This window comes from Pelophylax lessonae (genome assembly GCF_965119305.1).
Source record: "Pelophylax lessonae genome assembly, contig: HAP1_SCAFFOLD_197, whole genome shotgun sequence".
Lineage (NCBI taxonomy): Eukaryota > Metazoa > Chordata > Amphibia > Anura > Ranidae > Pelophylax > Pelophylax lessonae.
Window position 1 is genome coordinate 287,223 of NW_028120115.1, and position 71,712 is coordinate 358,934.

Below are 71,712 nucleotides of genomic sequence, written 5' to 3' on the forward strand. Positions count from 1 at the left end.
TACGAGAGGCCCAGATGTGCCAGGGCAGATGAAGACTTCATCCTATGGACAACTCTTCATGGAGGGGAACATTGTGTTGGAGATTGGAACTTTTAATGGAAGGGCTGTTGTGGGGGAAATTGGAACTCTTCATGGAGGGGGACGTTGTGGGGGAGATTTGATCTTTTCATGGAGGTGGACATTGTGGGTGACAAGGAGCTTCACATATGTCTGTACACAAATGTAACTGGGAGCTCGTTGGCTGCAATACCGGTCAGTAAAGTGAGGCACCAGTTGGACTTTCCATGTGCTCCAGTTCCTGGGATTTGTCCTTCTCTACATTAATACTCCGCCATTGTGTCCCTCATAAGAAGTCCTCACAGATCTGGATGGGGCCTCCACCATGGAAGGTTCTCCCCCTTCTCTATATCTTCTGTCCCGGTGTAACATTTTTGGTCTCATCACCGGCGCTCAGTCCTTCCCTTTCTGATGGGCACGTTCATGATACTGCATCTTTGTCTTATCGATAAACGTTTTCCCGCAATGTAAACATTCGAAGGGCCGCTCTCCCGTGTGGACACGTTCATGTTTCTGCAGCTTTGTCTTTTCGGTAAACCCTTTCCCGCACTGTAAACATTCGAAGGGCCGCTCTCCCGTGTGGATTGCCTCGTGTCTCTTCATCGGCCCCTGCTGCGTGAATTTCCTGCCACAGTACGAGCAGGCATAGGGCTTCTCGCCAGTGTGAATCAACTGGTGGCGGCGGTAGCTGGTTTGTTCAATGAAGTTCTTCCCGCACTCAGGGCATTGCAAGGGTCGCTTGGCGGTGTGGATCCTGAGGTGGATGTTGAGGGTGGAGTTCTGCGAGAAGCACTTCCCACAATAAGTGCAGGTGTATGGCTTCTCCAAGGTGTGGGACCGCATGTGAACGATAAGACAGCGCCTGTCCCTGAAAGTCTTCCTGCACACTTTACAGGCATAAGGGCGCTCCCCAGTGTGTATTAGACCGTGCTGCAGGAGATTGGAGTGTCGGGTGAAGATTTTGCCGCAGTCGCGGCATGTGAAAGGTTCCATGCCATCAAGAGGGCGCTTCCGCTTCTTCTTGGGAAGTAAAACACATTCATTTTCATCATTTCCGCTCTCGCTTGGGCCGTCCAGACTGGGCGCCACATGCAAGGCCAAACTTTTACCACATTTAGTGCAAAGAACCTTATCCCTGGCCCCTCTGGGGGGTTTGGGACTTTTGGTGCCCTCTGGGTTTCGAGGCTTCTTTTTTTTAGGCTCACTGAGTGATTTCTTCTTCCATTTTTTTCTGACAGCATCAGATTTTGTAGCCAGTTTCTGAATTTTATCTGTGGAAATAGTGGAGCCACCACGGACGGGTTTCTTATGCTGAATATTTGCCTGGGGTTTTGCCTTTTGTCTCTTCAGAAACAGTTTTCCGCATCTCACACATGCGTCTTTCTTTGTCTGAGCACCACTGTTCTGATCTTGGGGGGTGGTAGTGCCTTTATTGGATTTCAAATCAGATGGGAGTTTCTGCTTTTGAACAGGACTTGGCTTATTCTGCAGAATTTGGTTGGATTTCCTTTTCTCTGGAATATCATTTTTGGGATCTGGATTTGAAAGAAATTTTGAAGAAGAGCGTCTCGTAGCTGTTTTCTTAATAGTTTTTACTTCGTGGTGGAGCTTGGCATCTTCGGGGGATTCACAATGTTTACATTGGCTGCATAGGTCGAAATTGTTATCAGTGTGAATGTTCTTTGCTGCTAAACACTTCTTTTTGTTGTCTGCATTCTTCTTCAGCTGTACATTGTGATTAGCTGAGGTCCTAGACAAGGACTCCTTTCCATTCTTCAGCTGGGCATTATGATTGCTTGAGGTCCTCAGTGACTCCTCTTTACCCTTATTCAGCTGATTATGACTGATTGAGGTCCTCAGTGATGCCTCCTCACCCTTCTTCAGGTGTTTAGAATGACTGGTTGAGGTCCTTGGCGATGCCTCACCTTTCTTCAGTTGAACATTATGATTGGTTGACGGTTTCGGTGAAGCCTCCTCACTCTTCTTTAGCTGAACACTATGACTGGTTGATGTCCTCAGTGTTGGCTCCTCACCCTTCTTAAGTTGAAGATTATCACTGGTTGAGGTCATTGGTGATGCATCACCTTTCTTCGGCTGAGCAGCAGGATTGACTAAAGTTTTCGGTGAAGCTTCCTCACCTTTCTTCAGGTGAACAATTTGACTGGTTGAGGTCCTCAGTGATGCCCCCTTACTCATTTTCAGCTGAGCACTATGACTGGTTAGGGTCCTCAGTGATGCCTCTTCACCCTTCTTCAAGTGACCACTGGGATTGGCTGAGCTCCTTCGTGTTTCTGCATCACCCTTTATATCTTGCCTTTGCTTCTTCTTAGCAGGTGAACTAGCGTCGGGGGAATCGTCGAGAAGCGAACGATGTGGTCTCTTTCTAGCAGGGCTTCCGGTAACAACATTCTTACTTGAGGTGGCACATTTAGTGGGTGTTGTAATTGGTGTACCCTTATCTGAACTAAAGGTTGATTTATCTCTCTGCCGACTACACAATCTGCACATATGAGGAAAGGACTTTTCTACGTCGACTTTCTGCTGGTCGCTGAGCCTCTTCCAGTGGGTAGTTCTGCCACAATTAAAGCAAGAATAAGATTTAATGAAGTTCGGATCTCCATCATCTGGGTGTTGTAGGGTGAACTGGATCTCACTTGCTGATTGCTGCATCTCCTCTTTGTTAATCAGATCTATCTGCGTCCCTACGTCCCTTTTGGTTGGCTGCAGCTGTAGCTCTGTAGAGGGAGAAGGCTCGGTAGTGTCGCTCCCACATACTGCACTTCTTGGGGATCCTTCAACCTCCTCCATTGTCTTCATCTTGCTGCACTGGATGGAACTTTGACTTTTCAGATCTTGGCTTCCTTCTCCCAGCATGTCACATACCGCTGTGGTTTCCCTTTCTGGCTGCGTGGCACTAGGCTTGGAGTCCCGACTCTTGGTAACAAGAGACTCTTCATTTCTGTTCTTTGGTTGCAGCAGAGGCCCTGTAGACGGGGATGGCTCTGCAGTGTCTTTCCTACATACTGCGCTTGGCAGAGATCCTTCAACCTCCTCTGTGGTCTTCATTATCTTCGTGGATTTGTCGGAATTTGGACTTTTCAGATCTTTGTTTCCTCCTTCTGGAATGACACGTTCTGTGGTAGTCTTCCGCTCTGACTGGGTGACTTTAGGCTTGGAGTCCTGACTCCTGGTAACCATGGATCCTTCATCTGTGTTCTTAGATTGCAGAGGAGGCCCTGTAGACAGGGATAGTTCTGCAGTGTCTCTCCTACATACTGCACTTGGCAGAGATCTTTCAACCTCCTCCATGGTCTTCATCATCTTGCTGCATTTAATGGAACTTGGACTCTTCAGATCTTGGCTTCCTCCAACCGGAGTGTCACGTTTTGTGGTGGTCTTACGCTCTGACTGGATGGCATGAGGCTTGGAGTCCTGACTTCTGGTAACCATGGACCCTTCATCTCTGTTCTTTGGTTGCAGACAAGGCCCTGTATTCGGGGATGGCTCTGCAGTGTCTCGCATATAAACTGCGCTTGGCAAAGATCCCTCAACCTCATCCATGGTCTTCATCGTTTTGTTGCATTTCATGGAATTTGGACTTTTCAGGTCTTGGCTTCCTCCTTCCGGGTTGTCATGCTCCGCGGTGGTCTTCTGCTCTGGCTGGGTGGCTTCACGTTCCGCGGTGATCTTCTGCTCTGGCTGGGTGGATTTAGGCTGGGAGTCCTGACTCTTAGTAAAAATCGTTGGCTCTGCTATGGTGCTAATCCTAGTGTCCTTACTCACAATAACAACACGAGGACGGATTTTCCTCTGCAGCCTAATGCTATCAAAAAATTCCTTCTCTGCGATTTCTGCTTCTTCCGACTCAAAAATAAACGTGGTAACAGTGTCACTGAACTGGACGTGTTTTACTTTCCTTCGTGGCAAAGCCATTCCTTCACACGCAGAATCCATTCTAGTCTTTTCTGGGGGCTTCTCCTCATTTAGATGAGGAGACTTCCCAGCATCTGTGGTTTCAGGTAACGACGGAGGAGAACTTGCAGCACCTTTACAGCTGTGAGTACGTCCATCTTCATCCCTCTGATCAGTGTTATGCTTGTCATGGAATGGAGCTGTATCTGATGAGGTGTCTCTCTCAGCCTCGGCTATGTGCAGGGTGTAATGTTCTAGGACTGCTATCCCCTCTCTTTTGTGCGCTGCACTCCCAGGTTCCTCCTCTGAGATGCTCAGAGTCACCCTCAGATCTGGTTTATACTTGGTGCCCATTATTCGAATTGTCCGTGAACTCTGACCGCCTTTACTTGTTCTGTTCCCATCTTCAGTCTGAGGGCCACCCTGCTCTATTTCCCTTTCACTGGTGTGCACAGAGTTTGAGGGGTCCTCTGTGCACAGTTCAGAGTGCCCCTCCCTGCTGTCCCCCGCTTCATCTGTGCAGACATCATCCTGCACTGGAGGGGTCTCGTAGTTACTCTCTTTAATATTCCAGTTCTCTCTCTGCTCCGACCTTCTTGATGTTCGGGAAGAACGACTTTTACTCTTCTTCTGTCTCTTTATCCACCTGAAGGGGTTCACTCTGGGGTATCTCCTCTGTCTCTTCAGTGGTGGTATAGGTTCGGTGCTCTTCGTATGATCAATGCTCTCCTGCAATATGCTTCGGTCAGAGGCTGCCAACTGCTCACCTGGCCAGGAATCTGATGGAAGATGAAGCAGAATGGATTAGCAATGAATAGGTGTCAGAGAACACAGGCTTATAACTTCTACCATTATAAGGGAATGTCAATACAAGTTAGATTATATTGCATTTTACCCATTTTGAGTGCAAACTATGGATATGTTAGGATGGTAAGGGAGTATGTTTTCCACAGACATCTGGTGACACCATGGCCCACAGATATCTCGTGACACCACAGCCCACAGAAGTCACGCCACACCATGACCCACAGACATCAGATGACACTACGGCCCACAGACGTCTTACCACACCACGGCCCACATATGTCACACCGCACCATGGTATAAAGACATCTGGTGACACCACAGCCAACAGACAGCAGGTCACACAACAGACATCAGGCAACAACACTCACAGACATCAGATGACACTATTACCTAGAAATGTTAGGCCACACCATGGTCCACCGACATCAGGCCACACCACATTTGCAGAGGACACCAGGTTTTGCAGTGGAATCATTTCTTTACAGGATGTCTCCAACTTACAAGCTGACCTCAATGCACTGTTTCATTGGGCAACTATGTGGCAAATGAGGTTTAATGTTGATAAATGTAAAGTTATGCACTTGGGGGCTAAGAATATGCATGCATCATACATACTAGGGGGAGTAGAACTGGGGGAATCCATAGCGGTGAGAAGGATCTGGGGGAATCCATAGCGGAGACGGATTTGGGGGAATCCATAGCGGAGAGAAGGATCTGGGGGAATCCTTAGCGGTGAGAAGGATCTGGGGGAATCCTTAGCGGTGAGAAGGATCTAGTGGGAATCCATAGCGGTGAGAAGGATCTAGTGGGAATCCATAGCGGTGAGAAGGATCTAGTGGGAATCCATAGCGGTGAGAAGGATCTAGTGGGAATCCATAGCGGTGAGAAGGATCTAGTGGGAATCCATAGCGGTGAGAAGGATCTGGGGGAATCCATAGCGGTGAGAAGGATCTGGGGGAATCCATAGCGGAGAAGGAGCTGGGGGAATCCATAGCGGAGAAGGAGCTGGGGGAATCCATAGCGGAGAAGGAGCTGGGGGAATCCATAGCAGTGAGAAGGATCTGGGGGAATAAATAGCGGAGACGGATCTGGAGGAATCCATAGCGGAGAAGGATCTGGGGGAATCCATAGTGGAGAAGGATCTGGAGGAATCCATAGCGGAGAAGGATCTGGGGGAATCCATAGTGGAGAAGGATCTGGGGGAATCCATAGCGGTGAGAAGGATCTGGGGGAATTCATAGCGGTGAGAAGGATCTGGGGGAATCCATAGTGGAGAAGGATCTGGGGGAATCCATAGCGGAGACGGATCTGGAAGAATCCATAGCGGAGACGGATCTGGAGGAATCCATAGCAGAGACGGATCTGGAGGAATCCATAGCGGTGAGAAGGATCTGGGGGAATCCATAGTGAAGGATCTGGGGGAATCCATAGCGGAGAAGGATCTGGAGGAATGCATAGCGGAGAAGGATCTGGAGGAATCCATAGCGGAGAAGGATCTGGGGGAATCCATAGCGGTGAGAAGGATCTGGGGGAATCCATAGCGGAGAAGGATCTGGGGGAATCCATAGCGGAGAAGGATCTGGGTGTTCTGGTACATCCTAAGCTTAATAATAGCATGCAATGCCAAGCTGCTGTTTCCAAAGCAAGCAAAGTCCTTTCTTGTATTAACAGAGGCATGGACTCCAGAGAGAGAGTTATCATCTGTACAAATCATTAGTAAGACCTCATCTGGAATATGCATTTCAGTTTTGGGCTCCAGTTCTTAAAAAGGATATCCGGGAACTGGAGAAAGTGCAGAGAAGGGCAACCAAACTTGCACGAGGACTCGAGGGCATACAATGCGATTAGAGGAGAAGCGTTTTAACCTCAGGCAACGTGGGGGGTTCTTTACTGTTAGGGCTACAGGATTGTGGATTCTCTACCACAAAAGGTGGTTTCTGCGGGAAGTATGGTGGCTTTCAAAAGACTTAGACGTACATCTCAAGGGTCAGAACATTCAGGGGTATGAGAGATGATTACAGCCACACACATCTACACAGGGGGAACTGGATGGACTATTGTCTTTATTCAACCTCAACTACTATGTAACTGATAAGAGGCATGGAGGAGCTCAGCTATGAGGAGAGATTAGAGGAACTGAATGTATTCTCTCCTGAGAAGAGGAGATTAAGGGGGGATATGATCTCTGTGTATAAATACATAAGGGGGGGATATGATCTCTATGTATAAATACATAAGGGGGGGGATATGATCACCATGTATAAATACATAAGGGGGATATGATCTCCATGTATAAATACATAAGGGGGGATATGATTACCATGTATAAATACATAAGGGGGGATATGATCTCCACGTATAAATACATAAGGGGGGATATGATCTCCATGTATAAATACATAAGGGGGGATATGATCTCCATGTATAAATACATAAGGGGGGATATGATCTCCATGTATAAATACATAAGGGGGGATATGATCTCCATGTATAAATACATAAGGGGGGGATATTATCTCCATGTATAAATACATAAGGGGGGGGATATGATCTTCACGTATAAATAAATAAGGGGGGATATGCTCTCCATGTATAAATACATAAGTAGGGATATGATCTCCATGTATAAATACATAAGGGGGGGATATGATCACCATGTATGAATAACTAAGGGGGGATATTATCTCCATGTATAAATACATAAGGGGGGATATGATCACCATGTATGAATAACTAAGGGGGGGATATTATCTCCATGTATAAATACATAAGGGGGGGGATATGATCTTCATGTATAAATAAATAAGGGGGGATATGCTCTCCATGTATAAATACATAAGCAGGGATATGATCTCCATGTATAAATACATAAGGGGGGATATGATCTCCATGTATAAATACATAAGGGGGGATATGATCTCCATGTATAAATACATAAGGGGGGATATGATCTCCATGTATAAATACATAAGGGGGGGATATGATCTCCATGTATAAATACATAAGGGGGATATGATCACCATGTATAAATACATAAGGGGGGATATGATCTCCATGTATAAATACATAAGGGGGGATATGATCTCCATGTATAAATACATAAGGGGGGGATATGATCTCCATGTATAAATACATAAGGGGGATATGATCACCATGTATAAATACATAAGGGGGGATATGATCTCCATGTATAAATACATAAGGGGGGGGATATGATCTCCATGTATAAATACATAAGGGGGATATGATCTCCATGTATAAATACATAAGGGGGGATATGATCTCCATGTATAAATACATAAGGGGGGGGGGGGATATGATCTCCATGTATAAATACATAAGGGGGATATGATCTCCATGTATAAATACATAAGGGGTCCATATAGTGATCTTGGTGTTGAGTTGTTCACTTTAAGGTCATCACAGAGGACAAGGGGCACTCTTTACATCTAGAGGAAAACAGATTTCGTCTCCAAATATGGAAAGGTTTCTTCACAGTAAGAGCTGTAAAAATGTGGAATAGACTCCCTCCAGAGGTGGTTCTGGCCAGCTCAGTAGATTGCTATAAGAAAGTCTTGGATTCTCTCCTAGGTGTACATAATATAAATGGGTACTAATATTTATAGGTAAAGTTGATCCAGGGAATATCTGATTGCCTCTCAGGTGATCAGGAAGGATTTTTTCCCCCTGCTGTAGTAAATTGGATCATGCTTTGCTGGGTTTTTTTTTGCCTTCCCCTGGATCAACTGTGGGTATAGGATTGTGTATATAGGATTGTATGGTTGGGGAGGGTATAGGATTGTGTATATAGGATTGCATGGTTGGGGCGGGTATAGGATTGTGTATATGGGATTGTATGATTGGGGAGGGTATAGGATTGTGTATATAGGATTGTATGGTTGGGGTGGGTATAGGATTGTGTATATGGGATTGTATGGTTGGGGAGGGTATAGGATTGTGTATATGGGATTGTATGGTTGGGGCGGGTATAGGATTGTGTATATGGGATTGCATGGTTGGGGCGGGTATAGGATTGTGTATATGGGATTGTATGGTTGGGGCGGGTATAGGATTGTGTATATGGTATTGTATGGTTGGGGCGGGTATAGGATTGTGTATATGGGATTGTATGGTTGGGGCGGGTATAGGATTGTGTATATGGGATTGTATGGTTGGGGAGGGTATAGGATTGTATGGCTGGGGTGGGTATAGGATTGTGTATATGGGATTGTATGATTGGGGCGGATATAGGATTGTGTATATGGGATTGTATGGTTGGGGTGGGTATAGGATTGTGTATATGGGATTCTATGGTTGGGGTGGGTATAGGATTGTGTATATGGGATTGTATGGTTGGGGCGGGTATAGGATTGTGTATATGGGACTGTATGGTTGGGGCGGGTATAGGATTGTGTATATGGGATTGTATGGTTGGGGCGGGTATAGGATTGTGTATATGGGATTGTATGGTTGGGGCGGGTATAGGATTGTGTATATGGGATTGTATGGTTGGGGCGGGTATAGGATTGTGTATATGGTATTGTATGGTTCGGGCAGGTATAGGATTGTGTATATGGGACTGTATGGTTGGGGCGGGTATAGGATTGTGTATATGGGATTGTATGGTTGGGGCGGGTATAGGATTGTGTATATGGGACTGTATGGTTGGGGAGGGTATAGGATTGTGTATATGGGAGTGTATGGTTGGGGCGGGTATAGGATTGTGTATATGGGATTGTATGGTTGGGGCGGGTATAGGATTGTGTATATGGGATTGCATGGTTGGGGAGGGTATAGGATTGTGTATATGGGATTGTATGGTTGGGGAGGGTATAGGATTGTATGGTTGGGGTGGTTATAGGATTGTGTATATGGGATTGTATGATTGGGGCGGATATAGGATTGTGTATATGGGATTGTATGGTTGGGGTGGGTATAGGATTGTGTATATGGGATTGTATGGTTGGGGCGGGTATAGGATTGTGTATATGGGACTGTATGGTTGGGGCGGGTATAGGATTGTGTATATGGGATTGTATGGTTGGGGAGGGTATAGGATTGTGTATATGGGATTGTATGGTTGGGGTGGGTATAGGATTGTGTATATGGGATTGTATGGTTGGGGCGGGTATAGGATTGTGTATATGGGACTGTATGGTTGGGGCGGGTATAGGATTGTGTATATGGGATTGTATGGTTGGGGAGGGTATAGGATTGTGTATATGGGATTGTATGGTTGGGGCGGGTATAGGATTGTGTATATGGGATTGTATGGTTGGGGAGGGTATAGGATTGTATGGTTGGGGTGGGTATAGGATTGTGTATATGGGATTGTATGATTGGGGCGGGTATAGGATTGTGTATATGGGATTGTATGGTTGGGGTGGGTATAGGATTGTGTATATGGGATTGTATGGTTGGGGCGGGTATAGGATTGTGTATATGGGATTGTATGGTTGGGGAGGGTATAGGATTGTATGGTTGGGGTGGTTATAGGATTGTGTATATGGGATTGTATGGTTGGGACGGGTATAGGATTGTGTATATGGGATTGTATGGTTGGGGCGGGTATAGGATTGTGTATATGGGATTGTATGGTTGGGGAGGGTATAGGATTGTATGGTTGGGGTGGGTATAGGATTGTGTATATGGGATTGTATGATTGGGGCGGGTATAGGATTGTGTATATGGGATTGTATGGTTGGGGTGGGTATAGGATTGTGTATATGGGATTGTATGGTTGGGGCGGGTATAGGATTGTGTATATGGGATTGTATGGTTGGGGAGGGTATAGGATTGTATGGTTGGGGTGGTTATAGGATTGTGTATATGGGATTGTATGATTGGGGCGGATATAGGATTGTGTATATGGGATTGTATGGTTGGGGTGGGTATAGGATTGTGTGTATGGGATTGTATGGTTGGGGTGGGTATAGGATTGTGTATATGGGATTGTATGGTTGGGGCGGGTATAGGATTGTGTATATGGGACTGTATGGTTGGGGCAGGTATAGGATTGTGTATATGGGATTGTATGGTTGGGGAGGGTATAGGATTGTGTATATGGGATTGTATGGTTGGGGCGGGTATAGGATTGTGTATATGGGATTGTATGGTTGGGGAGGGTATAGGATTGTATGGTTGGGGTGGGTATAGGATTGTGTATATGGGATTGTATGATTGGGGCGGGTATAGGATTGTGTATATGGGATTGTATGGTTGGGGTGGGTATAGGATTGTGTATATGGGATTGTATGGTTGGGGAGGGTATAGGATTGTGTATATGGGATTGTATGGTTGGGGCGGGTATAGGATTGTGTATATGGGATTGTATGGTTGGGGTGGGTATAGGATTGTGTATATGGGATTGTATGGTTGGGGAGGGTATAGGATTGTGTATATGGGATTGTATGGTTGGGGCAGGTATAGGATTGTGTATATGGGATTGTATGGTGGGGGCGGGTATAGGATTGTGTATATGGGATTCTATGGTTGGGGTGGGTATAGGATTGTGTATATGGGATTGTATGGTTGGGGTGGGTATAGGATTGTGTATATGGGATTGTATGGTTGGGGTGGGTATAGGATTGTGTATATGGGATTGTATGGTTGGGGAGGGTATAGGATTGTGTATATGGGATTGTATGGTTGGGGAGGGTATAGGATTGTGTATATGGGATTGTATGGTTGGGGTGGGTATAGGATTGTGTATATGGGATTGTATGGTGGGGGCGGGTATAGGATTGTGTATATGGGATTCTATGGTTGGGTTTTCATTACTTTTTTTTTTTTTAACCTATTTACTGCGGCGCTCTGCCGCTTACAGGCAAAGTGACGTAGACATACGTCGCTCACCCACGAGCCTGTTGGGGGAGAGCGTGCGCCGCCGCGCTCCCACCCCCGCTCGTTCCCTGGGGTGCCAGTGCGTGTGACTGGTGGCTCCGATGTCCGCCGGCCACTCGCGATCTCCTACAGCAGAGAGAGAAGGACGGACGGATGATGTAAACACAGCAGTCTGTTATTCTCACTGAAGTGATCACAGAGACTATATAGGATCGCATGTCTCTGTGATTACATCACAAGCCACGCCCCCCACAGTTAGAATCACGCCCCTAGGGACATACTTAACCCCTTGATCACCAGTAAAGTTAAGCCCTTCCCTGCCAGTGTCATTTTTACAGTGACAGTGCATATTTATAGCACCGATTACTGTAGTAATGTCACTGGTCCCCCCAAAAGTGTCAAAAATGTCAGTCAAGGGTCCGATCTGTCCGCCGCAATATCGCAGTCCCGCAAAAAATCGCAGATCGCCGTCATTACTCGTTAAAAAAGAAAACAATAAAAATGACAAAAATCTTTCCCTTAGTAAACGCAATAACTTTTGCGCAAACCAATCAAAATATGCTTATTGCGATTTTTTTTTACCAAAAATATGTAGCAGAAAACAAATTGGCCTAAAATGTTAAAAAAAATTTAAATTTTTACATTTTTTTTTAAAGAATTTCATATAAAAAAAAATGTGAAAAATATTGTTATTTTTCAAAATTGTCGCTCTTCTTTTGTTTATAGCGCAAAAAATAAAAAATCGCACAGGTGATCAAATACCACCAAAAGAAAGCTCTGTTTGTGGGGAAAAAAAGGACGTCAATTCCATTTGGGTACAGCGGCGCACGACCGCGCAATTGTCCGTTAAATTCACGCAGTGCCGAATCACAAAATAGGGCCTGGTCTTTGAGCAGCCAAATCCTCCGGGGCTAAAGTGGTTAATTGGTTGAGCCAGATGTCTTTTTTCAACCTGACTAACTATGTAACACTCACAGCCATTAGATAACAGCATGACCCACAGACGTCAGGCGACACCATGACCCACAGACGTCAGGCGACACCATGACCCACAGACGTCAGGCGACACCATGACCCACAGACGTCAGACGACACTCTCGACACTGCACAGACATATAGACAAGAACACTCACAGACGGTCCCACAGGGGTCAGAAAACACCATGGCCTACAGACATTAGATGACACCATCACCTATAGAGCTCTACTCAATCCAACTGGTTAGGGTCAAGGCTGATGACCTAAATGTCTACACGGAATCTCCACCAGCAAGGAGAGGTCTCCCCCTATCCTCCTCCAGCAGGGAGATGGCTATCCCTATCGTCCATTAGCATGGAGATGCCCCCCTATTGTCCGCCAGCGGGGAGATGCCCCCCCCCTAATGTCCACCAGCAAGGAGATGGCTCCCCCCCTAATGTCCGCCAGCACGGAGATTGCTCCCCCCCATTGTCCGCCAGCATGGAGATGGCTCCCCCCCTAATGTCCGCCAGCAAGGAGATGGCTCCTCCCCCTAATGTTCGCCAGCACGGAGATGGCTCCTCCCCCTAATGTTCGCCAGCACGGAGATGGCTCCCCCCCCTATTGTCCGCCAGCAGAGAGGTCTAATCCTCCTATCCACAGCCAGCAGGGAGATGGCTCCCCCTCCTATCCACCGTCAGCGGGGAGATGACGCTCCCCTATCCGCCAGCAGGGAGATGGCTTCCCCCCCCATCCACCGCCAGCATGGAGATGGCTCCCCCTCCTGACAAAAGTCAGTGGGAAGATGACACTCCCCTATCCGCCAGCAGGGAGATGGCTCCCCCTACCATCCACTGCCAGCACAGAGATGGCACCCCTCCTATCCACCGTCAGCACAGAGATGGCTCCCCCTACCATCCACCGCCAGCGGGGAGATGACGCTCCCCTATCCGCCAGCACGTAGATGACCCCCCCTCCTATCCACCGCCAGTGGGGAGATGACACTCCCCTATCCGCCAGCACGTAGATGACCCCCCTCCTATCCACTGCCAGCGGGGAGATGACACTCCCCTATCTGCCAGCAGGGAGATGGTTCCCCCTCCTATCCACCGCCAGCACAGAGATGGCTCCCCCTCCTATCCACCGCCAGCACAGAAATGGCTCCCCCTCCTATCCACCGCCAGCGGGGAGATGGCTCCCCCTCCTATCCGCCAGCAGGGAGATGGCTCCCCTTCCTATCCACCGCCAGCGGGGAGATGGCTCCCCCTCCTATCCGCCAGCAGGGAGATGGCTCCCCCTCCTATCCACCGCCAGCGGGGAGATGGCTCCCCCTTCTATCCGCCAGCAGGGAGATGGCTCCCCCTCCTATCCACCGCCAGCAGGGAGATGATGCTCCCCTATCCACCAGCACAGAGATGGCTCCCCCTACCATCCACCGCCAGCACGGAGATGGCTCCCCCTCCTATCCACCGACAGCGGGGAGATGGCTCCCTTTCCTATCCACCGCCAGTGGGGAGATGGCTCCCCTTCCTATCCACCGCCAGCGGGGAGATGACACTACCCTATCCGTCAGCACAGAGATGGCTCCCCCTACCATCCACCGCCAGCACGGAGATGGCTCCCCCTCCTATCCACCGACAGCGGGGAGATGGCTCCCTTTCCTATCCACCGCCAGTGGGGAGATGGCTCCCCTTCCTATCCACCGCCAGCGGGGAGATGACGCTCCCCTATCCGCCAGCACGGAGATGGCTCCCCCCATCCTCCGCCAGCATGGAGATGGCTTCCCTCCATCATCCACCAGCAGGGAGATGGCTTCCCTCCATCCTCCACCAGCAGGGAGATGGTCCCCCCATCAGGGAGATGGGTCTTGGACATAAGAAAGCAGGAACAAGCATGGTGCTGATCACACTCCACCCAGTGTAATATGCCAGCAGTCAGTTCCACATTGTTGACCCTTTTCAGTAAGTAAAACAGCATGTAACAGAATTGAATGGCGCCCCTGGCCTATGCAAATATGGAAGCTCCCAGTGCTCAGGCCAGCCTATTTACAGATTCAGGGTTCAGGCAATCCCTGGATTTGTACCTGGAAAGAATTACAGAGAACCCAGCACCTGAAGGTCACTTACATTCTTCCCCCGCAAACTCCGGTCCAAGTGCTTCCAAACGGGGCGTGATACATCGCTATACAAGATATTGGATCCTGTGGGGCGTGATACAAATTCATACAAGATATTGGATCCCGTGGGACGTGGTGCGCCTTCATACAAGATATTGGATCCTGTGGGACGTGGTGCGCCTCCATACAAGATATTGGATCCTGTGGGACGTGGTGCGCCTCCATACAAGATATTGGATCATGTGGAACGTGGTGCGCCTCCATACAAGATATTGGATCATGTGGGACGTGGTGCGCCTCCATACAAGATATTGGATCCTGTGGGACGTGGTGCGCCTCCATACAAGATATTGGATCCTGTGGGACCTGGTGCACCTCCATACAAGATATTTGATCCTGTGGGACGTGGTGCGCCTCCATACAAGATATTGGATCCTAAGGGGCGTGAAACATCGCCATACAAGATATTGGATCCTAAGGGGCGTGATACATCGCCATACAAGATATTGGATCCTGTGGGACGTGGTGCGCCTCCATACAAGATATTGGATCCTGTGGGACGTGGTGCGCCTCCATACAAGATATTGGATCCTGTGGGACGTGGTGCGCCTCCATACAAGATATTGGATCCTAAGGGGCGTGATACATCTCCATACAAGATATTGGATCCTGTGGGACGTGGTGCGCCTCCATACAAGATATTGGATCCTGTGGGACGTGGTGCGCCTCCATACAAGATATTGGATCCTAAGGGGCGTGATACATCTCCATACAAGATATTGGATCCTGTGGGACGTGGTGCGCCTCCATACAAGATATTGGATCCTGTGGGACGTGGTGCGCCTCCATACAAGATATTGGATCCTAAGGGGCGTGATACATCGCCATACAAGATATTGGATCCTGTGGGACGTGGTGCGCCTCCATACAAGATATTGGATCCTGTGGGACGTGGTGCGCCTCCATACAAGATATTGGATCCTGTGGGACGTGGTGCGCCTCCAAACAAGATATTGGATCCTGTGGGACGTGGTGCGCCTCCAAACAAGATATTGGATCCTGTGGGACGTGATGCGCCTCCATACAAGATATTGGATCCTGTGGGACGTGGTGCGCCTCCATACAAGATATTGGATCCTGTGGGACGTGGTGCGCCTCCATACAAGATATTGGATCCTGTGGGACGTGGTGCGCCTCCATACAAGAGATATTGGATCCTGTGGGACGTGGTGCGCCTCCATACAAGATATTGGATCCTGTGGGACGTGGTGCGCCTCCATACAAGATATTGGATCCTAAGGGGCGTGATACATCGCCATACAAGATATTGGATCCTAGGGGCGTGATACATCGCCATACAAGATATTGGATTCTGTGGGACGTGGTGCGCCTCCATACAAGATATTGGATCCTGTGGGACGTGGTGCGCCTCCATACAAGTTATTGGATCCTGTGGGACGTGGTACGCCTCCATACAAGATATTGGATCCTAAGGGGCGTGATACATCGCCATACAAGATATTGGATCCTAAGGGGCGTGAAACATCGCCATACAAGATATTGGATCCTAAGCGGCGTGATACAGCGCCATACAAGATATTGGATCCTGTGGGACGTGGTGCGCCTCCATACAAGAAATTGGATCCTGTGGGACGTGGTGCGCCTCCATAGAAGATATTGGATCCTGTGGGACGTGGTGCGCCTCCATGCCAGGATATTGCATTCTGTGGGACATGCTGTACTTCCATACAAGATATGGGAGGTGGTTAAAGAGGGATTCCAACAAGTGATCGCTGACTGGTCCATAGTGGGGATGGGTAATCTAAAGCCTGGCTGACATGGCAGGGGACCCACGTGGAGGGGGTAGGAATAGGGTGGTGAGCTAAACTCAATAAGGATCACAGGACTCCAGCTTGCAGGGGGTGACACCTGAAGGCACAGAACAAAAATAACCGCAACTATGAATGGAGTGGGGGCTGGGGTCCCCCGTTTCTGCAGGACTGTCCCCTCTGTGTCTAGAAACAGACAGGTCACCACAGAGCGCTAAGGCCACATCAGACGGCTGGAGGTGACCACAGGCCAGAACCAAGTATTTGCAAATAACAGCATGGAGATGGCTTCTCCCCCCCCCCCAGCAGCAGGGAAATGGCTTCTCCCCCCCCCCCAGCAGCAGCAGGGAAATGGCTTCTCCCCCCCCCCCCAGCAGCAGCAGGGAGATGGCTTCTCCCCCCCCCCCCAGCAGCAGCAGGGAGATGGCTTCCCCCCCGCAGCAGGGACATGGTTCTCCACTCCACCCCCCCCCCCTCCCCCCACCCCACGGCAGCATCAGGGAGATGGCTTCTCCCCCGCAGCAGCAACAGGGACATGGTTGCCCCCCACGGCAGCAACAGGGTCATGTCCCCCCCCAGCGGCAGCAACAGGGACACGGCTTCCCCCCCCCCCCACAGCAGCAACAGGGAAATGGCTTCTTCCCCGCAGCAGCAGGGAGAGATGGCTTTCCCCCTCGCAGCAGGAGGGAGGTTCCCCCCTGCAGAGGAGGCGGCTTCTCCCCAGCAGCAGAAGTGAGATGGCTTCCCCCCCCCCGCAGCAACAGGGAGGTGGCTTCTCCCCCAGCAGCAGGGAGGCAGCTTCTCCCCCTCAACAGCAACAGGGAGGCGGCTTCTCCCCCGCAACAGCAGCAGGGAGGCGGCTTCTCCCCCGCAACAGCAGCAGGGAGGCGGCTGCTCCCCCCCAACAGCAGCAGGGAGGCGGCTTCTCCCCCCCCCAAGCAGCAGGGAGGCGGCTTCTCCGCCCCCCAACAGCAGCAGGGAGGCGGCTTCTCTGCCCCCCAACAGCAGCAGGGAGGCAGCTTCTCTGCCCCCCAACAGCAGCAGGGAGGCGGCTTCTTCCCCCCCCCCAACAGCAGCAGGGAGGCGGCTTCTTCCCCCCCCCCACAGCAGCAGGGAGGCGGCTTCTTCCCCCCCCCAACAGCAGCAGGGAGGCGGCTTCTCCCCCCCCAACAGCAGCAGGGAGGCGGCTCCTTCCCCCCCCCCCCAACAGCAGCAGGGAGGCGGCTCCTTCCCCCCCCCAACAGCAGCAGGGAGGCGGCTCCTTCCCCCCCCCCCCAACAGCAGCAGGGTGGCGGCTCCTCCCCCCCAACAGCAACAGGGTGGCGGCTCCTCCCCCCCCCAACAGCAGCAGGGTGGCGGCTCCTCCCCCCCAACAGCAGCAGGGAGGCGGCTTCTCCCCCCCCCCAACAGCAGCAGTGAGGCGGCTTCTCCCCCCCCCCAACAGCAGCAGGGAGGCGGCTCCCTCCCCCCCAACAGCAGCAGGGAGGTGGCTCCTTCTCCCCCCCAACAGCAGAAGGGAGGTGGCTCCTCCCCCCCAACAGCAGCAGGGTGGCGGCTCCTCCCCCCCAACAGCAGCAGGGAGGCGGCTCCTCCCCCCCCCAACAGCAGCAGGGAGGCGGCTTCCCCCCCCCCAACAGCAGCAGGGAGATGGCTTCTACGCAGCAGCAGGGAGATGGCTTCCACCGCAACAGCAGCAGCTGCAGGGAGATGGATTCTCTCCCCCCTGCAATCTCCCTCCCCCCGCAGCAGTAACAGGGACACGGCTTCCCCACCCACAGCAGCAAAAGGGAAATGGCTTCTCCCCCGCAGCAGCAGGGAGATGGCTCCCCCCCCTGCAGCAGAAGGGAGATGGTTCTCCCCCTCAACAGCAGCAGGGAGGTGGCTTCTCCCCCCACAACAGCAGCAGGGAGGCGGCTCCCCCCCCCCAAAAGGCGGCAGGGAGGCGGCTTCCCCCCCCCAACAGCAGCAGGGAGATGGCTTCTCTGCAGCAGCAGGGAGATGGTTCCCCCCCCCCCACAGCAGCAGGGAGATGGCTTCCCCCCTGCAGCAGCAACATGGTTTCCACTCCATTCCCCCCACCCCACGGCAGCAACAGGGAGATGGCTTCCCCCCCGCAGCAGCAGGGTCATGGTTCCCCCCCCAGCGGCAGCAACAGGGACACGGCTTCCCTACCCACAGCAGCAACAGGGATATGGCTTCCCCCCCGCAGCAGGGAGATGGCTTTCCCCCCCCCGCAGGAAGATGGTTCACTCCATCCACCCCCCCCCCCCGCAGCAGCAACAGGGAGGCGGCTTCTCCCCCAGCAGCAGCAGCGAGCCAGCTTCTCCCCCAGCAGCAGCAGCAGAGAGGCGGCTTCTATACCAGCAGCAGCAGGGAGGCGGCTTCTATCCCAGCAGCAGGGAGATGGCCTCTCCCCCAGCAGCGAGGCGGCTTCTCCCCCAATAGCAGCAGCAGCGAGGTGGCTTCTCCCCCAGCAGCAGCAGCAGGGAGGCGGCTTCTCCCCCAGCAGCAGCAGCAGGGAGGCGGCTTCTCCCCCAGCAGCAGAAGCAGGGAGGCGGCTTCACCCCCAGCAGCAGAAGCAGGGAGGCGGCTTCTATCCCAGCAGCAGAAGCAGGGAGGCGGCTTCTATCCCAGCAGCAGAAGCAGGGAGGCGGCTTCTATCCCAGCAGCAGAAGCAGGGAGGCGGCTTCTATCCCAGCAGCAGAAGCAGGGAGGTGGCTTCCATCCCAGCAGTAGCAGCAGGCAGATGGCCTCTCCCCCAGCAGCAGCAGCGAGGCGGCCTCTCCCCCAGCAGCAGCAGCGAGGCGGCCTCTCCCCCAGCAGCAGCAGCGAAGCGGCTTCTCCCCCAGCAGCAGCAACAGGGAGGCGGCTTCTCCCCCAGCAGCAGCAACAGGGAGGCGGCTTCTCCCCCAGCAGCAGCAACAGGGAGGCGGCTTCTCCCCCAGCAGCAGCAACAGGGAAATGGCTTCTCCCCCGCAGCAGCACCTTCATCCATGATATTGGATCATTTGGGACATGGTGCACCTCCATACAAGATATTGGATCCTGTCAGGCATAGTGCAGCTCCATACAAGTCATTAGATCCTGTGAGGCATGGTGCACCTCCATACAATATATTGGATGCTGAGGTATGTGGTGAAACTACATACAAAGACATTGGATCCTGTGGGGCGTGGTGCAACTCCATAGATGATATTGTGCACCCACACACAGGATATTGGATCCTCTCGGACATGGTGTGCCTCCATACAAGATATTGGATCCTGAGGTGCGTGACCCACCTCCATACACAATTTCAGATCCTGAGGGGCGTAGTGCACCTTCATACAAGATGACTAGTCCCCCGTGGGGCACAGCACGGCTTCTCCCCCAGCAGCAGCAGCAGTGAGACGGCTTCTCCCCCAGCAGCAGCAGTGAGGCGGCTTCTCCCCCAGCAGCAGCAGCTAAGCGGCTTCTCCCCCAGCAGCAGCAGCTAAGCGGCTTCTCCCCCAGCAGCAGAAGCAGGGAGGCGGCTTCTATCCCAGCAGCAGAAACAGGGAGGCAGCTTCTATCCCAGCAGCAGAAACAGGGAGGCGGCTTCTCCCCCAGCAGCAGCAGAAGCAGGGAGGCGTCTTCTCCCCCAGCAGCAGAAGCAGGGAGGCGGCTTCTATCCCAGCAGCAGAAGCAGGGAGGCGGCTTCCATCCCAGCAGCAGCAGCAGGGAGGTGGCTTCCATCCCAGCAGCAGCAGCAGCAGCAGCAGCAGGGAGGTGGCTTCCATCCCAGCAGCAGCAGCAGCAGCAGGGAGGTGGCTTCCATCCCAGCAGCAGCAGGGAGGTGGCTTCCATCCCAGCAGCAGCAGCTTCTCCCCCAGTAGCAGCAGCGAGGCGGCTTCTCCCCCAGCAGCAGCAACAGGGAGGCGGCTTCTCCCCCAGCAGCAGCAACAGGGAGGCGGCTTCTCCCCCAGCAGCAGCAACAGGGAAATGGCTTCTGATATTGGATCATTTGGGACATGGTGCACCTCCATACAAGATATTGGATCCTGTCAGGCATAGTGCAGCTCCATACAAGACATTAGATCCTGTGAGGCATGGTGCACCTCCATACAATATATTAGATCCTGTGTGGCATGGTGCACCTCCATACAATATATTGGATGCTGAGGTGTGTGGTGAAACTACATACAAGACATTGGATCCTGTGGGGCGTGGTGCAACTCCATAGATGATATTGACACCTGAGGTGCATTGTGCACCCACACACAGGATATTGGATCCTCTAGGACACAGGTGTCAAACACAAGGCCCGCGGGCCGAATGCGCCCCCCCAGGCCATTTCATATGGCCCTTGCACCTCTTCTACAGCTGCGACACCCCCCTTGTCTCTGCCCTCACCTTCTGTAGTCGGCAGCAGAGAGGACAGAACTCCTTTGCCAGATTCTGTACTCCTCTGTGCAGCTGACCACCCTCCCCCTCTTTCTCAGCAGTTTGCAGCAGAGAGGAGGGCAGAATCCTCCTGCAGATCCTGCACCTCTCTGTGCAGCTGCAACCCCACCTTGCCTTTGCCTCCCCTGGTCTCAGCATTCAGCAGACTCTGGAGGCTGACTCCAGCCCTCCTCTGGTTCTCCTCCAGACTCGGCACTTCTTCCCAGATCCACCCGCATCTTCTTCTTGGCAGCAGCACAAGGTAAGGGGGTGCATTGTGATGTAAGGAAGGGTGGGTGACTTTTGACTTCTGATGGTGGGGGGATTCTTGAAATCCCATGTAACGGTGAAAGGGGGCGTGCTCTGGACATCTAATCCTACAGATATAACTGGCCCTTTGAGGGCAACCATAATTCTGATGTGGCCCACGATTAAATTGAGTTTGACACCCCTGCTCTAGGACATGGTGTGCCTCCATACAAGATATTGGATCCTGAGGTGCGTGGCCCACCTCCATACACGATTTCAGATCCTGAGGGGCGTAGTGCACCTTCATACAAGATTACTAGTCCCCCGTGGGGCACAGCACGGCTTCTCCCCCAGCAGCAGCAGCAGCAGTGAGGCAGCTTCTCCCCCAGCAGCGAGGCGGTTTCTCCCCCAGCAGCAGCGAGGCGGCTTCTCCCCCAGCAGCAGAAGCAGGGAGGCGGCTTCTAACCAGCAGCAGAAGCAGGGAGGCGGCTTCTCCCCAGCAGCAGAAGCAGGGAGGCGGCTTCTATCCCAGCAGCAGAAACAGGGAGGCGGCTTCTATCCCAGCAGCAGGGAGGCGGCTTCCATCCCAGCAGCAGCAGCAGGGAGGCGGCTTCCATCCCAGCAGCAGCAGGGAGATGGCCTCTCCCCCAGCAGCAGCGAGGCGGCTTCTACCCCAATAGCAGCAGTGAGGCGGCTTCTCCCCCAGCAGCAGCGAGGCGGCTTCTCCCCCAGCAGCAGCAGAAGCAGGGAGGCGGCTTCTCCCCCAGCAGCAGCAAAAGCAGGGAGGCGGCTTCTTCCCCAGCAGCAGCAGAAGCAGGAAGGCGGCTTCTTCCCCAGCAGCAGCAGGGAGGCGGCTTCTCCCCAGCAGCAGAAGCAGGGAGGTGGCTTCTTCCCAGCAGCAGAAGCAGGGAGGCGGCTTCTCCCCAGCAGCAGAAGCAGGGAGGCGGCTTCTCCCCAGCAGCAGAAGCAGGGAGGCGGCTTCTCCCCAGCAGCAGAAGCAGGGAGGCGGCTTCTATCCCAGCAGCAGAAGCAGGGAGGCGGCTTCTATCCCAGCAGCAGAAGCAGGGAGGCGGCTTCTATCCCAGCAGCAGAAGCAGGGAGGCGGCTTCTATCACAGCAGCAGAAGCAGGGAGGCGGCTTCTATCACAGCAGCAGAAGCAGGGAGGCAGCTTCTAACCCAGCAGTAGGGAGATGGCTTCTCCCCCCCCCCTCGCAGAAGCAGCAGGGAGGCGGCTTCTCCCCCAGCAGCAGAAGCAGGGAGGCGGCTTCTCCCCCAGCAGCAGGGAGATGGCTTCTTCCCCCCCCCCGCAGAAGCAACAGGGAGATGGCCTCTCCCCAGCAGCTGCAGCGAGGTGGCTTCTCCCCAGCAGCAGAAGCAGGGAGGCGGCTTCCTACCAGCAGCAGGGAGATGGCTTCTCTCGCCCCACCCCCCGCAGACGCAACAGGGAGATGGCCTCCCCCCCGCAGAAGCAACAGGGAGATGGCCTCTCTCCCCCCCCCCCCAGGGCCAGGGAGATGGCCTCTCCCCCCCCCCCACAGAAGCAGCAGGGAGATGGCCTCTCCCCAGCGGCTTCTCCCCAGCAGCAGAAGCAGGGAGACGGCTTCACCCCAGCAGCAGAAGCAGGGAGACGGCTTCGCCCCCAGCAGCAGAAGCAGGGAGGCGGCTTCGCCCCCAGCAGCAGAAGCAGGGAGGCGGCTTCGCCCCCAGCAGCAGAAGCAGGGAGGCGGCTTCTCCCCCAGCAGCAGGGAGGCGGCTTCTTCCCACCCCCCCGCAGAAGAAACAGGGAGATGGCCTCTCCCCAGCAGCTGCAGCGAGGTGGCTTCTCCCCAGCAGCAGAAGCAGGGAGGCGGCTTCCTACCAGCAGCAGGGAGATGGCTTCTCTCGCCCCACCCCCCGCAGACGCAACAGGGAGATGGCCTCCCCCCCGCAGAAGCAACAGGGAGATGGCCTCTCCCCCCCCCAAGGGCCAGGGAGATGGCCTCCCCCCCCCCCCCACAGAAGCAGCAGGGAGATGGCCTCTCCCCAGCGGCTTCTCCCCAGCAGCAGAAGCAGGGAGACGGCTTCACCCCAGCAGCAGAAGCAGGGAGACGGCTTCGCCCCCAGCAGCAGAAGCAGGGAGGTGGCTTCGCCCCCAGCAGCAGAAGCAGGGAGGTGGCTTCGCCCCCAGCAGCAGCAGCGAGGCGGCTTCTCCCCCAGCAGCAGCAGCGAGGCGGCTTCTCCCCCAGCAGCAGAAGCAGGGAGGCGGCTTCCTACCAGCAGCAGGGAGATGGCTTCTCTCGCCCCACCCCCCGCAGACGCAACAGGGAGATGGCCTCCCCCCCGCAGAAGCAACAGGGAGATGGCCTCTCCCCCCCCCAAGGGCCAGGGAGATGGCCTCCCCCCCCCCCCACAGAAGCAGCAGGGAGATGGCCTCTCCCCAGCGGCTTCTCCCCAGCAGCAGAAGCAGGGAGACGGCTTCACCCCAGCAGCAGAAGCAGGGAGACGGCTTCGCCCCCAGCAGCAGAAGCAGGGAGGTGGCTTCGCCCCCAGCAGCAGAAGCAGGGAGGTGGCTTCGCCCCCAGCAGCAGAAGCAGGGAGGTGGCTTCGCCCCCAGCAGCAGAAGCAGGGAGGCGGCTTCGCCCCCAGCAGCAGAAGCAGGGAGGCGGCTTCGCCCCCAGCAGCAGAAGCAGGGAGGCGGCTTCTATGCCAGCAGCAGGGAGATGGCTCCTCTCCCCCCCCCCTCGAAGAAGCAACAGGGAGATGGCCTCTCCCCAGCAGAAGCAGGGAGGCGGCTTCTCCCCAGCAGCAGAAGCAGGGAGGCGGCTTCTCCACAGCAGCAGGGAGATGGCTTCTCTCCCCCGCCCCGCAGAAGCAACAGGGAGATGGCCTCTCCCCAGCAGCAGCGAGGCGGCTTCTCCCCCAGCAGCAGCAGCGAGGCGGCTTCTCCCCCAGCAGCAGCAGCGAGGCGGCTTCTCCCCCAGCAGCAGCAGCGAGGCGGCTTCTCCCCCAGCAGCAGAAGCAGGGAGGCGGCTTCCTACCAGCAGCAGGGAGATGGCTTCTCTCGCCCCACCCCCCGCAGACGCAACAGGGAGATGGCCTCCCCCCCGCAGAAGCAACAGGGAGATGGCCTCTCCCCCCCCCCAAGGGCCAGGGAGATGGCCTCCCCCCCCACAGAAGCAGCAGGGAGATGGCCTCTCCCCAGCGGCTTCTCCCCAGCAGCAGAAGCAGGGAGACGGCTTCACCCCAGCAGCAGAAGCAGGGAGACGGCTTCGCCCCCAGCAGCAGAAGCAGGGAGGTGGCTTCGCCCCCAGCAGCAGAAGCAGGGAGGTGGCTTCGCCCCCAGCAGCAGAAGCAGGGAGGTGGCTTCGCCCCCAGCAGCAGAAGCAGGGAGGCGGCTTCGCCCCCAGCAGCAGAAGCAGGGAGGCGGCTTCGCCCCCAGCAGCAGAAGCAGGGAGGCGGCTTCGCCCCCAGCAGCAGAAGCAGGGAGGCGGCTTCGCCCCCAGCAGCAGAAGCAGGGAGGCGGCTTCTATGCCAGCAGCAGGGAGATGGCTTCTCTCCCCCCCCCCTCGAAGAAGCAACAGGGAGATGGCCTCTCCCCAGCAGAAGCAGGGAGGCGGCTTCTCCCCAGCAGCAGAAGCAGGGAGGCGGCTTCTCCACAGCAGCAGGGAGATGGCTTCTCTCCCCCGCCCCGCAGAAGCAACAGGGAGATGGCCTCTCCCCAGCAGCAGCGAGGCCGCTTCTCCCCCAGCAGCAGCAGCGAGGCGGCTTCTCCCCCAGCAGCAGGAGTCGCAGCGAGGCGGCTTCTCCCCAGCAGCAGGAGCAGCAGCGAGGCGGCTTCTCCCCAGCAGCAGGAGCAGCAGCGAGGCGGCTTCTCCCCAGCAGCAGCGAGGCGGCTTCCCCCCCCTCCCCCCAGGGACATGGCTTTACCCCCTCCCCCAGCAGCAGCGAGGCGGCTTCTCCCCAGCAGCAGCGAGGCGGCTTCTCCCCAGCAGCAGGAGCCGCAGCGAGGCGGCTTCTCCCCAGCAGCAGGAGCCGCAGCGAGGCGGCTTCTCCCCAGCAGCAGGAGCCGCAGCGAGGCGGCTTCTCCCCAGCAGCAGGAGCCGCAGCGAGGCGGCTTCTCCCCCAGGAGCAGCGAGGCGGCTTCTCCCCAGCAGCAGCGAGGCGGCTTCTCCCCAGCAGCAGGAGCCGCAGCGAGGCGGCTTCTCCCCAGCAGCAGGAGCAGCAGCGAGGCGGCTTCTCCCCAGCAGCAGCGAGGCGGCTTCTCCCCAGCAGCAGCGAGGCGGCTTCTCCCCAGCAGCAGCGAGGCGGCTTCCCCCCCCTCCCCCCAGGGACATGGCTTTACCCCCTCCCCCAGCAGCAGCGAGGCGGCTTCTCCCCAGCAGCAGCGAGGCGGCTTCTCCCCAGCAGCAGGAGCAGCAGCGAGGCGGCTTCTCCCCCAGCAGCAGCAGCGAGGCGGCTTCTCCCCCAGCAGCAGCAGCGAGGCGGCTTCTCCCCCAGCAGCAGGAGTCGCAGCGAGGCGGCTTCTCCCCAGCAGCAGGAGCAGCAGCGAGGCGGCTTCTCCCCAGCAGCAGGAGCAGCAGCGAGGCGGCTTCTCCCCAGCAGCAGCGAGGCGGCTTCCCCCCCCTCCCCCCAGGGACATGGCTTTACCCCCTCCCCCAGCAGCAGCGAGGCGGCTTCTCCCCAGCAGCAGCGAGGCGGCTTCTCCCCAGCAGCAGGAGCCGCAGCGAGGCGGCTTCTCCCCAGCAGCAGGAGCCGCAGCGAGGCGGCTTCTCCCCAGCAGCAGGAGCCGCAGCGAGGCGGCTTCTCCCCAGCAGCAGGAGCCGCAGCGAGGCGGCTTCTCCCCCAGGAGCAGCGAGGCGGCTTCTCCCCAGCAGCAGCGAGGCGGCTTCTCCCCAGCAGCAGGAGCCGCAGCGAGGCGGCTTCTCCCCAGCAGCAGGAGCAGCAGCGAGGCGGCTTCTCCCCAGCAGCAGCGAGGCGGCTTCTCCCCAGCAGCAGCGAGGCGGCTTCTCCCCAGCAGCAGCGAGGCGGCTTCCCCCCCCTCCCCCCAGGGACATGGCTTTACCCCCTCCCCCAGCAGCAGCGAGGCGGCTTCTCCCCAGCAGCAGCGAGGCGGCTTCTCCCCAGCAGCAGGAGCAGCAGCGAGGCGGCTTCTCCCCAGCAGCAGCGAGGCGGCTTCCCCCCCCTCCCCCCAGGGACATGGCTTTACCCCCTCCCCCAGCAGCAGCGAGGCGGCTTCTCCCCAGCAGCAGCGAGGCGGCTTCTCCCCAGCAGCAGGAGCCGCAGCGAGGCGGCTTCTCCCCAGCAGCAGGAGCCGCAGCGAGGCGGCTTCTCCCCAGCAGCAGGAGCCGCAGCGAGGCGGCTTCTCCCCCAGGAGCAGCGAGGCGGCTTCTCCCCAGCAGCAGCGAGGCGGCTTCTCCCCAGCAGCAGGAGCCGCAGCGAGGCGGCTTCTCCCCAGCAGCAGGAGCAGCAGCGAGGCGGCTTCTCCCCAGCAGCAGCGAGGCGGCTTCTCCCCAGCAGCAGCGAGGCGGCTTCTCCCCAGCAGCAGCGAGGCGGCTTCCCCCCCCTCCCCCCAGGGACATGGCTTTACCCCCTCCCCCAGCAGCAGCGAGGCGGCTTCTCCCCAGCAGCAGCGAGGCGGCTTCTCCCCAGCAGCAGGAGCAGCAGCGAGGCGGCTTCTCCCCAGCAGCAGGAGCAGCAGCGAGGCGGCTTCTCCCCAGCAGCAGCGAGGCGGCTTCTCCCCAGCAGCAGCGAGGCGGCTTCCCCCCCCTCCCCCCAGGGACATGGCTTTACCCCCTCCCCCCCCAGCAACAGGGACATGGCTTCTCCCCCGCAGCAACAGGGAAATGGCTTCTCCCCCGCAGCAGCACCTTCATCCATGATATTGGATCATTTGGGACATGTTGCACCTCCATACAAGACATTCGATCCTGTGAGGCATGGTGCACCTCCATACAATATATTCGATCCGGTGAGGCATGGTGCACCTCCATACAAGACATTAGATCCTGTGAGGCATGGTGCACCTCCATACAACATATTAGCTCCTGTGAGGCCTGCTGCACCTCTGCACAAGATATTGGATGCTGAGGTGTGTGGTGAAACTACATACAAGACATAGGATCCTGTGGGGCGTGGTGCAACTCCATAGATCATATTGACACCTGAGGTGCATCGTGCACCCACACACAAGATATTGGATCCTCTCGGACATGGTGTGCCTCCATACAAGATATTGGATCCTGAGGTGCGTGGCCCACCTCCATACACGATTTCAGATCCTGAGGGGCGTAGTGCACCTTCATACAAGATTACTAGTCCCCCGTGGGGCACAGCACGGCTTCTCCCCCAGCAGCAGCAGCAGCAGCAGTGAGGCAGCTTCTCCCCCAGCAGCGAGGCGGTTTCTCCCCCAGCAGCAGCGAGGCGGCTTCTCCCCCAGCAGCAGAAGCAGGGAGGCGGCTTCTAACCAGCAGCAGAAGCAGGGAGGCGGCTTCTCCCCAGCAGCAGAAGCAGGGAGGCGGCTTCTATCCCAGCAGCAGAAACAGGGAGGCGGCTTCTATCCCAGCTGCAGGGAGGCGGATTCTATCCCAGCAGCAGCAGCAGGGAGGCGGCTTCCATCCCAGCAGCAGCAGGGAGATGGCCTCTCCCCCAGCAGCAGCGAGGCGGCTTCTACCCCAATAGCAGCAGTGAGGCGGCTTCTCCCCCAGCAGCAGCGAGGCGGCTTCTCCCCCAGCAGCAGCAGAAGCAGGGAGGCGGCTTCTCCCCCAGCAGCAGCAGAAGCAGGGAGGCGGCTTCTCCCCCAGCAGCAGCAGAAGCAGGGGGGCGGCTTCTCCCCCAGCAGCAGCAGAAGCAGGGAGGCGGCTTCTCCCCCAGCAGCAGCAGAAGCAGGGAGGCAGCTTCTTCCCCCAGCAGCAGCAAAAGCAGGGAGGCGGCTTCTTCCCCAGCAGCAGCAGAAGCAGGGAGGCGGCTTCTTCCCCAGCAGCAGCAGGGAGGCGGCTTCTTCCCCAGCAGCAGCAGGGAGGCGGCTTCTTCCCCAGCAGCAGCAGGGAGGCGGCTTCTTCCCCAGCAGCAGCAGGGAGGCGGCTTCTTCCCCAGCAGCAGAAGCAGGGAGGTGGCTTCTCCCCAGCAGCAGAAGCAGGGAGGCGGCTTCTCCCCAGCAGCAGAAGCAGGGAGGCGGCTTCTATCCCAGCAGCAGAAGCAGGGAGGCGGCTTCTATCCCAGCAGCAGAAGCAGGGAGGCGGCTTCTATCCCAGCAGCAGAAGCAGGGAGGCGGCTTCTATCCCAGCAGCAGAAGCAGGGAGGCGGCTTCTATCCCAGCAGTAGGGAGATGGCTTCTCCCCCCCCCCTCGCAGAAGCAGCAGGGAGGCGGCTTCTCCCCCAGCAGCAGAAGCAGGGAGGCGGCTTCTCCCCCAGCAGCAGGGAGATGGCTTCTTCCCCCCCCCGCAGAAGCAACAGGGAGATGGCCTCTCCCCAGAAGCTGCAGCGAGGTGGCTTCACCCCAGCAGCAGAAGCAGGGAGGCGGCTTCCTACCAGCAGCAGGGAGATGGCTTCTCTCGCCCCACCCCCCGCAGACGCAACAGGGAGATGGCCTCCCCCCCGCAGAAGCAACAGGGAGATGGCCTCTCCCCCCCCCCCCCCAAGGGCCAGGGAGATGGCCTCCCCCCCCCCCCCCACAGAAGCAGCAGGGAGACGGCCTCTCCCCAGCAGCAGAAGCAGGGAGACGGCTTCGCCCCCAGCTGCAGAAGCAGGGAGGCGGCTTCGCCCCCAGCAGCAGAAGCAGGGAGGCGGCTTCGCCCCCAGCAGCAGAAGCAGGGAGGCGGCTTCGCCCCCAGCAGCAGAGGCAGGGAGGCGGCTTCGCCCCCAGCAGCAGAAGCAGGGAGGCGGCTTCGCCCCCAGCAGCAGAAGCAGGGAGGCGGCTTCTATGCCAGCAGCAGGGAGATGGCTTCTCTCCCCCCCCCCCCTCGAAGAAGCAACAGGGAGATGGCCTCTCCCCAGCAGAAGCAGGGAGGCGGCTTCTCCCCAGCAGCAGAAGCAGGGAGGCGGCTTCTCCACAGCAGCAGGGAGATGGCTTCTCTCCCCCGCCCCGCAGAAGCAACAGGGAGATGGCCTCTCCCCAGCAGCAGCGAGGCGGCTTCTCCCCCAGCAGCAGCAGCAGCAGCGAGGCGGCTTCTCCCCCAGCAGCAGCAGCGAGGCGGCTTCTCCCCCAGCAGCAGCGAGGCGGCTTCACCCCCAGCAGCAGCAGCAGCGAGGCGGCTTCACCCCCAGCAGCAGCAGCAGCGAGGCGGCTTCACCCCCAGCAGCAGCAGCAGCGAGGCGGCTTCTCTCCCAGCAGCAGCAGCGAGGCGGCTTCTCTCCCAGCAGCAGCAGCGAGGCGGCTTCTCTCCCAGCAGCAGCGAGGTGGCTTCTCTCCCAGCAGCAGAAGCAGGGAGGTGGCTTCTATCTCAGCAGCAGAAGCAGGGAGGCGGCTTCTATCACAGCAGCAGAAGCAGGGAGGCGGCTTCTAACCCAGCAGTAGGGAGATGGCTTCTCCCCCCCCTCGCAGAAGCAGCAGGGAGGCGGCTTCTCCCCCAGCAGCAGAAGCAGGGAGATGGCTTCACCCCAGCAGCAGAAGCAGGGAGATGGCTTCGCCCCCAGCAGCAGAAGCAGGGAGGCGGCTTCGCCCCCAGCAGCAGAAGCAGGGAGGCGGCTTCGCCCCCAGCAGCAGAAGCAGGGAGGCGGCTTCGCCCCCAGCAGCAGAAGCAGGGAGGCGGCTTCTCCCCCAGCAGCAGAAGCAGGGAGGCGGCTTCTCCCCCAGCAGCAGGGAGATGGCTTCTTCCCAGCAGCAGAAGCAGGGAGGCGGCTTCTATCACAGCAGCAGAAGCAGGGAGGCGGCTTCTATCACAGCAGCAGAAGCAGGGAGGCGGCTTCTAACCCAACAGTAGGGAGATGGCTTCTCCCCCCCCTCGCAGAGGCAGCAGGGAGGCGGCTTCTCCCCCCCCCCCCCCGCAGAAGCAACAGGGAGATGGCCTCTCCCCAGCAGCTGCAGCGAGGTGGCTTCTCCCCAGCAGCAGAAGCAGGGAGGCGGCTTCCTACCAGCAGCAGGGAGATGGCTTCTCTCGCCCCCCCGCAGACGCAACAGGGAGATGGCCTCTCCCCAGCAGAAGCAGGGAGGCGGCTTCTCCCCAGCAGCAGCGAGGCGGCTTCTCCCCAGCAGCAGCGAGGCGGCTTCTCCCCAGCAGCAGCGAGGCGGCTTCTCCCCAGCAGCAGCGAGGCGGCTTCTCCCCAGCAGCAGCGAGGTGGCTTCCCCCCCCCCTCCCCCCAGGGACATGGCTTTACCCCCTCCCCCAGCAGCAGCGAGGCGGCTTCTCCCCAGCAGCAGCGAGGCGGCTTCTCCCCAGCAGCAGCGAGGCGGCTTCTCCCCAGCAGCAGGAGCCGCAGCGAGGCGGCTTCTCCCCAGCAGCAGGAGCAGCAGCGAGGCGGCTTCTCCCCAGCAGCAGGAGCAGCAGCGAGGCGGCTTCTCCCCAGCAGCAGCGAGGCGGCTTCTCCCCAGCAGCAGCGAGGCGGCTTCTCCCCAGCAGCAGCGAGGCGGCTTCCCCCCCTCCCCCCAGGGACATGGCTTTACCCCCTCCCCCCCAGCAACAGGGACATGGCTTCTCCCCCGCAGCAACAGGGAAATGGCTTCTCCCCCGCAGCAGCACCTTCATCCATGATATTGGATCATTTGGGACATGGTGCAGCTCCATACAAGATATTGGATCCTGTGAGGCATGGTGCACCTCCATACAAGACATTAGATCCTGTGAGGCATGGTGCACCTCCATACAACATATTAGATCCTGTGAGGCCTGCTGCACCTCTGCACAAGATATTGGATGCTGAGGTGTGTGGTGAAACTACATACAAGACATAGGATCCTGTGGGGCGTGGTGCAACTCCATAGATGATATTGACACCTGAGGTGCATCGTGCACCCACACACAAGATATTGGATCCTCTCGGACATGGTGTGCCTCCATACAAGATATTGGATCCTGAGGTGCGTGGCCCACCTCCATACACGATTTCAGATCCTGAGGGGCATAGTGCACCTTCATACAAGATTACTAGTCCCCCGTGGGTCACGGCACACTTAGATACCAGATATCGAACCCTGTGGGGCCCTATGATCTGTGGTAGGTCTGAACCCTGTGGGGCCCTATGATCTGTGGTAGGTCTGAACCCTGTGGGGCCCTATGATCTGTGGTAGGTCTGAACATCCAAACCTTATTCTGATTTAGACACGACAATGATGTATTCTTACCTTTAATAGTGCTGTCCCTGGCTGTGGTGATGTACGGCTCGCAACCCAACTCAATGTTGGTTATAAGGTCCGGGCGATCTGCAGGTGAAAGAAAAGAGAAGATCAACATGGAGGTACAACATTCACAAAGCAAAGTCATCAACCGTTATCAATCACACAACCCGAAACCAGAATATTCCCTGACAGATCGTATGCTGTGATAGAAGAGAGAAAAAAACACCCCAAAAGATGAAGATTATCCCATTAAAACAAAGGAAAAGAGGGATGGAAAGGTGGAGATGGATCCGGTGATGGGGGATAGAATGGTAGAGATAGATCGATGATGGGGGATGGAATGGTAGAGATGGATCGATAATGGGGGATGGAATGGTAGAGACGGATCGATAATGGGGGATGGAATGGTGGAGACGGATCGATAATGGGTGATGGAAGGGTGGAGACGGATCGGTGATGGAAGGGTGGAGACGGATCGGTGATGGAAGGGTGGAGACGGATCGGTGATGGAAGGGTGGAGACGGATCGGTGATGGAAGGGTGGAGACGGATCGGTGATGGAAGGGTGGAGACGGATCGGTGATGGAAGGGTGGAGACGGATCGGTGATGGAAGGGTGGAGACGGATCGGTGATGGAAGGGTGGAGACGGATCGGTGATGGAAGGGTGGAGACGGATCGGTGATGGAAGGGTGGAGACGGATCGGTGATGGAAGGGTGGAGACGGATCGGTGATGGAAGGGTGGAGACGGATCGGTGATGGAAGGGTGGAGACGGATCGGTGATGGAAGGGTGGAGACGGATCGGTGATGGAAGGGTGGAGACGGATCGGTGATGGAAGGGTGGAGACGGATCGGTGATGGAAGGGTGGAGACGGATCGGTGATGGAAGGGTGGAGACGGATCGGTGATGGAAGGGTGGAGACGGATCGGTGATGGAAGGGTGGAGACGGATCGGTGATGGAAGGGTGGAGACGGATCGGTGATGGAAGGGTGGAGACGGATCGGTGATGGAAGGGTGGAGACGGATCGGTGATGGAAGGGTGGAGACGGATCGGTGATGGAAGGGTGGAGACGGATCGGTGATGGAAGGGTGGAGACGGATCGGTGATGGAAGGGTGGAGACGGATCGGTGATGGAAGGGTGGAGACGGATCGGTGATGGAAGGGTGGAGACGGATCGGTGATGGAAGGGTGGAGACGGATCGGTGATGGAAGGGTGGAGACGGATCGGTGATGGAAGGGTGGAGACGGATCGGTGATGGAAGGGTGGAGACGGATCGGTGATGGAAGGGTGGAGACGGATCGGTGATGGAAGGGTGGAGACGGATCGGTGATGGAAGGGTGGAGACGGATCGGTGATGGAAGGGTGGAGACGGATCGGTGATGGAAGGGTGGAGACGGATCGGTGATGGAAGGGTGGAGACGGATCGGTGATGGAAGGGTGGAGACGGATCGGTGATGGAAGGGTGGAGACGGATCGGTGATGGAAGGGTGGAGACGGATCGGTGATGGAAGGGTGGAGACGGATCGGTGATGGAAGGGTGGAGACGGATCGGTGATGGAAGGGTGGAGACGGATCGGTGATGGAAGGGTGGAGACGGATCGGTGATGGAAGGGTGGAGACGGATCGGTGATGGAAGGGTGGAGACGGATCGGTGATGGAAGGGTGGAGACGGATCGGTGATGGAAGGGTGGAGACGGATCGGTGATGGAAGGTTGGAGACGGATCGGTGATGGAAGGGTGGAGACGGATGGGTGATGGAAGGGTGGAGACGGATGGGTGATGGAAGGGTGGAGACGGATGGGTGATGGAAGGGTGGAGACGGATGGGTGATGGAAGGGTGGAGACGGATCGGTGATGGAAGGGTGGAGACGGATCGGTGATGGAAGGGTGGAGACGGATCGGTGATGGAAGGGTGGAGACGGATGGGTGATGGAAGGGTGGAGACGGATGGGTGATGGAAGGGTGGAGACGGATGGGTGATGGAAGGGTGGAGACGGATGGGTGATGGAAGGGTGGAGACGGATGGGTGATGGAAGGGTGGAGACGGATGGGTGATGGAAGGGTGGAGACGGATGGGTGATGGAAGGGTGGAGACGGATGGGTGATGGAAGGGTGGAGACGGATGGGTGATGGAAGGGTGGAGACGGATGGGTGATGGAAGGGTGGAGACGGATGGGTGATGGAAGGGTGGAGACGGATGGGTGATGGAAGGGTGGAGACGGATGGGTGATGGAAGGGTGGAGACGGATGGGTGATGGAAGGGTGGAGACGGATGGGTGATGGAAGGGTGGAGACGGATCGGTGATGGAAGGGTGGAGACGGATCGGTGATGGAAGGGTGGAGACGGATCGGGGATGGAAGGGTGGAGACGGATCGGGGATGGAAGGGTGGAGACGGATCGGGGATGGAAGGGTGGAGACGGATCGGGGATGGAAGGGTGGAGACGGATCGGGGATGGAAGGGTGGAGACGGATCGGGGATGGAAGGGTGGAGACGGATCGGGGATGGAAGGGTGGAGACGGATCGGTGATGGAAGGGTGGAGACGGATCGGTGATGGAAGGGTGGAGACGGATCGGTGATGGAAGGGTGGAGACGGATCGGTGATGGAAGGGTGGAGACGGATCGGTGATGGAAGGGTGGAGACGGATGGGTGATGGAAGGGTGGAGACGGATGGGTGATGGAAGGGTGGAGACGGATGGGTGATGGAAGGGTGGAGACGGATCGGTGATGGAAGGGTGGAGAAGGATGGGTGATGGGGGATGGGATGGTGGAGATGGATTCGGTGATGGGGGATGGGATGGTGGAGATGGATTCGGTGGTGGGGGATGGGATGGTGGAGATGGATTCGGTGGTGGGGGATGGGATGGTGGAGGAGGACTCACTCAGGGAAAGGATCATCTGATAGTTGTCGTTCATCACTTCCTTGTAGAGACTCTTCTGCTCCTCCCGGAGACTCCGCCATTCCTCCTCCGTGAAATAGACGGCGACATCATCAAACGTCACCGCCCCCTGGAAGAGAAAGGCGGAGCTTAATTATCATGCAAACCAGAACCGCCTCCCACTGCCCCCTCCCTCCCAGACCGGTAGCTGGCACCAGGAAAGGCCCTCCCATCCCCCTTCCATACCCCCCCCCCCCCATGAAATTTGGAGTGGGGCATCTCTGGCAATAAGATGATTGGCCGAGAGTCCCAATCTGGGGTAAGTTGTGGCCCCAGAATCTGAGAAATTATAGAGTGCTGGAAGTCTCCCTACAGATAGTAGGCTCCTGTGGTCACAGCCCCTCCCCCCTCAGATCTCTTGCCCCTCCTCAGACCCCCAGCTCCTTGGGTAACAGCCCCTCCCCCCTCAGACCCCCGGCTCCTGGGGTTACAGCCCCTCCCCCCTCAGACCCCCAGCCCAGCTCTTGGGGGTCACAGCCCCTCAACCCAAAGACCCCCTGGGCCCTCCCCCCCTCAGACCCCCAGCTCCTGGGGGTAACAGCCCCTCCCCCCTAAGACCCCCAGCCCAGCTCTTGGGGGTCACAGCCCCTCCACCCTAAGACCCCCAGCCCAGCTCTTGGGGGTCACAGCCCCTCAACCCAAAGACCCCCTAGGCCCTCCCCCCTAAGACCCCCAGCTCTTGGGGTCACAGCCCCGCCCCCCTCAAGTAGGAAATCTCTATTAAGGACCCGAAGACCGGTAGGCCCCTCCCGGTGTAGAGTGTAAGCTCCTGGGCTCACTCACCCGCTCCATGTCTCCTCTCCGCGGAATGTCTGCGAGGCGGAAGCGCAGTCCGATACCTACTGAGAGAACTACTTCCGGGATCCACCCACTTCCGGTACACTACACCCCGCCCCGTACTGAAGGGAGGAGGCGCTGAGGGGGCGGCTGTGTAATATGGAGTGGGCGGAGTCTGGTGATGCAGCTGGTTTTATCTGCGCTCCTGTATCGTCATCGGTGTTATCGCCCGATATTACACCGACAGTGATAAATACCGATATGTCCCACCCACCGTACAGGGGCCCCGGCTTCTGAGGGCCCCACTGGGGGCAGAACAAAGTGTCTGCAGAGAGAAGGGAGGGGGCAGAGCCTCTGTCACGTGTTATTGCTGCTTGTGTCCCCACTGCACAGATTCAACCTCTATATATCCTGGTGTCACCCAGACAGGAAGTGCGGAAAGGTGTCACCCAGACAGGAAGTGAGGAGAGGTGTCACCCAGACTATAAGTGAGGAAAGGTGTCCCTACACCAGGGACAGGAGAGACATTTTCATCCCCATCCTCCTATCTGTTAGGTGCCCTCTCCGTCCATCCCCATCCCCCTCCTCCCATCTGTTGGGTGTCCTCTCCCTCCCCTCCTCCCATCTGTTGGATGTCCTCTCCGTCCCCTCCTCCCATCTGTTGGGTGTCCTCTCCGTCCCCTCCCCCCATCTGTTGGATGTCCTCTCCGTCCCCTCCTCCCATCTGTTGGGTGTCCTCTCCATCCCCTCCTCCCATCTGTTGGGTGTCCTCTCCGTCCCCTCCCCCCATCTGTTGGATGTCTTCTCCGTCCCCTCCTCCCATCTGTTGGGTGTCCTCTCCATCCCCTCCTCCCATCTGTTGGGTGTCCCCTCCTCCCATCTGTTGGGTGTCCTCTCTGTCCCCTCCTCCCATCTGTTGGGTGTCCCCTCCTCCCATCTGTTGGGTGTCCACTGCGTCCCCTCCTCCCATCTGTTGGGTGTCCTCTCCATCCCCTCCTTCCATCTGTTGGATGTCCTCTCCGTCCCCTCCTCCCATCTGTTGGATGTCCTCTCCATCCCCTCCTCCCATCTGTTGGGTGTCCCCTCCTCCATCTATTGGGTGTCCTCTCTGTCCCCTCCTCCATCTGTTGGGTGTCCTCTCTGTCCCCTCCTCCATCTGTTTGGTGTCCTCTCTGTCCCCTCCTCCATCTGTTGGGTGTCCTCTCTGTCCCCTCCTCCATCTGTTTGGTGTCCTCTCCTCCCCATCCCCTCCTCCCATCTGTTGGGTGTCCTCTCCGTCCGCTCCCCCCATCTGTTGGATGTCTTCTCCGTCCCCTCCTCCCATCTGTTGGGTGTCCTCTCCATCCCCTCCTCCCATCTGTTGGGTGTCCCCTCCTCCCATCTGTTGGGTGTCCTCTGCGTCCCCTCCTCCCATCTGTTGGGTGTCCTCTCCATCCCCTCCTTCCATCTCGTGGATGTCCTCTCCGTCCCCTCCTCCCATCTGTTGGGTGTCCTCTCCAACCCCTCCTCCCATTTGTTGGGTGTCCTCTCCATCCCCTCCTTCCATCTGTTGGGTGTCCTCTCCGTCCCCTCCTCCCATCTGTTGGGTGTCTTCTCCGTCCCCCTCCTCCCATCTGTTGGGTGTCCGCTCCATCCCCTCCTTCCATCTGTTGGGTGTCCTCTCCTCCCATCTGTTGGGTGTCCTCTCTGTCCCCTCCTCCATCTGTTGGGTGTCCTCTCTGTCCCCTCCTCCCATCTGTTGGGTGTCCTCTCTGTCCCCTCCTCCATCTGTTGGGTGTCCTCTCTGTCCCCTCCTCCCATCTGTTGGGTGTCCTCTCTGTCCCCTCCTCCATCTGTTTGGTGTCCTCTCTGTCCCCTCCTCCATCTGTTGGGTGTCCTCTCTGTCCCCTCCTCCATCTGTTGGGTGTCCTCTCTGTCCCCTCCTCCCATCTGTTGGGTGTCCTCTCTGTCCCCTCCTCCATCTGTTTGGTGTCCTCTCTGTCCCCTCCTCCATCTGTTGGGTGTCCTCTCTGTCCCCTCCTCCATCTGTTTGGTGTCCTCTCCTCCCCATCCTCCTCCTCCCATCTGTTGGGTGTCCTCTCCATCCCCTCCTCCCATCTGTTGGGTGTCCTCTCCGTCCCCTCCCCCCATCTGTTGGATGTCTTCTCCGTCCCCTCCTCCCATCTGTTGGGTGTCCTCTCCATCCCCTTCTCCCATCTGTTGGGTGTCCCCTCCTCCCATCTGTTGGGTGTCCTCTGCGTCCCCTCCTCCCATCTGTTGGGTGTCCTCTCCATCCCCTCCTTCCATCTGTTGGATGTCCTCTCCTTCCCCTCCTCCCATCTGTTGGGTGTCCTCTCCAACCCTCCTCCCATCTGTTGGGTGTCCTCTCCATCCCCTCCTTCCATCTGTTGGGTGTCCTCTCCGTCCCCTCCTCCCATCTGTTGGGTGTCTTCTCCGTCCCCTCCTCCCATCTGTTGGGTGTCCTCTCCATCCCCTCCTCCCATCTGTTGGGTGTCTTCTCCATCCCCTCCTTCCATCTGTTGGGTGTCTTCTCCATCCCCTCCTTCCATCTGTTGGGTGTCTTCTCCGTCCCCTCCTCCCATCTGTTGGGTGTCTTCTCCGTCCCCTCCTCCCATCTGTTGGGTGTCCTCTCCAACCCCTCCTCCCATTTGTTGGGTGTCCTCTCCATCCCCTCCTTCCATCTGTTGGGTGTCCTCTCCGTCCCCTCCTCCCATCTGTTGGGTGTCTTCTCCGTCCCCTCCTCCCATCTGTTGGGTGTCCGCTCCATCCCCTCCTTCCATCTGTTGGGTGTCCTCTCCGTCTCCTCCTCCCATCTGTTGGGTGTCCTCTCCATCCCCTCCTCCCATCTGTTGGATGTCCTCTCCTCCCATCTGTTGGGTGTCCTCTCTGTCCCCTCCTCCATCTGTTGGGTGTCCTCTCTGTCCCCTCCTCCCATCTGTTGGGTGTCCTCTCTGTCCCCTCCTCCATCTGTTGGGTGTCCTCTCTGTCCCCTCCTCCATCTGTTGGGTGTCCTCTCTGTCCCCTCCTCCATCTGTTTGGTGTCCTCTCTGTCCCCTCCTCCATCTGTTGGGTGTCCTCTCTGTCCCCTCCTCCATCTGTTTGGTGTCCTCTCCTCCCCATCCTCCTCCTCCCATCTGTTGGGTGTCCTCTCCATCCCCTCCTCCCATCTGTTGGGTGTCCTCTCCGTCCCCTCCCCCCATCTGTTGGATGTCTTCTCCGTCCCCTCCTCCCATCTGTTGGGTGTCCTCTCCATCCCCTCCTCCCATCTGTTGGGTGTCCCCTCCTCCCATCTGTTGGGTGTCCTCTGCGTCCCCTCCTCCCATCTGTTGGGTGTCCTCTCCATCCCCTCCTTCCATCTCGTGGATGTCCTCTCCGTCCCCTCCTCCCATCTGTTGGGTGTCCTCTCCAACCCCTCCTCCCATTTGTTGGGTGTCCTCTCCATCCCCTCCTTCCATCTGTTGGGTGTCCTCTCCGTCCCCTCCTCCCATCTGTTGGGTGTCTTCTCCGTCCCCTCCTCCCATCTGTTGGGTGTCTTCTCCATCCCCTCCTTCCATCTGTTGGGTGTCCTCTCCGTCTCCTCCTCCCATCTGTTGGGTGTCCTCTCCGTCCCCTCCTCCCATCTGTTGGGTGTCTTCTCCATCCCCTCCTTCCATCTGTTGGGTGTCCTCTCCGTCTCCTCCTCCCATCTGTTGGGTGTCCTCTCCATCCCCTCCTTCCATCTGTTGGGTGTCCTCTCCGTCCCCTCCTCCCATCTGTTGGGTGTCTTCTCCGTCCCCTCCTCCCATCTGTTGGGTGTCCTCTCCATCCCCTCCTCCCATCTGTTGGGTGTCTTCTCCATCCCCTCCTTCCATCTGTTGGGTGTCCTCTCCGTCCCCTCCACCCATCTGTTGGGTGTCCTCTCCATCCTCCTCCTCCCATCTGTTGGGTGTCCTTCCCATCCATCCCCATCCTCCTCCTCCTGTCTGTTGGGTGTCCTCTCTTTCCATCCTTATCCTCATACTCCTATCATTTGGGTGTCCTCCCCGTGCATCCTCATCCTCCCATCTTTTTGGTATCCTCTCATACCCCTCTTCCATCTCTTGGATTTCCGCTCCGTCCACCCCCAACATCCTCCTCCCATCAGTCGGGTGTCCTCTCTGTCCATCCCCATCCTCCTCCCATCTTTTGGGTATGATCTCCGTCCATCCCCACCCTTCTCCTCTCATCTGTTGGGTGTCCTCACCAGTGTATAGGTATCACTCTTCTACCTCCTATAGGTGTACTGCAGATCAGAGAGCGGGAGGCAGCACATTACTGGATGGAGGGCGGGAGCTGCCGTAGTTAAGTTTTCACATTAACAAACTGGTGATTGGTTGCTAGGGCTACCCAGCAACCAATTAACTGCTGGTTAATTCAAAAGATCAACTAAGGCAGCACCTGCCCTCCATCCAGTACTGTCCAGCCTCCTCCTCCCCAATCTGCAGTGAAAGCTTGAGGAAGCAAATTAGAGCCCTGTTCCCAATCTACCTGTCGGCTGCCCGTAGTTGACGGGTAGATTGCGATTGATGGCTTGCCGACCCCCGCTTTGAGGGGACTCGTAGAATGATGCAAACTGGTAAGTTTCAGACAGGAATCATAATATCTCCTGCACAAAATTCCTACCGCTGTGTCTTTGGGGTATTAGGCAACTGATAAGAAAGCAACAGTGGCGGCTGGTGCTCAAAATTTTTGTGGGGGGGGGGGGGGGCGCAAACAGAAATATGTAATAGGCATTGCTTTGCGGCAAAAAACGCTGTAAGAAATTGCGTAACTTTGAGGTCACAAAAGTGTGAAAGGGGCCTTCAGTAATCAAGGTATAGTGTACCCCCTTCAATGCAGAGAGACCAGCGTGCCCCCTTCAATGCAGAGAGACCAGCGTGCCCCCTTTCAATGCAGAATGACCAGCGTGCCCCCCTGTCAATGCAGAGAGACCAGCGTGCCCCCTTTCAATGCAGAATGACCAGCGTGCCCCCTTTCAATGCAGAATGACCAGCATGCCCCCTTTCAATGCAGAATGACCAGCGTGCCCCCTTTCAATGCAGAGAGACCAGCGTGCCCCCTTTCAATGCAGAATGACCAGCGTGCCCCCTTTCAATGCAGACAGACCAGCGTGCCCCCTTTCAGTGCAGACAGACCAGCGTGCCCCCTTTCAATGCAGAATGACCGGCGTGCCCCCTTTCAATGCAGAGAGACCAGCGTGCCCCCTTTCAATGTAGAATGACCAGCGTGCCCCCTTTCAATTCAGACAGACCGGCGTGCCCCCTTTCAATGCAGAATGACCAGCGTGCCCCCTTTCAATTCAGAGAGACCAGTGTACCCCCTTTCAATGCAGACAGACCGGCTTGCCCCCTTTCAATGCAGACAGACCATCCAGTCAGCAACAGTCGTTTAGGGTGAGCTAAGAATTCGGAGAGCATTATAGCGGCTCCTGGGACTGAACTTCCTCAGCACAGCCCCGTCTAGAGTCCGCTCTGCCCCGTCTAGAGTCCGCTCTGCCCCGTCCAGAGTCCGCTCTGCTCCCGTCCAGAGTCCGGTCTTCCCCCGTCTAGAGTCCGCACTGCCAGAGTCCGCTCTGCACCCGTCCAGAGTCCGCTCGGCCCCGTCCAGAGTCCGCTCTGCCCCCGTCCAGAGTCGGCTCTGCCCCCATCCAGAGTCCGCTCTGCCCCCATTCAGAGTCTGCTCTGCCCCCGTCTAGAGTCCGCTCTGCCCCCGTCCAGAGTCTGCTCTGCCCCTCTACAGCCCTCGTAGGTCTCCGAGTGTAAGGAGAAGGAAGTTGTAGCCTCAGAATCATAGAGTGGAATCCACACCTCCCCCATAGAAGACACAGTGTAGGCAGAAGCAGACGGTCACCCGCTCCTCCACGCATACATATATGGACACAGCAGAACAGACATTACCGCAGCCATGGTCGCTGTCTGTAGCCCGGCTCTCCCCTCCTAAGTCACCGCGTCCACTGATCCAGCCTGCGCCAAGCTGTGGCCGGTGTGACGGTTGCAGGCAGGGCTCTCCTCTGCGCACCTAACCTGCTAGCCTCCGTTTGCCACTAACAGAACTGCCCTCAGCCAATGAAAGGCGTGGCAGAACGGCAATCGTGAATGGGATATGGGAGTGTCCGAGGCGCATCGCTCTGCGCCCTCGAGGACACTCTAAAGGACGGCCAATCCCATCAAAAGAAAAGAAGTACATGATGCCTAAACCCCCACCCCTCCCATAGCCAGCAATGAGTCCGGCGCCCCGCTGCAATAATAAAGGTACACTTTTTTTAATGCTAATTTTACTGTGACTAGCCTCGTGGGGGGGGGGAGGGGCGGCGCCCCTTATTGACCAGCCGCCACTGGACAGCAAATGGTCAGCTTGCTGCGTCAGTGGAAAATGGAGGCTGGATATAATATTTTTATTTTTTTTTTCATTTAAAGAGGTAGTATACCGCTTTTTGTGACTTTTATCTACAGGTAAGCCTATAATAAGATCTATAATAAGACTTACCTGTAGTTACAATTAAAATCTCCTAAACCTGCAAGGTTTAGGAGATATTTGCACTGCATGCAGCCGCTCACGCGAACCTTCAGAGTTCCTTGCCGGGAACTTGCCGAAAAATTACGTCATCGAGGCTCCGGCCAATCACAGCGCCGGAGCCGCTGAACCCGGAAGAGACGCCGAGGGATCATGTCAGCTCCCACAGCGGTGTCCGGGGGTCCGTGTCGGGGCTTTGTTCTAAGGTAAGTAATTCATAATGAGCTAGTATGCGATACATACTAACTTATTATGCCTTCGTCTTGCAGGGGGTTTTTTTTTAGGTATACTCCCGCTTTAATGTTAAAAAACAATTAAAAAAGGCTAATTTACACAGGTTCTTTGTTATGTTTGTGTCCCCTAATAATGATTTAGTGTATTATTAGTGGAAATATTGTCTTGGTATATTCGGTGGGGGGCCCCTGCCAGGTGGGTTGTACGGGGCCCCGTGGTTTCTAACAGTAGCCCTGGCTGATGGTAACAGGCACACCCTTGCAAAAGGAAAACCGCACACCTTGCTGGAAACAAAAGGTCTCCATTACATTCCAGGAACTGACACAGCTTTCCAAAGAGAAGGAAGGAGGCAAATCTGAACCTGAGAAGAGGTAATGCAGTCATATTGTCAGGGCACAAACACCAGGAGAAGGGCTCTAGGACCCAGCAGCGCTATCAGCACTTTGGCAGGAGAAGGACTTTAGGACCCAGCAGCACTACCAGCAATTTACCTGGGCCTATTTAAGGAAACCTGCCAGTGATTTTAGTTGCTGGTTGATCTTCAGCTCCTCCAGTGTGTTATCCCTGTGATATTCCAGTTCCTGTCTCCTGTTACCAACCCGGCTTGTCCTTGACCTGTCTCCTGATTGCTTCCTGTGTTTGACCTCGGCTATCCACCTGACCACGCTTGCTCTGATATCCACCTGGCTCCTGATCTCGGCTATCCACCTGACCACGCTTGCTCTGATATCCACCTGGCTCCTGATCTTGGCTATCCACCCGACCACGTTCCAGTCTCAGCATTATCCAAGTCCTGCAAACACCTCACGGGCGCCACCTGTCTGCTGATTCCACTCCAGCACTCCAGCTGTACTCTGGATCCTCCTGCACACAATCCAGCAGGCGACCCGTGCTACTTTGGGCCTGACCTCTCCTGTTCTCATCCTCAGGGGGGTCTGGAACTTAGCCGCAAGGGAAGCCCTCTCTCTCCATTGGCCTCTAGCACCAGGTACGTGATAGTATCAACCAGCCAAGATGTCTGAGGCCGAGAGAGGTGCTTCCGCATTAGAGGCCCTATGTCAGCAGATTACAGTTCTTACACAAGCAGTCCAGAGCTTACAAGATGGCTACTTTCAGCTGGAAGGACGCCTTCACCCTCTCAGTTGTTCTGCTACAGCCGCACCTGCTATGGGTTTACCCCCTCCGGAGCCCAGAGTTCCCACTCCCGATCGCTTTTCAGGTGACCGACGGAAATTCAGAGCTTTCAAAAATGCTTGTGACCTTTACTTTGCCCTGCAACCAAGGACTTTTTCTCTTGAGACTGTCAAGGTGGGTTTCATCATTTCACTCTTATCTGATGAGCCACAGTCCTGGGCTCATAATCTCATTGAGCAAAAGAACTCAGTCCTGGATTCAGTTTTCACCTTCTTTGAAGCTATGGCTACCTTATATGATGATCCACAACCAGGGCTGCTGTTAGGAATGATGGGGCCCCGTACAGCCTACCTGATGGGGCCCCCTTCAACCCCATCCCTGGCCCCGCCTCAAAACAAAATGCAGGTTTGTCACCGTTTACGTATATATGTGCGGGACCAACATGCATGTTTGCAATTACTCATGAACAAGGGGGAATGGGGGCTTTAAAAAGGTTTTACATTTTATTTTATTTATGTTACTTTGTGCAAAGTTGCTGGGGCTATTATGATGCAGGGATGACCAAGATATCACCCTTCCAATGCAGGGACGTGCCAGTGTTCTGTCAGAATAGCGCTACCTATCAGATTCTGCTACCGGAAGTAATATACAGACGAGAACAACTTACTGCGCATGTGGCATGCATTCCAACATGGCCGCTATGCATACCAATAGCTTTCCTAATGACACGAAGCAGCGGCGGACATCTTCTTACACCCACGCAAGTCTTCAATTTTACATTTATTTTATCAGTAAACTGACCTTATAGAATAAATCACAGTATTACATTTGTATTATTATTGTATTCTAGTAAATATAGCGAGAAACCTGCGGCCAATGTGGTGACGGCCACCTTGGTACACCCCGCACTGCTCAGCGACAAACTGATTCTATAGTGTAATAGACTGTTCCACTCGGCTGCGGTGAAATAGTCTATTTCAGTATATAAGGTGAGTTTACTGCTAAAATAAATGTAAAACTCCAGACTTGCGTGGGTGTAAGAAGATGTCCGCTGCTGCTTGGTGTTCTGTCACATTAGGAAACCTATTGGAACGCATAGTCGCCATGTTGGAACACATGGTGCATGCGCAGTAAGTTGTTCTTTCCGAATGCCACTTCTGCTAGCAGAATCTGATAGGTAGCGCTATTCTGACAGAACACTGATACATCAATGGGCGGGAAGAGGTTAAAGGGGAGTGGTTTGACTGTGCATGTTTACTGTCCCCCAAACACAAGTTTAAAGTACCATCTCACTGTGTCCTATAATCAGCAGCATGAAAATCACACAGGCTGCAGGTGCCCTGTCACAGTGTCATATGGATGCTGGGGATGCTGACTTTGTTATGCAGTAACACTCACTACAGCCATAGCTTAAAGTCAGCATCCCCAGCATTCATGTGACACTGTGACAGGGCACCTGTAGCCTGTGTGATTTTCATGCTGAGATCATAGGACACAGTGAGGTCTCTGTCCTCTGTTCTTCACTCACTGTGTCCAATCCAGCCACGCTGTCCTCCTGCTGTTCCCTGTCAGCTGCTGAGCAATCTGCCTCCGTACATGATCACACTCTGCACTTGAGTAAGGGGAGGCGGGGCTGAGCAGAGAATTATTGTATCCCTCCGCCAGGCAAGGCAGTGGACAGCAGCAGCCAGGACTATATTGCAGCAAATCACCATGGAACTAAATCCTATGTATACATGCGACCCGAAAATGGAAAAAAAGTCCCGCCACTGCACTCACTTCCTGGGCCCTTCTGCTGTCATTATAGGGCCCAAGAAAATGTAATTACACCCCCAAGAAATTACAAATTAGGAAAAGGTTTAGAAAAAACTATTTTTTTTGAACATGCAGAAATTTACTGTGATGCTGCCCGGGCCCCTTGTAGAGCTGATGGAGCCCGGGCCCGGTACAACAGGGCTGGTTGTACTGCCCTATCAGCGGCCCTGTCCACAACGGACGGCCACCGCAGAGTCGGCCCTTCATGCTCTTGTACAAGGCAGACGACCTGTGGAGGATTACATTGTGAAATTTCGCAAGTGGTCAGCTGATACTGGGTGGAATGATGCCGCCCTAAAATACCAGTTCCGGCAAGGCTTATCTGAGTCTCTCAAGGACGAGTTGGCTAGGATTGAGGCTCCCGCCTCACTAGAAAGTCTCATCCAAGTCTCTATCCAACTAGACCGACGGCTGCGGGAGCGAAGGTCCGAACGCACTCAGACCCTTCGACCCACATGGATAATGCCAAAGGTCCCAGGACCAACACTCCCAGCCTCTATTCCCCAGTCCATGAATATGTCCGATGGGGAACCCATGCAAACTGGCCTACTCCGCCCTGCTTTAACCCCTGAAGAGAGAGCACGCAGACGACAGGATAACTTGTGTCTCTACTGTGGGACTTCGGGCCACTTCCTTCGCAGTTGTCCTGTTCGCCCAAGGAAGTCCAGCCTTCCACGCCCCTCTTACCTTCAGTTGTCTGGGACTATATCCACTCATTTAATTCTCCCCATCTCTCTGCAGGTGGATGGAAAGGAAGTAAAGCTGCAGGCGATCATTGACTCTGGAGCCTGTAGTTGCTTCCTGGATATCAACCTAGCCAAGAACTTGCGCATACCCCTGAAACTGAAGGAACAAAGACTTGATGTACATTTAGCAGATGGCACTGCTCCTAGCTCTGGACCAGTCACTCAGGAGACTATCCCTGTCCTTGCCACAACAGAAGCAGGCCATCGGGAATTCCTCCGCTTTGATGTCATCAGGTCTCCTATTTTCCCAGCCATCCTAGGGATACCCTGGCTACGGGCCCACAACCCGCAAATTGACTGGCCCAAGGGAGAAATCATCTTCTCATCTTCCTATTGTCAGCAACACTGTGGCGTCCCCACGCCTGTCAACTCTTCAGTGTGTCTCTCCGTTCAACCTACACCGGATCCCTGTCATGCTGTTCCTTCAGCCTACCTTGACTTCCTTGATGTGTTTGACAAAAAAGGTGCCGATGCCTTGCCCCCACATCGGTCCTACGACTGCCCAATTGAGTTGCTACCTGGAGCAGAAGTCCCCTTTGGGCGCATCTTTCCGTTATCCGAAGTGGAGCTGGAGGCCCTCCGACAATATATAGATGAAAACCTTGCCAAAGGATTCATCCGCCCTTCATCGTCACCTGCTGGAGCTGGCATTTTCTTCGTCGAGAAGAAGGATCGTTCTCTCAGACCATGCATTGACTATAGGGACCTTAATAAAATTACTATCAAGAACAGATACCCACTCCCTCTCGTCCCTGAGTTATTCCAAAGATTCCGAACAGCCCAGGTTTTCACGAAGTTGGACTTGCGGGGGGCCTATAACCTGGTTCGTATTAGGGAAGGTGATGAGTGGAAGACCGCCTTCCGAACACGCTTTGGTCACTTTGAGTACCTTGTGATGCCCTTCGGGCTATGTAATGCCCCCGCCACATTCCAACATTTTGTGAATGATATTTTCAGAGAATACCTTGACCTGTTCTTAATCGTCTATCTGGACGACATACTAATTTTCTCAGCCTCGCTTGAACTCCATCGAGAGCACGTCAGAAAAGTGTTAAAGACCTTAAGAACCCATGGCTTATATGCTAAAGCAGAAAAGTGTGAGTTCGAGAAACAATCTATCCAGTTCTTAGGACTCATAATCTCCACGAAAGGGATTTCCATGGATCCTCAGAAGGCATCAGCAATCTTGGAGTGGCCTGCACCTTCTGACAAGAAAGGGGTCCAGAGGTTTGTGGGCTTCGCTAATTTTTATAGGAAATTTATTCGGAATTTCTCAACTATTATTGCCCCGATCACCCAGCTCACTCGCCTGCACTCACGCTTCTCCTGGAACCAAGATTCTCAAGCGGCTTTCGAAAAACTGAAGGCTCTCTTCACCTCTGCTCCAGTGTTGCAACACCCTGACCCAGCTCTTCCCTTTGTCCTTGAGGTGGACGCATCCGAAGTAGCTACGGGAGCCGTGCTCTCGCAGCGTCAGGGCCCAAAGGCCCTGCTCCACCCAGTAGCCTATTGCTCCAGGAAGCTGAATCAGGCCGAAAGAAACTATGACGTGGGTGACAGAGAACTCCTGGCAATTAAAGTCGCTCTCGAAGAATGGAGGTACCTCCTGGAGGGCGCTAACCATCCAATTATGATCTTCACAGATCACAAAAATTTGGAATATTTAAGATCTGCAAAACGCCTAAGACCTCGACAAGCCAGGTGGGCCTTATTCTTTTCGAGATTTAATTTCCACTTGACATACCGCCCAGGTTCCAAAAATGGGAAAGCCGATGCCCTGTCCAGGATGTTCCCCGAATCTGCTGAATGTGCTCCTCCAAGCACTATCTTATCTGCCCAAAATTTTTTGCTGATTCAACCTAACCTAAAGGCATCCATTGAACAAGCTTCTGTATCGTGCCCCGAATCCGAACATGACTCGTTAAGGAGGCAGGGTGGATTACTTTGGCACCAGGACAAAATCTTTGTACCTCAAGAAGCTAGGTCTCTGGTTCTCAGGGCATTCCACGACCACCGACTTGCAGGGCACTTTGGGGCCCGTAAAACTAACGAGCTCATTCAGCGGTCCTTTTGGTGGCCTAACCTCAGTCGGGACTGTAGATCCTACGTCAAGTCATGCACCATATGTCTACGTAGCAAAAGTGACAAAGTCAAAGCCTGGGGTTTATTAAGACCCTTGCCTATCCCTAATCGCCCCTGGGAAATGATTTCTATGGATTTTATTGTTGATCTTCCTCCCTCTGAAAGATTCACGACCATCCTTGTTGTGGTAGACCGATTATCAAAAATGGCCCACTTCATACCAATGATTGGTACTCCCTCTGCAGCGGAAACCGCTCACATGTTTATCAAGGAGATCATAAGACTTCATGGACTACCGAAGAACATTGTTTCGGATCGGGGGGTGCAATTCACCTCTAGGTTTTGGAGAGCCCTTTGTAAAGCCTTGGAAGTGGAACTCTGCTTATCATCTGCCTACCATCCCCAAAGTAATGGGCAAACGGAGCGTACTAACCAAACCCTCGAGCAATACCTCCGCTGCTTTTCAGCTTTTTCCCAAGATGACTGGGCATCCCTGCTTCCGCTGGCGGAATTTGCCTATAATAACTCTGTCCATTCAGCTACAAATCAGTCCCCATTCTGGGCTAATTATGGATTCCACCCTGCTGCCCTGCCTGAAATTATGCCTGAAACTTCTGTACCCACCTTGCAGGACAGACTTGTTTTTATTCAAAACAATTATCAGGTCCTCCGGGAGTCCATACAGAAAGCCCAAGTGGATTACAAAAAACACTTTGATCGGAAACGGAGGGGAAATCCTTCCTTCAAGGTTGGGGACAAAGTGTGGCTGTCTACTGCCAACCTGAAATTGGCCTGCCCTTCACGGAAGCTAGGGCCAAGGTATATTGGGCCTTTTCAGATCAAACGGGAAATTAACCCAGTGGCTTACGAACTATCTTTGCCTGACTCATATAGGATCCATCCGGTTTTTCACACCTCCTTGCTTAAACCAACTGTTCCAGATCCATTTCCAGGGAGAGTGGAACCACCTCCACCGCCAGTGACGATTGGTGAGGACACAGAATTCGAGGTGGAAGCAATCCTGGACTGCAGGAAGAGAGGGAGACAAACCCAATTCTTAATTAAATGGAAAGGGTATCCACCCGAAGAAAGCTCATGGGAACCCGAAGCCAATGTACATGCCCCCAGACTCCTCCAAGAGTTTAAGGACAAATACCCAGAGAAAATTTCTCAAATAGGCATCCGGAGGCTGCCCGTCAGGGGGGGGCACTGTCAGGGCACAAACACCAGGAGAAGGGCTCTAGGACCCAGCAGCGCTATCAGCACTTTGGCAGGAGAAGGACTTTAGGACCCAGCAGCACTACCAGCAATTTACCTGGGCCTATTTAAGGAAACCTGCCAGTGATTTTAGTTGCTGGTTGATCTTCAGCTCCTCCAGTGTGTTATCCCTGTGATATTCCAGTTCCTGTCTCCTGTTACCAACCCGGCTTGTCCTTGACCTGTCTCCTGATTGCTTCCTGTGTTTGACCTCGGCTATCCACCTGACCACGCTTGCTCTGATATCCACCTGGCTCCTGATCTCGGCTATCCACCTGACCACGCTTGCTCTGATATCCACCTGGCTCCTGATCTTGGCTATCCACCCGACCACGTTCCAGTCTCAGCATTATCCAAGTCCTGCAAACACCTCACGGGCGCCACCTGTCTGCTGATTCCACTCCAGCACTCCAGCTGTACTCTGGATCCTCCTGCACACAATCCAGCAGGCGACCCGTGCTACTTTGGGCCTGACCTCTCCTGTTCTCATCCTCAGGGGGGTCTGGAACTTAGCCGCAAGGGAAGCCCTCTCTCTCCATTGGCCTCTAGCACCAGGTACGTGATACATATGTTACTGAATACCCACATTGGCTACATTAGAGCCCATTCACACTAGGGCGACTTATGAGGCGACTTGTGTCACCCCAGGTCGCTTGACATAACAAAAGCAATGTTAATCAATCAGTGCCTTCTTAATTGGCACTACTGAAGTCGCTCCGACTTCAGAAAAGGGTCCTGTACTACTTTGAGGCGACCTGTGATCCGACTTGTCCCATAGACTTCAATGGGAGTCGCCTCCTTATCTTAATTGAAGCGACTTTTGATCCGACTTTCGATAAAAATGGTATTGAACAAGAAAAAAAGAGCATTTTTCTTATAATTTTTATTAAAACATGAATATGTCTTCTCTCCACCTTGCCATTTTTCTTGCAGGCATTTATCGGGCATTTTTGGAGGCAGGCATGACTTTTTTTGAATTAGTGTCTGGGGGGTCTAAAAAGTGTACCTGTGAAGTTTCAGATCTGTAACATGTCCAGAACCCCAAAAAATTAGCATTTTTCTTATAATTATTAATACAGCAGTGTGGCGGCTTCTGTACACCTTGCCTTTTTTCTTGCAGGCATTTATCGAGCATTTTTTGAGGCAGGCATGACTTTTTTTGGATTTAGTGTCTGGGGGTCCAAAAAGTGTACCTGTGAAGTTTCATCTCTGTAGCATGTCCAGAACCCCAAAAAATTATCATTTTTCTTATAATTTTATTAGAACATGAATACGGCTTCTCTCCACCCGGCCGTTTTTCTTGCAGGCATTTATTGGGCATTTTTTGAGGCAGGCGTGACTTTTTTTAGATTTAGTGTCTGGGGGGTCCAAAAAGTGTCCATGTGAAATTTCAGCTCAGTAGCATGTCCAGAACCCAAAAAAAATTGCATTTTTCTTATAATTTTTATTAGAACATGAATACGGCTTCTCTCCACCCGGCTGTTTTTCTTGCAGGCATTTATCGGGCATTTTTTGAGGCAGGCATGACTTATTTTGGATTTAGTGTCTGGGGGGTCTAAAAAGTGTACCTGTGAAATTTCAGCTCAGTAGCATGTCCAGAACTCCCAAAAAATTATAATTTTTCTTATAATTTTTATTAGAACATGAATACGGCTTCTCTCCACCCGGCCGTTTTTCTTGCAGGCATTTATCGGGCATTTTTTGAGGCAGGCATGACTTTTTTGGATTTAGTGTCTGGGGGGTCTAAAAAGTGTACCTGTGAAGTTTCATCTCTGTAGCATGTCCAGAACCCCAAATAAATTATAATTTTTCTTATAATTTTATTAGAACATGAATACGGCTTCTCTCCACCCGGCCGTTTTTCTTGCAGGCATTTATCGGGCATTTTTGGAGGCAGGCATGACTTTTTTTGGATTTAGTGTCTGGGGGGTCCAAAAAGTGTCCCTGTGAAGTTTCAGCTCTGTAGCATGTCCAGAACCCACACTGAACCCACACTGCTGTATTAATAATTATAAGAAAAATGCTTTTTTTTCTGGTTCTGGACATGCTATAGAGATGAAACTTCACAGGGACACTTTTTGGACCCCCCAGACACTAAATCCAAAAAAAAGGCATGCCTGTCTCCAAAAATGCCCGATAAATGCCTGCAAGAAAAAAGGCAAGGTGTACAGAATCCGCCACACTGCTGTATTAATAATTATAAGAAAAATTATAATTTTTTTGGGGTTCTGGACATGCTACAGAGCTGAAACTTCACAGGTACACTTTTTAGACCCCCCAGACACTAAAGACATGCCTGCCTCCAAAGATGCCCAAAAAATGCCTGATAAATGCCAGCAAAAAAAGGAAAGGGAAACTAGGTCACAACACATCATATTCTGATTGGCCAAATAGAAAGTCCTACAATGTCGTCTCGCGTAAGTCGCGCTGAAGTCACGCTAAAAGTCGCGCTGAAGTCACGCTAAAAGTCGCGCTAGAAGTCACAGTGGTCGCGGCAGTGTGAACCGGCTCTAATTATCCTCTCTCAAACATCAGCATTTGTAACAAGTCAATCCTCCTTCAATATGGGGAAACACCGATTTCATTCAATGTGTCTGAGATTCATTTTACCTCCTGTGTTCCTGATTGCGAGAGCCTGATAACCGATATCAAATCAGACTTCTCCATACACATTAACCACTTCAACCCCAGCCCTATTTCGGACACTTTTTGTTTACAAGTTAAAATCAGTATTTTTTCCTATAAAACTACTTAGAACCCCCAAACATTATATATATATATATATATTTAGCAAAGACTCTGGAGAATAAAATGTCAGTCATTGCAATATTTTTTGTCGCGCGGTATTTGCACCGCGGTCTTTAAAACGCCATTCTTTTAAAAAAATTACAAAAAATCACATTTCACTGCATTTAAAAAATACTAAACAGTATAGTTAGCCCATTGTTTTGTACATTGTGAAAGATGATGTCACACTGAGTAAATAGATACCCAACATGTTACAGTGTAAAATTGCGCCCCCCCCCCGGAATGGCGACAAACTATGGTCAATAGAAATCTCAATAGGCGACGCTTTAAAAAATTTTTAACGGTTACCAGTTTAGAGTTAGAGTGTAGCTCTTTTTTTTTTTTTAATTATTGCTCACGCTCTGGCGATCGTGGCGATACCTCACATGTGGGGTTTGAACAGTGATTTAATTTGCGGCTCGACTTCCGTATACGTTTTTTTTTCGTGCGAGAGCTAACGGTGACGGGGCGGCTAAAATTATTATTATTTTTTTTCCTATTTTTTTTTTTTTCTGATCACTTTTATTGCTGTCACAAGCAATCTAAACATCCCTTGTGACAGCAATATGCAGTGACAGGTACTCTTTATGGAGGGATCGGGGGTCTAAAAGACACCAAACCCCTCCACTACACTTCCATGTATTCAAAACACCGAAAACGGCATTTTTGAATACAGTAGTTTTTTAAATCTGCCGCCTTTTGCAGCAGAGTAACCTGCAAGTGACGTCATGGACGCCGCCTCCGGGTTATGTCATCGGAGACCCCTTCCGGCTTAGTTTGGGACTCCATCCAGCCCGCGGACGTGCCGGCTGGGTGCTCGGGTCTCCCGGTGGGACGGGAGGCCCGGGCAAAGTCACGTCCCCCCCGCTCACCCGGGTAACGATCGAGCGGCTCCCGAGCCGCATCGGTCGTTACCGACGGAAAGCCGACCGTCAGCTCTAAACTACGTTACCGGGATGGTGCCTCTAGCTAGAGGCATCATCCCGGTATAACCCCGCAAATTCTGCCGACGTAAATATACGTCACTTTGCGGTAAGTGGTTAAGACCTGTATACCCGCCCTACCGTGGAAAATTTATGCCAATCAGTCATCACTTTCCTTGGAAAATTATATTCTTCTTTTTTACTGTTATCTATATCCCTTAATTATACACCACATGGTGTCTTCATTTGTTTTTTGCACATGCATTAACCACTTAAGCCCCGGAAGATTTTACCCCCTTCCTGACCAGGGGGTTTTTTGCGACAATTGCGCGGTCTTGCGACGCTGTACCTAAACTAATTTGACGTCCTTTTTTTCCCACAAACAGAGCTTTCTTTTGGTGGTATTTGATCACCTGTGCGTCTTTTACTTTTTGCGCTATAAACAAAAAAAGAGCGACAATTTTGCAAAAATAACAATATTTTTCACATTTTTTTTATATGAAATTCCCCCCAAAAAAATGTAAAAATAAATTTTTTTAACATTTTAGGCCAATTTGTTTTATGCTACATATGTTTGGTAAAAAAAAAAAATCGCAAAAAGCGTATTTTGATTGGTTTGCGCAAAAGTTATTGCATTTACTAACAAAGGGAAAGATTTATGTCATTTTTGGTGTTTTTTTTTTTTAACGCGTAATGGCGGCGATCTGATTTTTTTGCGGGACTGCGACATTGCGGCGGACAGATCGGACCCTTGACTGACATTTTTGACACTTTTGGGGTTACCAGTGACATTACTGCAGTAATCAGTGATATATATATATATATGCACTGTTACTGCAAAATGACACTGGCAGGGAAGGGGTTAACTTTATTGGGGAAGGAGGGGTTAAGTGTGTCCCTAGGGGCCTGCTTCTAACTGTGATTGGCTGTGGCTACTGGTGTAGGAACAGTGATCAACGGTCCTACATAGTAGAACCGTATGATCACTGTTCATACACAGGGGAGAATGACAGGCGGCTTGTTTACATTAGCCGCCTGCCTTTCTCCCTCTCCACCGACGATCGCCGAGTTACCGGCGGACATTGGGTCCGCCGGTCACACGCACGGACTGCCTAGGGAACGAGCCGGGGCGGGCGTGCGCTCGCCCACTATTGGCTCACAAACTAGTGACAGGCAAGTGACGTACCGGTACGTCACTTTGCCTGGCCGGGGCTGACCGCCGCAGTATTTGTACTTGCGGCGGTCGGCAACCGGTTAAAATAAGAGATCTATGCTAATAACTTATACACCAGCAACGGCTAGTCAGCTGGACACTTCACTCGCGTCTCCCAGGATAGTTTGAGACGCCCGTTGAACTTCATAAGATTTTGTTATACAATATACTACTGTCCGGTCTGAATTTACCAATCTACACCTCTAAGGATCCTTTCTTGCAGTCTGAGCTTCCTGGGGATATTCAGATTATTCTGCCAGGGGAAATCCATGCAATCCCCATTCAAGAAAGGGATAATCATTTAGCATTTGCTTTTGATATGTACCGGTGACAGCGGAATATGTGTCTACATGCAGGGTGCAGCCATTCATTGTTTATGTCTTTATATGTTTTTTTGTCTCATTTCTTTGTCATTGGCCTCTTTCACACGGGCGTTCCGTATGTCCGTATATCACCCCATTCGTTTGCGGGTGATATACGGACTTAATGCATGTCAATGGGATTGCGGATGACCATCAGCTGACATCCGATTTGTGTCCTTTCAGTTCTGTTCCGTTTTTTGGAAGGGAAGAGAACCCTATTTTTCTTCCGTTTAAAACCACTTGCTGACCGCCGCACGACTATTTACTGCGGCGGTCAGCCCCTCACAGGCAAAGTGACGTAGTACTACGTCGCTCGCCTGAGAGCCTCTAGGGGGCAAGCGTGCGCGCACCACCGGAGGCGCGCTTCCGCCCCTGCTCGTTCCCTAACATGTCCGCGCGTGTGACTGGAGGAACCCAATGTCCGCCGGCCACTCGCGATCTCCCGCTGGAGAGAGAGAAAGGCAGGCGGCTGATGTAAACAAAGCCGTCTGTCGTTCTCCCTGATGTAACTGCAGAGATCATACGATCCTGCTATGTAGGATCGTATGTCTCTGTGGTTACATCACAAGCCACACCCCTTTACAGTTAGAAGCATGCCCGTAGGGATACATTTAACCCCTGCATCACCAATAAAGTTAACCCCTTCCCTGCCAGTGTCATTATTACAGTAACAGTGCATATTTATAGCACTGATTACTGTAGTAATTAGGGTTGAGCGAACATGGACTGTATTATTCGTGTTCGTACCGAATAATTGGATTTTTGTTACCCGACCACGGACCCGAAAACTTTACTGTATATTCGGGTAAAAATCCGTGTTCGGTCATTTTATTTCCGGGTTTTGCATGCATTGGCGCGCTTTTCATGGCGGGCTTTCAACAGCCAATCAACAAGCGTTTAACTGGTGTGCCTAAGCCATCCCAGCCATGCCTACAAATGTATTAGTAGCTGTGATTGGCCGTCTGAAGCATGTGACCAAGTCTTTATAAGTTCGAGGCAGCGCCGCTGCGGCGTCATTCTGCTGTTTAGTTCAGGGACAGAGCACACATCATACGTGCTGGCTGCTGATTAGGGACAGACAGGAAAAAAAAAACATTTGTGTCCGGATAGAATTGAGGGACAGGTTCGGTTGCTCAGGTGGCAGGCCCTGCAGCTTCTTCACTTCCTTGGAGGCCTGGGCGAGCCCTCGACATTTGGGCGAGACCTGACGCCCTTTGAGCAGTTCCTGTCCACACAGGGCCACTTGCCGCATGCCCTCTCGCAGATTTATGCCCTGATCTCGGACCCTCCCGCGGACTTTGCCCTACCGGGTATCCTTAAATGGGAAAGGGAACTGAACCAGACATTCTCTGAATCCCAGAGGCGAAATATGATCCGTTTCTCCCTCAAATCTTCCATCTGCACAAAGATACAGGAATCCAACTACAAGGTCCTTACACACTGGTACTTTACTCCGGCCAGACTGCACCGGTTCTTCCCGGAGGCGTCCGACATGTGCTGGCGTTGCCATCAGGAAGTGGGCACCATGTCCCACGTTTTCTGGTACTGCTCTAGGCTTCGGAACTTCTGGGCCGAAGTGCGTCGTATCTCCCAACTGATGACAGACCGGGCTGTCCCCGACGACCCGGCATTCTTCCTGTTGCACTGCACGGGCATGGCTCCTAAACGCTATAAAAGCTCGGTGTTGAGGCATCTTGCCGATGCAGCGAAAGCATGTATCAGCCTCTGCTGGAAGAGCCCCTCTCCCCCGACGATTGCCCTTTGGTTGCAGAGGGTCAAGTGGATAAACGATTTGGAGGACATGGTGCTCACTGCACAGGGCAGAAAGGAACAGTACTCCAAGACTTGGTCCGTCTGGAATGTATTCATATTCTCTGCTGAGGGGATGGCACTTCAGGGACTGACCTCGGGGCAGGAGCTGTGATTGTCAGCGGGGTCGCCCGCGCAGGAGGACACTGATGACACCTGACTGGCCTTCCCCACTTACCCACACCACGATGTGTCTCCCGGTCTCCCGGCATGATGCCGGAGCTTCCCCCACTGCTTTCTTTCCCCCCCACCCTTGTCCCCTACTCACTCCCCCTCCCTTCTTCCTTTTACCCTGGATGTTTGCATTTATCCCTCTATTCTATCGCTCCAGATGTTTAATGGAAACACCTTTGGATGTCTGAGGTCCCGTGTGCGTGAGACTTGTTGCATCCTCCTAGCACATCTTGAGACGATTGCAGTGATTGTCTTGAGCTTAGTTGATTGCACTCTACCGGTCTGGAAAAAACGGGAATGTTTACCTCATATGGATATTTTACGGGTATGCTGTCTTCCCCTATAGATTTTATCTCTGCTGTCATGCACTTTCTGGGATTGCTGTTTACCGATACCGTTTATTGTATCCTGTAGTATTATTCTTTTGTTTGATACTTGTTTTGATCTCTTGTATGACTTATATAAATAAAGAATTTGAAAAAAAAGAATTGAGGGACAGGTCGGAGTGTGTTAGGCAGGGCGAGTTGTAGGCATTTTAGGGCGAGGCTGCTGCTGATTTTTAGGGTCAGTGTGTTCTACAAACTACAATCGATATTGCTGTGTGAGGTGGGGTTTGCAGTCACCGATCTACGATCATCATCTTATCAATCCTTTTAGGGAGAGAGTCTGCTGATTTTTAGGGTCAGACAGTGTGTTCTACAAACTACAATCGATATTGCTGTGTGGGGTGGGATAGGAGATAGGCAGGTGTCAGTGGTCCACATCCATTTTGCTGTGTGTGGGCTGCAGTGAACACAATCTTTTTGGGTGCAGTGAACACAATCTTTTTGGGGTGCAGTGAACACAATCTTTTTGGGGTGCAGTGAACACAATCTTTTTTGCCCACTGAGAAGGAGGGAGAAAAGTATTTTTCTATCAGTCACTGTGTGCAGCGTTTTTCCTTCAGTGCTGTGCTGTGCTGACTGATCATACACTGCGTTGTTCAGTTCACATGTGCTATTATTGAGTGGTTTCAAAAATCATACACTTTTTTTCTATTCCACTATTCAATATACAGCCTTGGGTTAAAAAAAATTAAATTGTGGCCTGCAGTAGAGCTGAATGATATTTGGGGTTTTTGGGGTTCATCTCATACTTCTAAAGATTTGAGGGTGCTGCCTGTTCCAAACTCCTCCTACTCCTCATCCAGCCTTTTAGGGGTACAAACAATAGTAATTGGGGCCTAGTGTGCTTCTGTACGTGTGAGATACATACACTTTTTTTGATCATATTTTCTATTCCTCTATTCAATAAAAACCTTTGGGGATCAGTTAAATTGCGGGATAGTCTGTGTTGGTACGTGTGAGATCCACCTTTCCAAGTTTTTGGGGTTCATCTCATACTTCTGAAGATTTGAGGGTGCTGCCTGTTCCATACTCCTCCTACTCCTCATCCAGCCTTTTAGGGGTACAAACAATAGTAATTGGGGCCTAGTGTGGTTTTGTACGTGTGAGATACATACACTTTTTTTGATCATATTTTCTATTCCGCTATTCAATAAAAACCTTTGGGGATCAGTTAAATTGCGGGATAGTCTGTGTTGGTACGTGTGAGATCCACCTTTCCAAGTTTTTGGGGTTCATCTCATACTTCTGAAGATTTGAGGGTGCTGCCTGTTCCAAACTCCTCCTACTCCTCATCCTGCCTTTAGGGGTACAAACAATAGTAATTGGGGCCTAGTGTGCTTCTGTACGTGTGAGATACATACACTTTTTTTGATCATATTTTCTATTCCGCTATTCAATAAAAACCTTTGGGGATCAGTTAAATTGCAGGATAGTCTGTGTTGGTACGTGTGAGATCCACCTTTCCAAGTTTTTGGGGTTCATCTCATACTTCTGAAGATTTGAGGGTGCTGCCTGTTCCAAACTCCTCCTACTCCTCATCCTGCCTTTAGGGGTACAAACAATAGTAATTGGGGCCTAGTGTGCTTCTGTACGTGTGAGATACATACACTTTTTTTGATCATATTTTCTATTCCGCTATTCAATAAAAACCTTTGGGGATCAGTTAAATTGCGGGATAGTCTGTGTTGGTACGTGTGAGATCCACCTTTCCAAGTTTTTGGGGTTCATCTCATACTTCTGAAGATTTGAGGGTGCTGTCTGTTCCATACTCCTCCTACTCCTCATCCAGCCTTTTAGGGGTACATAGAATAGTAATTGGGGCCTAGTGTGGTTTTGTACGTGTGAGATACATACACTTTTTTTGATCATATTTTCTATTCCGCTATTCAATAAAAACCTTTGGGGATCAATTAAATTGCGGGATAGTCTGTGTCGGTACGTGTGAGATACACCTTTCCAAGTTTTTGGGGTTCATCTCATACTTCTGAAGATTTGAGGGTGCTGCCTGTTCCAAACTCCTCCTACTCCTCATCCTGCCTTTAGGGGTACAAACAATAGTAATTGGGGCCTAGTGTGCTTCTGTACGTGTGAGATACATACACTTTTTTTGATCATATTTTCTATTCCGCTATTCAATAAAAACCTTTGGGGATCAGTTAAATTGCGGGATAGTCTGTGTTGGTACGTGTGAGATCCACCTTTCCAAGTTTTTGGGGTTCATCTCATACTTCTGAAGATTTGAGGGTGCTGTCTGTTCCATACTCCTCCTACTCCTCATCCAGCCTTTTAGGGGTACATAGAATAGTAATTGGGGCCTAGTGTGGTTTTGTACGTGTGAGATACATACACTTTTTTTGATCATATTTTCTATTCAGCTATTCAATAAAAACCTTTGGGGATCAATTAAATTGCGGGATAGTCTGTGTCGGTACGTGTGAGATCCACCTTTCCAAGTTTTTGGGGTTCATCTCATACTTCTGAAGATTTGAGGGTGCTGCCTGTTCCAAACTCCTCCTACTCCTCATCCTGCCTTTAGGGGTACAAACAATAGTAATTGGGGCCTAGTGTGGTTCTGTACGTGTGAGATACATACACTTTTTTTGATCATATTTTCTATTCCGCTATTCAATAAAAACCTTTGGGGATCAGTTAAATTGCGGGATAGTCTGTGTTGGTACGTGTGAGATCCACATTTCCAAGTTTTTGGGGTTCATCTCATACTTCTGAAGATTTGAGGGTGCTGCCTGTTCCATACTCCTCCTACTCCTCATCCTGCCTTTAGGGGTACAAACAATAGTAATTGGGGCCTAGTGTGGTTCTGTACGTGTGAGAAACATACACTTTTTTTGATCATATTTTCTATTCCGCTATTCAATAAAAACCTTTGGGGATCAATTAAATTGCGGGATAGTCTGTGTTGGTACGTGTGAGATACACCTTTCCAAGTTTTTGGGGTTCATCTCATACTTCTGAAGATTTGAGGGTGCTGCCTGTTCCAAACTCCTCCTACTCCTCATCCTGCCTTTAGGGGTACAAACAATAGTAATTGGGGCCTAGTGTGCTTCTGTACGTGTGAGATACATACACTTTTTTTGATCATATTTTCTATTCCGCTATTCAATAAAAACCTTTGGGGATCAGTTAAATTGCGGGATAGTCTGTGTTGGTACGTGTGAGATACACCTTTCCAAGTTTTTGGGGTTCATCTCATACTTCTGAAGATTTGAGGGTGCTGCCTGTTCCAAACTCCTCCTACTCCTCATCCTGCCTTTAGGGGTACAAACAATAGTAATTGGGGCCTAGTGTGGTTCTGTACGTGTGAGATACATACACTTTTTTTGATCATATTTTCTATTCTGCTAATTAATCAAAACCTTTGGGTATAAACAATTAAATTGCGGGATAGTCTGTGTCGGTACGTGTGAGATACACCTTTCCAATTTTTGGGGCGCATCTCATACTGCCAAGGATTTGAGGGTGCTTCAGCCTGCCTCCTGCCTGTTCCGAACTCCTTCTACTCCTCATCCTGCCTTTAGGGTACAAAAAATTGTAATCGGGGCCTAGATTGTGTTTGTACGTGTGAGATACACCGTTTTGTAAAATTTGTCCTATTCCGCTATTCAATATACACCCTGTTTGAGTGTAAAAAATTAAATTGCGGGATAGTCTGTATCGGTACATGTGAGATACACCTTTTTAAATTTGTTTGGCGCATCTCCTTCTACCGCCGAGGATTGCAGGGCGCTTCAGTTTGCCTCCTGTTCCCAACTCCTCCTACTCCTCTTCCTCATCCTCCCTTTAGGGTACAAAAAATTTTAATCTGGGCCTAATCTGTGTTTGTACGTGTGAGATAAACCGTTTTTTATCCTTTTTTCTATTCCGCTATTCAATATACACCCTTTTGGGGTAAAAAACATTAAATTGCGGCATAGTTTGCATATTTGACTGTGAGATACACCCGTGCGATACTGTTGTTGTTTTGTTCCGCTATTCAATAAACACCTTTCTAGGGCAATATCTTAAATTACAGAAATATGAGGAGACCGTCAAATAGGGGCCGTGGCCTGGGTCGTGGTGCTGCTGGTAGAGCTCCTGTTGCAAGGAGAGGACGTGGTCGATCTGTGCCAGCTACACGCACAAGTGAAACACCTTCCTCAAGTGTTAGTAGGCGACAGAACCTGCATCAGTATTTGGTAGGGCATCATACGCCTCTAGAAGTGATGAGGCCAGAACACAGAGAGGCGATAGTAGATTGGTTTGCTGCTGACAGTGCCTCCAGTTCCTTCACATTGTCTCCCACCCAGTCTACTGCAGAAAGGTCAGAGTTGGCACCTGCAGCCGATGTCCAACCGTCTTTCACCTCACCCCCTTGCAAATCAGGCAAGCAGTCTGAGCCCCAAGCCATACAGCAGTCTCTTGTTCTTTTTGAGGACTCTGTCAGCAGGGTTTCCCAGGGCCATCCACCTAGCCCTGCCCCAGAAGTGGAAGAGATTGAGTGCAGCGATGCCCAACCACTTATTTCTCAAGATGAGTACATGCAAGGACCATCGCAGCACGGCTCCGATGATGACGAAACGCAGGTGCCAACTGCTGCGTCGTTCAGCATTGTGGAGACCGACAAGGAGGGCAGGGGTGAAGACTGGGTGGAAGATGATGTGGAGGACGATGAGGTCCTCGACCCCACATGGAATGAACGTCATGCAGGTGACCTGAGTAGTTTGGAGGAAGAGGCGGTGGTCGCACAGAGCCACCAGCACAGCAGAAGAGGGAGCAGGGTGCAGAAGCGAGGCGGCCATGCCCTAGACACTACGCCTGCTACTGCCCAACGCAGCAAGGGAACGAGCGCACCAAAGTCAGCTCAAAGGAGTTCTCTAGCGTGGAAGTTCTTTAGAAAATGTGCTGATGACAGGACACGAGTGGTTTGCACCCTGTGCAATCAGAGCCTGAAGCGAGGCATAAACCTTCTCAACCTGAGCACAACCTGCATGATCAGGCATCTAAGTGCAAAGCACGAGCTGCAGTGGAGTAGACACCTTCAAAACCAAGAAACGTCTCTGGCTCATCCTGCTTCCTCTTCTGCTGCAGTCTTGGCCGCTCCAGCCACATCTGTAGTGATACCGGCACCTGCCACCCCGCAAACAGAGGATGTCAGCAACACCACCACCTGGGTCACCAACCATCTCCACAATGTCCCGTGAAAGCGTTCAGCTTTCCATCTCCCATACACTTGAGAGGAAGAGGAAGTACCCCCCTACCCACCCGCGATCCCTGGCCCTGAATGCCAGCATTTCAAAATTCTTGGCCTTTGAAATGCTGTCATTCCGTCTGGTGGAGACGCACAGTTTTAAAAACCATATGTCGGTGGCTGTCCCACAGTACGTCGTGCCCAGCCGCCACTACTTTTCCAGGCAAGCCATCCCTTCCCTGCACAACCAAGTGGGGGAAAAAATCAGGTGTGCACTGCGCAACGCCATCTGTGGCAAGGTCCACCTAACTACCGATACGTGGACCAGTAAGCACGGTCAGGGGCGTTATATCTCCCTAACGGCACACTGGGTAAATGCAGTGGCGGATGGGCCTGAGGCGGATAGCAATTTGGCGCATGTCCTTCCACCACCGAGGATTGCAGGGCGCTTCAGTTTGCCTCCTGTTCCTAACTCCTCCTACTCCGCTTCCTCATCCTCTACCGCCTCCTCATCCGGACAGCGTAACACCTTCACCACCAACTTCAGCACGGCCAGGGGTAAACGACAGCAGGCAGTTTTAAAACTTGCCTGTTTGGGGGACAAACCACACACCGCGCAGGAGTTTTGGAGGAGCATGGAACAGCAGACAAATGAGTGGTTGCTGCCAGCGAGCCTCAAGCCCGGCCTGGTGGTGTGCGATAACGGGCGAAATCTCATAGCAGCTCTGGGCCTAGCCGGTTTGACGCACATCCCTTGCCTGGCGCATGTGCTGAATTTGGTGGTGCAGAGGTTCCTTAAAAACTACCCCGATATGTCAGAGCTGCTGCAGAAAGTGCGGGCCGTCTGTGCGCACTTTCGGCGTTCTCACCCTGCTGCTGCTCGCTAGAGATGTATAGAACTGTTCGCCGGCGAACAGTTCCCGGCGAACTTAGCATGTTCGCGTTCGCCGCTGCCGGCGAACATATGCGATGTTCGGTCCGCCCCCCATAAGACATCATTGAGGCAAACTTTGACCCTGAACTTTACAGTCAGCAGACACATTTCCAGCCAATCAGCGTACCTCCCTCCCACACCCTCCCACCTCCTATAAATAAGCAAGGGCAGCATCCATCTTAGATCATTCTGAAGCAGTGTGTGTAGTGAGAGTAGGGAGAGCTGCTGCTGCTGCTGCTGCTGTTAAGCTAGGGACAGTTAGTCAGTGTTCCTGGTCTTGCAGTGTTCTTGGTCCACTACTGCTGTAATATCAGCACCCCAAAAAGCCCTTCTAAGGGCTGGTATTTGTGTTTTTTTTTTTTTATATATATATATATATATATATATATATATATATATACCTAGCGTCCCCAAAAGCCCTTTTAAGGGCTGGTAATTGAGTTGTTCTTTCATATATATATATATCTATATCTATCTAGTGTCCCCAAAAGCCCTTTTAAGGGCTGGTAATTGAGGATTTTTTTATTTATATATATACATATATATATATATATAGTGTCCCCAAAAGCCCTTTTAAGGGCTGGTAAGGTAATAGATTTTTTTCTTTATATATATATCTATATATATCTATTGTACACTGCAGTTGCCTGCCCGCTGTGTGTGAGAGGCCACAGACCTACCACAGACTGTACTGTGTGCACACCACACTCATTTCGGGTGGCACAGGCACAGTACCTGGCATTTTAAAAAATATTTTTTTTTCCTCTGTCATAATTGCAGTGAGTGCTGTGTCAGGTCCACAGAGTGCACTGTACCCACTGCAGTGCACTGCCCACCACTGATATATATACGTTGGCACAGCATCTTGTTGCAATAAATTGAAAAAAAAAATATTTTTTATTATTGCAGTTGCCTGGGCTGCCAGTGACTGTCAGGTCCACAGAGTGTACTGTGCCCACTGCAGTGCCACTGTGTGCCCACCCACCACTGATATATAAGGTGGCACAGCAGCTTGCAAAGTAAAAAAAATATATATATTTTTTTAAATTGCAGTTGCCTGGGTGCCAGTGACTGCTGTCAGGTCCACAGAGAGTGTACTGTGCCACTGCCCACCCACCACTGATATATAAGGTGGCACAGCAGCTTGCAAAGTAAAAAAAAAAAATATATATTTTTTAAATTGCAGTTGCCTGGGTGCCAGTGACTGCTGTCAGGTCCACAGAGAGTGTACTGTGCCACTGCCCACCCACCACTGATATATAAGGTGGCACAGCAGCTTGCACTCATAGTACAACAGTAACAACACATTAAAAAAAAAATGACAGGCAGAGGCAGGCCACCCCGCAAGGGCCGTCGTGGTCGTGGTGCTGTGATTTCCTTAGGCCCTAGAATAATGCCCAGTGTTCAGAGGCCACCACAGACCCTGAACTCAAAAAATTCTGAGGCCATAGTTGACTGGCTTACACAGGACACCCAATCGTCTACAGCTTCCGCTCGGAACCTTAATGCACCATCCTCCTCCAGCTCAGCTTCGGGCACCTCTCAATTTACCACTCGCCAGCCCGCCGGCACCACCACCAACACTAGCACCACAGCCGCTTCACTTGATCCGTCAGAGGAGTTATTTTCACATCAGTTTGAAGAAATAAGTGATGCGCAACTATTAGTGCCAGAGGATGTAGATAACGGGGATATGTCTCAGTCAGGCAGCATTATACACATGGACGTACATTGTGATGATGATGATGATGTTGTACCTGCTGCTGCTGCCTTTGCTGAGTTGTCAAGTGAAGCGGCTGATGATGACGATGTGTCTGTGGATGTCACCTGGGTGCCTGCTCGAAGAGCAGAAGAAGAGGGGGAAAGTTCAGATGGGGAGACAGAGAGGAGGAGGAGACGAGTTGGAAGCAGGGGGAGGAGGTCATCGCAAGGAGCTAGTGGCGCAGTCAGACAGCATGTAGATTCGGCACCCGGGGTCAGCCAGACAGCACGCCAATCAACGCAAGCTGTTGCCACCACCAGAATGCCGTCCTTGCAAAGCTCAGCAGTGTGGCATTTTTTTTGTGTGTCTGCCTCGGATATCAGCGATGCCATTTGTAACCTGTGCCAAAAGAAACTGAGTCGTGGGAAGTCCAACACCCACCTAGGTACAACTGCTTTGCGAAGGCACATGATCTCACATCACAAACGCCTATGGGATCAACACATGAGTAAAAGCAGCACACAAACTGAAAGCCACCATCCTCCTCCTGGTCCAGCATCTTCAGCCACGTCAACCACTGCTGTCCTCCATGCCCCCTATCAACAACCCGCCCCTCCGCCTCTCACCTTCAGCAGTTCCTGCTCATCACCTGCCCACAGTCAGGTGTCTGTGAAGGAAATGTTTGAGCGTAAAAAGCCAATCTCGCAGAGTCACCCCCTTGCCCGGCGTCTGACAGCTGGCTTGTCGGAACTCTTAGCCCGCCAGCTTTTACCATACAAGCTGGTGGAGTCTGAGGCCTTCAAAAAATTTGTCGCTATTGGGACACCGCAGTGGAAGGTACCCGGCCGAAATTATTTTTCACAAAAGGCAATCCCCAACCTGTACTCTATTGTGGAAAAGGAAATCATGTCACGTCTGGCACACAGTGTTGGGGCAAGGGTCCATCTGACCACTGATAGCTGGTCTGCAAAGCACGGTCAGGGCAGGTATATAACGTACACTGCGCATTGGGTAAACCTGCTGGCGGCTGCCAAGCATGGAATGCGTGGCTCTGCTGCAGAGGAGTTGGTGACACCGCCACGACTTGCAGGCAGGCCTGCTGCCACCTCCTCTACTCCTCCTACTCCATCCTCTTTGCTAACCTCCTTGGCTGAGTCCTCTTCTGCTGTTGCGTCTTGCTCCACACCAACTGCACCCCCCAGCTCCCCAGGGGCTATTCCACATGCCGGATACGACAGTGTCACGCTGTCTTGGGGTTGACTTGCCTGAAAGCAGAGAGTCACACCGGACCAGCACTACTGTCCGCCCTGAATGCACAGGTGGATCAGTGGCTGACCCCGCACCAACTGGAGATCGGCAAAGTGGTGTGTGACAACGGGAGCAATTTGTTGGCGGCATTGAATTTGGGCAAGTTGACACATGTGCCGTGCATGGCACATGTGTTGAATCTGATTGTGCAACGTTTTGTGCAGAAGTACCCAGGCTTACAGGACGTCCTCAAGCAGGCCAGGAAGGTGTGTGGCCATTTCAGGCGTTCCTACACGGCCATGGCGCACTTTGCAGATATTCAGCGGCGAAACAACATGCCAGTGAGGCGCTTGATTTGCGACAGCCCGACACGTTGGAATTCAACACTGCTAATGTTCGACCGCCTGCTCCAACAAGAAAAAGCGGTCAACGAGTATTTGTATGACCGGGGTGCTAGGACAGCCTCTGCGGAGCTGGGTATTTTTTTGCCACGCTACTGGACGCTCATGCGCAATGCCTGTAGGCTCATACGTCCTTTTGAGGAGGTGACAAACCTAGTGAGTCGCACTGAAGGCACCATCAGCGACATCATCCCATATGTTTTTTTCCTGGAGCGTGCCCTGCGAAGAGTGCTGGATCAGGCCGTAGATGAGCGTGAAGAGGAAGAGGAATAGTTGTGGTCACCATCACCACCACCAGAAACAGCCTTACCATCGATTGCTGGACCTGCGGCAACACTGGAAGAGGAGTGTGAGGAAGAGGAGTCAGAGGAGGAATGTGGCTTTGAGGAGGAGGAACACCAACCACAGCAGGCATCCCAGGGTGCTCGTTGTCACCTATCTGGTACCCGTGGTGTTGTACGTGGCTGGGGGGAAGAACACACCTTCAATGACATCAGTGAGGACGAGGAATTGGACATGAGTAGCTCGGCATCCAACCTTGTGCAAATGGGGTCTTTCATGCTGTCATGCCTGTTGAGAGACCCTCGTATAAAAAGGCTGAAGGAGAACGACCTGTACTGGGTGGCCACGCTACTAGACCCCCGGTATAAGCAGAAAGTCTGTGATATGTTACCCAATTACCGGCAGTCGCAAAGGATGCAGCAGCTACAAAATAAGTTAAAAACTATGCTTTACACAGCGTATAAGGGTGATGTCACAGCACAACGGGAATCCAACAGGGGAAGAGGTGAAAGTAATCCTCCTCCTACCACCACAACCACGCCGGCAAGGACAGGACGCTTTACAGACGTCTTGTTGATGGAGGACATGCGGAGCTTTTTTAGTCCTATGCATCGCCACAGCCCTTCGGGGTCCACCCTCAGAGAACGACTCGACCGACAGGTAGCAGACTACCTTGCCTTAACTGCAGATATCGACACTCTGAGGAGCGATGAACCCCTTAACTACTGGGTGTGCAGGCTTGACCTGTGGCCTGAGCTATCCCAGTTTGCCATTGAACTTCTGGCCTGCCCCGCTTCAAGTGTGCTGTCAGAAAGGACCTTCAGCGCAGCAGGAGGTATTGTCACTGAGAAGAGAAGTCGCCTAGGTCAAAAAAGTCTTGATTACCTCACGTTTATTAAGATGAATGAGGCATGGATCCCGAAGGGACTGACAGTGGGGGATGCATTTGACTAAAAAAAGGCCTGGTGATGACTGAGATGCCTTGGCCTAAAAATGGTCCACACGCTGCTGTATATAATCATTCTCTGCATGCCGGATGACTTACGTGACGTCTCCGCCACCAACTACGGTTCAAGCCGCAATGTTTTAGTGCACTTTCTGCCTTAAAACCTCAATTTTTCAGGCCGCTGCTACAGCAGCGGCTGCAACAATACCTACTTTTTCATGCATGTGTACATGCCTAATTTTTCTGGCCTCTGGTGCTACACTGTGGCTGCAAAAAAACAAAAAACAAAAAAAAAGGCACATACATGTGTCAATTCCCCTTCGTGATCGTTACCTTGTCGTGGTGAAGGGGCTTGCATATCACAATGAAGCGATCACCTCTAGGATTGTGTTGGCACACCCCAGATGATAAGGTCGTTGCTTCATTGTGTACAGACCAAAAGCGATCCGCAGGATAATTTTTCATAAAAAAAAACATTCATTTTCTTTCATTCTTTCTGCGGAGCTGGGTATTTTTTGGCCGCGTTACTGAATGCTCATGAACAATGGCTGTAGGCTCATGCGTCCTTTTGCGGAGATGACAACCCTGGTGGTCAGTCGAACCCAAGGCAACATCATCGACCTCATCCCATATGCGTTTTTTCTGGAGCGTGCCCTGCGAAGAGTACTGGATCAGGCTGTAGATGAGCATGAAGAGGAAGAGTTGTGGTCCTCATCACCACCAGAAGCAGCCTTGTCGTTGTCAATTGCTGGACCTGTGGCAACGCAGAGAGAGGAGTCTGAAGAAGAGAAGTCAGAGGAGGAAGGTGGCTTTGAGGAGGTGGAATACCAGCCACAGCAGGCGTCCCAGGGGGCTTGTTCTCACCTTTCGGGGACCCTTGGTGTTGTATGTGGCTGGGTGGAGGAAGAGACCTTCAATGATGTCAGTGAGGACAAGGAACGGAACATGGCTAGCTTGGTATCCAACCTTGTGCAAATTGGGAGTTTGCGGTTGTGCAAATGGACTGACTGACTGTTAAACGGGGAGTTTGGTCTGTCAGAGTTTGGTCTGTCACTGTGAAGCGGGCGACGGGCCCTTACACTACTTGACCTTACACTACTTGGCCCTTACACTACTTGACCGATAAAACATCATACCTGATCGTATTCACACACTGGATGTTTTAGTGCTGGTTTACACTGCCGCTACCACTAAAGTAGCGTCGCTTCCAGTGCGACTTTGGCGCGACTTAGCGCGACTTTGGCGCGACCTCATCGCGAGGTGACTTTTTATTTGGCCAATCACAATATCATGTTTTGTGACCGTCACCTAATTTCCTTTTCCTGTTTTTTGTTTTACATATTTCCCCATGTGTGCAGTGTTGTCTGTGTCATAGCTCAACTGATAGGCATGTTTGCCTTGGCATATCATATTTCAGCTTGCCAGAAAGAAAAAAAGACAGCTGGAAAGACACTGCATTAGTTTTCTACTAAAAATCATAAGAAAAATGCTGTTTTTTTTGGGTTGTGGACATACTACAGAGCTGAAACTTGACAGGTACACTTTTTAGACCCCCCAGACACTAAATACAAAAAATGACATGCCTGCCTAAAAAAATGCCCGATAAATGCCTGCAAGAGAAAAAGCCAGCCGCAGTGAAGCCGTATTCCTGAAAATATAAGAAAAATGCTGTTTTTTAGGGGTTCTGGACATGCTACAGAGCTGAAACTTGACAGGTACACTTTTTAGACCCCCCAGACACTAAATACAAAAAATGACATGCCTGCCTAAAAAAATGCCCGATAAATGCCTGCAAGAGAAAAAGCCAGCCGCAGAGAAGCCGTATTACTGAAAATATAAGAAAAATGCTGTTTTTTAGGGGTTCTGGACATGCTACAGAGCTGAAACTTGACAGGTACACTTTTTAGACCCCCCAGACACTAAATACAAAAAATGACATGCCTGCCTAAAAAAATGCCCGATAAATGCCTGCAAGAGAAAAAGACAGCCGCAGAGAAGCCATATTACTGAAAATATAAGAAAAATGCTGTTTTTTAGGGGTTTTGGACATGCTACAGAGCTGAAACTTGACAGGTACACTTTTTAGACCCCCCAGACACTAAATACAAAAAATGACATGCCTGCCTAAAAAAATGCCCGATAAATGCCTGCAAGAGAAAAAGACAGCCGCAGAGAAGCCGTATTACTGAAAATATAAGAAAAATGCTGTTTTTTAGGGGTTCTGGACATGCTACAGAGCTGAAACTTGACAGGTACACTTTTTAGACCCCCCAGACACTAAATACAAAAAATGACATGCCTGCCTAAAAAAATGCCCGCTAAATGCCTGCAAGAGAAAAAGCCAGCCGCAGAGAAGCCGTATTCCTGAAAATATAAGAAAAATGCTGTTTTTTAGGGGTTCTGGACATGCTACAGAGCTGAAAATTGACAGGTACACTTTTTAGACCCCCCAGACACTAAATACAAAAAATGACATGCCTGCCTAAAAAAATGCCCGATAAATGCCTGCAAGAGAAAAAGCCAGCCGCAGAGAAGCCGTATTACTGAAAATATAATAAAAATGCTGTTTTTTAGGGGTTCTGGACATGCTACAGAGCTGAAACTTGACAGGTACACTTTTTAGACCCCCCAGACACTAAATACAAAAAATGACATGCCTGCCTAAAAAAATGCCCGCTAAATGCCTGCAAGAGTAAAAGCCAGCCGCAGAGAAGCCGTATTCCTGAAAATATAAGAAAAATGCTGTTTTTTAGGGGTTCTGGACATGCTACAGAGCTGAAAATTGACAGGTACACTTTTTAGACCCCCCAGACACTAAATACAAAAAATGACATGCCTGCCTAAAAAAATGCCCGCTAAATGCCTGCAAGAGAAAAAGCCAGCCGCAGAGAAGCCATATTCCTGAAAATATAAGAAAAATGCTGTTTTTTAGGGGTTCTGGACATGCTACAGAGCTGAAACTTCACAGGTACACTTTTTAGACCCCCCAGATGCTAAATCCAAAGAAATTTTTTATTTTTATTTTTTTTTAATTTTTCCAATAATTGGCTCTCTATCAAAAAATTATAATTTTTAAGAACTTTTTTTTGCGTGATCCCTCTCCGGCATGCCACAGTCCAGGTGTTAGTCCCCTTGAAACAACTTTTCCATCACTATTGTGGCCAGAAAGAGTCCCTGTGTGTTTTAAAATTCGCCTGCCTATTGAAGTCTATGGCGGTTCGCCCGGTTCGCCGGTTCGCGAACATTTGCCGATGTTCGCGTTCGCCGTTCGCGAACGGCGAATTTTAGGTTCGCGACATCACTACTGCTCGCCTGTCAGCGCTGCAGCGTAACTTCGGCCTTCCCGCTCACCGCCTCATATGTGACGTGCCCACAAGGTGGAACTCCACCTTGCACATGCTGCAAAGACTGTGCGAGCAGCAGCAGGCCATAGTGGAGTTTCAGCTGCAGCACGCACGCGTGAGTCGCTCTGCGGAACAGCACCACTTCACCACCAATAACTGGGCCTCCATGCGAGACCTGTGTGCCTTGTTGCGCTGTTTTGAGTACTCCACCAACATGGCCAGTGCCGATGACGCCGTTCTCAGCTTAACTATCCCACTTCTATGCCTCCTTGAAAAAACAATTCGGGCGATGATGGAAGAGGATGTGGCACAGGATGAGGAGGAGGAGGAGGATGAAGAGGTAACATTTCCAAGGCTTTCAGGGCAGTCATTCGCAAGGGGCTCCGAGGGTGGGTTCCTGCACACACAAACGCCAGGGACACAATTGTCCAGCAGGGGCACAGTTCTGGAGGATGAGGAGGATGAGCTGGAGGAGGAGATGGAAGCATGTTCACAGCAGGGTGGCACCCAGGCCAGCTCATGGCCATCACTGGTGCGTGGCTGGGGGGATACAGAGGACACGGACGATACACCTCCCACAGAGGACAGCCTTTCGTTGCCTCTGGGCAGCCTGGCACAAATGAGCGATTACATGCTGCAGTGTCTCCACAACGACCGCCGAGTTGCCCACATTCTAACTTGTGCTGATTACTGGGTGGCCACGCTGCTGGATCCCCGTTACAAGGACAACGTACTGTCCTTAATTCACTCACTGGAGCGCGATCGCAAGATGCGCGAGTACAAGCGCACGCTGGTAGACGCGATGCTGCTGGCATTCCCACCTGACAGCGGGGCCACAGTGGAAGCACAAGGCAGAGGAGGAGGAGGAGGAAGAGGTCGCCAACGGAACCAGGGCACCGCCAGCACCTCAGAAAGCAGGGTTAGCATGGCTAAAATGTGGAAAAGCTTTGTCAGCACGCCACAACAAACAGCAGCACCAGCAGCTCATATGGAACGTCTTAGCAGGAGGCAGCTTTTCACGAACATGGTGGAGCAGTATGTGTGCACATGCCTAGACGTACTGAATGAGGGGTCTGC

At 52.8% G+C, this 71,712-nt stretch overlaps 1 protein-coding gene across 1 annotated transcript; it reads right to left on the reverse strand.

Annotated features, from left to right (window-relative positions):
• Window positions 1-478: 478 nt before the first annotated feature.
• Window positions 479-35,258, reverse strand: LOC309543551 (uncharacterized protein; the record flags this gene model as incomplete). Its single annotated transcript, XM_082276023.1, has 5 exons — window positions 35,147-35,258; window positions 34,307-34,433; window positions 31,427-31,504; window positions 531-4,748; window positions 479-498 (listed from the first exon to the last, which is right to left on the reverse strand). The coding sequence occupies exons 1-5, from the start codon at window positions 35,153-35,155 to the stop codon at window positions 479-481; spliced, it is 4,452 nt and encodes a 1,483-aa protein (XP_082132149.1). The 5' UTR covers window positions 35,156-35,258.
• Window positions 35,259-71,712: the final 36,454 nt, after the last annotated feature.